Source organism: Folsomia candida, unplaced genomic scaffold, assembly GCF_002217175.1.
Source record: "Folsomia candida strain VU population unplaced genomic scaffold, ASM221717v1 Fcan01_Sc027, whole genome shotgun sequence".
NCBI classification, from domain to species: domain Eukaryota; kingdom Metazoa; phylum Arthropoda; class Collembola; order Entomobryomorpha; family Isotomidae; genus Folsomia; species Folsomia candida.
Window position 1 is genome coordinate 1813192 of NW_019091219.1, and position 72089 is coordinate 1885280.

The following is a 72089-nucleotide window of genomic DNA, read 5'->3' on the forward strand; positions in this document are numbered from 1 at the left end:
ATAATGTGACCTGACATTATTTGTCAAAATAACTTGTCTAACTTTTTTAATCTTTGAGTTTTCGTTGGCTAGGTATTTGTTATGCATTTATAATCCGCCATTCTGGAATATTACCGGAACGTTTACGTGATGCTTCTTATACAATCTTTCCATTTTTTACAAAACAGGTTACATGTGGACACTCGCATTTCCTCGCGTTGTGCGACAATGGAGAAGTTTATGTTTGGGGAAACAATTCATTTTCCCAACTTGGCAGCGAAAAAAGAAGAACTACGAATGATCCGATTCTGTTGGAATTTCCAGAACGTGTCACAGATATTTGTGCACATCCAATGTCAAACTTGAGCGCTTGCCAAATGAAAAGCAAGATATTCATTTGGGGAACAGATGACGCTAAGAGACCAATTGGCACAAAGTTTACAAATATTTTGGAACCATTCAAGCAATTGTGCAATGCGTACTGCTCAACCGTGTTGGTCGTAGAAAATCGCTCTGCACTAACAACCCCTGTGCCAGGTCCGTCAATACATTTGGCAACCCAGGTACAAGCTCACCCATTAAGCTGTACACTCGAAACAAAAATTAGTCAAATCAACACCGCCGGTGTCAATATATGACTTAACCGCCTTGGTCACAATTGTGATTCAGGGCGGTAGTGAAATGTTTCCGTCCGGTCATAACATAATAACTACCGGTATCAAAATCATCATAAATCGGAATCAACATTTTAACGGAGGCGGTTAAGTGAAATATTGACACCGGCGGTGTTAATCTGACAAATTTTTGTTTTAGTGTGGTTACCCGATTATTTAGTTCAAAATTATTTTTCAAATGGTTGTTAGGACTATTTAGATTTTTTTAAGTACACAATTTTATTTACAATCGACCAAGCTTTCTACAACGAATGTTGTATTCATCAGGGTCACACAAATGTATGTATTGCCTTTTTATTAGATTATTTAGTGTTTATTAAGTTAGTAGCTCAACTTCTCCACCGTATTAGACGAACGAAATGGTAACAATCTCATTTATATAGGTGACGGGCGACGTATTCTTCTCCATAGATGACGTTCGCATTCCAGGACACAGCGACATTTTGCTTAAGAACAGTCCCCATTTTAAGTCAATTTTAGAAAAAACCCAACCTAAGGAAGGAAAAACGTAAGATTTTGGAAATGTCCATAAACATGTCACGGCTAAGGCTAAAATTTGTGCGTGGCAGACCGTTTGTCGCAAAATGTGAAAACCGGGTGTAACGCGTGACAAAGCGTACTGAGGGGGTTGGGGGGGGGGTCTCATGCATTAGCACTTTAGCGTGACATAATTTGTGGAGATCCCCGGTCTAACAATGGAGGTCTTCCACCGTATGCTCACAGATTTGGACGAAATTAGTGTCAATCGATTGCAAATATAATTAGTATGAAATTTGCAAATGGAACTATCTGCCAATGCGCAGGTTTGGCGGAGATATTTGCATAAAAAGCAGAAAAAATGCGCAGGAAATTTGGAAAATGAAAAATATGCCAGCCTTTTGGTGCGTTTTCTCCTCTTTTTATGCAAATATCTCCGCCAAACCTGCGCATTGGCAGATAGTTCGATTTGCAAATTTCATACTAATTATATTTGTGATCGATTGACACTAATTTCGTCCAAATCTGTGAGCATACGTTGGGAGACCTCCATTGTAAGTTTGAAAACGTGGTTTGGACGATTTGGACTATTTCAATGTGGAATATCTAGAGAATCCTACTCACTTCCAAAGAACCCTTGCAGGATTTTGTAGTACTCTTGAAGGTGAGTCTAACTGCACCTAGTGTAGTTGCCCATGTCTGCCACTTCAGGCAGGGGGCGTGGTCGAAACGGCCCCAAAACACCTGTTTTCTGACCTTTAAACGCATGCACCATCCAAACTATGAGGGTTAGAAAACTGAAATTTGGCACATAGCACCTAAGATAGTTGCTTAACAATATTCAGGGGTCAGTCTCAAGTTCCCCCCACAGGGGGGGTGGTTCGCCCCCCAGGGGGTGTGACCTCACAAAAAAAATTTGGCGCATTCCTTGGGTCACCCTGGTCAAGAACATATATATATATATGATAGGATATGCTCCTTACAAATTTTGAACAAAAAAATGACCATTTTGGAGTCCGTGGCCTGTCTGTCTGTCCGTCTGTCTGTCCGTCTGTCTGTCCGTCTGTCAGCAGGATAACGGGAGAACGGATCGAGATAATCGAAATCGGTTTTCGACATTATACATATGACCCCAGGGGGAGGATCCTATCAACTTTTGGGGTCAGGTGGACCACCCCCACTGGCACCATGGGGTGTGGTCGGGGGAAAATGAGATTTTAACAAAAAATCGAATCTATAGATGAAATAGAGTGAAATTAAGTGATACCGAGTTGTGCCACACCCCCTCAACTCAAGAGGGTGTGGTCGGGGCAAATTGAGATTTAACTGAAATTGGGGGGAAGTGAGGCTGAAGGTACTTCTTTATGTGCGTTTACCACGGTTTATTTTAAGGATTTGTATCCATGTAAGAAATGTACATAATTGATCACATGATGATGGCATGATTTTGTACTCAATGCATGGGTATGAAGTTCAGTTCACTGGATAATTGAAAACATGGTCTGATTCATTCATATTCTTATAAAAATGCACTCACCAGATAAAATTTGTCCTCTGACTACTGGAGATTGCACAATGAACAAGACATCGCAAAATTATTGATGCTTGCATCGAGCCAAGAGCGTTACTTAATTTGCAGCGCAGTATTGGAGATAAAGTAATTAAACATTATTTGCCAATCAGCCACACGTGTAGACAAATAAGTCACTATTCTGGATAAATTGCCAGACTCTGAACTTTGATCACATTACAGAGTATGAATTGTGAATCAGAATCACAACATGTACGTACAATAGAAGTCTCCCAACGTATGCTCACAGATTTGGACCAAACTAGCGTCAATCGATCACAAATATAATTAGTATGAAATTTGCATATGGAACTATCTCCCAATGCGCAGGTTTGGCAGAGATATTTGCATAAAAAGCGGGAAAAATGCGGAGCAAATTTAGAAAATGAAAAATTTGCCAGCTTTTGGGGTGCATTTTCTCCTCATTTTATGCAAATATCTCATATAAACTTGACCATTGGCAGATAGTTTTATTCGCAAATTTCACACTAATTATATTTGTGATCGATTGACGCTAGTTTGGTCCAAATCTGTGAGCATACGTTGGGAGACCTCCATTGTAAGTTCAACCAAAAAAGTTACACATAAAATTTGAATCTTTCAATCCTTTAGCTGGAAGTCAATCGTTGTGACGGATGTAGAGTTTACAACATTTCACGCCTACCTGTTTCTCGTGTACACCGGGAAACTCAATTGTAGCAAGTCTAACATGAAATACATCCTGGGTAAAATTTAATACAACTAGCTTTTAATTTAGGAAATAAATTAACAGCAATTTGTATTCCAGATCTCCTCCTGCTGTGCAACAGGTACAAAGAGGAGGAATTTGTCACCATTTGCGATACCGCGGTAAAAGACGGGTTAACAGTGGGCAACGCGATGGAAACGTTTAACCTTTTGGTGACCTATAACAGCCAGGTAGGGTTCATTGACTTTCGACGTTTAAACATATATCATTCTGCTTACGTCCAGGTGGAGGTAGACCAACGCCTGGAAACTTTGGAGGGGCACGTGCTGAAATTTATTGTTGAAAACAAAAAGGAACTTGCAGCAGAGATTGCCAATTTGTCGGAAACTATGGAACCGGCCAAATTAAAACAGATAATGAGCGCACTGATAAATATTTGATGTCAGGTGGCATATGTATGTAAATTAGTAAATCAGACTTGCATAAAGCAAATTGCATTTGTGGTTATGAATGAATAATTACAAATATAAGAGATAACGTAGTGATTTTCAAACAATTATTGTCATCCAATTTAAGTAAGAAATTCTGCAGATTTTGAACTTAATTTTAAACCCGTCCAGTCTTATACATAATTTGATCGATATGGATCATCAGGATCATTGTTAGATAATTGTTACATGTGGATTTATTCATAGGGATTACATTTCATGAAAATTATGCATTTCAAGTATACAATCATTTCCGGTCACTTTATTTTAAATGCGTCGCTTTATTAACGACAAACAATCAATTCCAAACAAATTATTCACGCTTTATAGCAGCAATTCGTCACGTAGTCACACGAGGGGCCAAGAATATGAAACTCGCAGACCACGTATGAACATACCGAATGGTTGACAGGTATATTCAGAAATCTGCATTTTTCCCCTTCTCGCTGTGACGCTGTAATGGGCAATTTTTTGCATTAATTTACATGCATATAAATTTCACATTTAACCTGCAACGTCATAATACTAGGTCATCAAACAGGTGTAATCTTTGGATTTTTAGGTGCATTAAAATCTTCATATTGTAAAAAACGAAAGGCGATGAACACACTCTAAATAAAGTTGAGTAAAATTTGTGATGACACAACTGATTGTGCAAAATTTACTCAACAAATGTAAAATTTACTCAAGGTTGTGCGAAATTTCTACAATGTTGGATAAATTTTAACTTTCATTTGATAAATTTTACACAACAGTTGTGTCATCGCAAATTTTACTCAACCTTGAGTAAATTTTAATCAAATTTATTTAGCGTGCATGTTTCAAAATCGCCATTTGAATACCTACGTGGAGGAAAGGAAAGTTGAGACACAACAATTCAAACTCAAAACCCACATCAGCCAGCATGCAATTCCACCTTAATAATCAATATTTTCGGAATTGGGCTTCATATTCGTCATCTCCACGAATTTTTGAAAATCTTAATATTGGCACTTTTGACCAATTTTGATTCTTTTTATAATTTTCCTATACCTAGATATTTTGTATGTAAGACCTTTCCAAACTTTAAACCACTTATACGACTCATTTCATATTTTGTATCAAAATGGTTACGTTATTGAAAATTGGAAAACAGTTTAGAAGTTTTGCTCTATTCAAGGTTTATAATATCACGTGCGCAATTGTGTAGCTTTCTATTGCTTACAACATTAGTTTCATGGGCACTGTAAACTTCATTTTAAGGCACGTGTCCGCTTAGAATCCTAATCGTAAACATACATTTTTGGCAAATCTTTTAAAATATAAAGTATAATCCGGTGGAAAAAAATGATTCTAAGGTATCCCTAAACACAGTTATAAATTTATTCTGGAAAAGTTATATATTGCTCATGTTCTTAATTAAATAAAGTCAACATTTACAATTCAGCCCGTGTAAGAAAGCTGTACCCATTTCATGTACACTCTTAGAAGTGTGGTTATAATTTTCTAATAAACGTTATCACCAGACATTTGGTGATAACAACTACCACCGCAATTTTAAGCAAAATATTACCAGATTATAACCAAATGCGTAAGAAGGTTGAAACCGGTCTGAAAATCCTCCGCTGTACAACATCGGTATAATTTTTATGCCAATTGGTTACGATTATAACCAAAAAGTTATATTTCATTATAACCGATATTGTCACCGGACTGTCATGCAGACTGACAATAGTCTGGTGATGCTTTATTTTATTATCTGGTGATGTTTGCTCAAGACTTCTTTATGGTTTTACACCAGTCGGTTATGTTCAGATTCAATAATGCTACGCTGGTGGCGCTGCATCACTTTATTGTGTTATTCCTCATCACAATGTCTTATTTAGTTCGTGTATCGACTTTTGCACGTGGAAAAAAATAATTGTGAATTGTGTCGAGTGACAATTATCTGGAGTTTTTAATAATTAAAGGTAACAATTTTTTAACCATTTAACATTACTTTAAACTTTTAGTACATAAACTGTTTTCTGGTTCAGTTAAATTAGAATTCAAGTTGGACGAGGAATCCGAAATTTCTAACCAAGTCGGCACAGAAATCAGTGAACAAATTGTATCTTCTGTCAAACATCAACACGTGAATCCTGAAGCAAAAATATCGCAAATAAATTATTTAAATTAAATTTTCCATTAATCTACTTTCAAGAATATTTAATTGTTTGTTTGCAGTTGCTGAACAGCAAATCAACCTTCAAAATTAGGTTAGTAGATAGGGTTAAAAGTTGTAATTAATGAATATGTATTGTACAATATATATTTCTAAATTATTTTCCTTTCATACCCTTTGTTTAGAAACCCACTCGTCAGCGGAGCAAAAATTACTTGCAAAAGTAATCATCGACATTTTACCTTTCTGGAGATATTTTTCTACTGAAGGAATCATAATTTAAAATTTGATTTGTCATTATTTCAAGTATGCAGGTATTTGCTAAAATATATATTTATTAATTGACTTTTGTAAATGGATTTAATGCCATACGGAACTGATATTATCTTAAAAAATCAAATAAAACACTATGTTAAAAGCAAATCGTCACCGTAAGCTTAATAATTTACAATATATCGGTTATAAACATCACCGTCATAGTGTTAATCATCACCAATAAATTGAAGGATCGTAACCTGAATGATATACATCTTGCCACATTGTGGTTTTGTTGCTCTTCATTGTGGTGATAATTAACACCGCAGTGAAGATGATACGATTTAACACCATTTCGGTGTTGATTATAACCAAACCGGTAGAGTCATTAGGGTTTTACATTGTCAACTTGTCATGACATTTTGACATGTCATAAATGTCATAAATGTCATAAATGTCAGACATTTATTTTTATTGACAATTATGACATTTATGAAAATTCGTCAAATTCGAAATTGTCAACTTTTCTGTCAACTTGACATTGACAATTATGACATTTTAATTTTCGTATCTCATTTTCTCCAAATAAAAATCATCGTAGGCTTTATATTTTGTTTCTCAGCTACACATCTTTCCTCTCGTATAATTTTTTACTACGAACGACACTGAGCATATTATATTGACGACTTTCGCTCTTAAAATTACAACTTATTCTGTTTGTCTCTGATCATCAGCTTTATTTAGAGCATGTATTTGGAATAGTTGGCCCATTCCAGACATGTTGCTTCCAATTATATTGACCTGAAGTCTTTCTTTTCCGATAACATAAAATGTTTTTCGTTAAACATGAGAGCAATATGAAGCTTGGACCACTGGTAGTCTACAGAGTTTAGTAAGGTCATATATTCATTCACTCAATACATAATACTCTTTGAATTATTAGACTATTTGAATTGCAGTGAGAGAAAGAAGAGTTTAATAGCTGCTACCAAGATCAGGTCATGGGGCATATTGAGATTGACATTTATGACAAATGTCATAAATGTCCGTCATATTTGTCATAAATGTCATACATTTCGATGCTTTGACATTTATGACAAAAAATTGACAAATTGACATGTCATGACATTTATGACATGACATGACATTTATTCCGTTGACACTGACAATGTAAAACCCTAAGAGTCATATACGTCTAAACTTTGGTGATAATCTGGTTACGATTTTTCTAAGAGTGTATGTATATCTTACCCTAAAAACAATTTACCCAACTGATGTTGGCAACTTTACGTGTCTCATTTTTCTGTTGTTGTCCTTCATCCCTACGCGACATACATAAACCGTTCTTACATTTTTCCATACAATTGTTAAAAATTTGTAGACCATAGTTCATTTACTAACCCACCAATTAATTGGTCACCATGCCAACCCCTCTTGCGTTTAAAGCTCTCACCTACAATTTCAAGATTAACGACCGCCTCTGCAAACTTCCGATTAGTCACAACCCAAAATCTAACCAATTTGTCATTACAAAGCTCACATCCGCCAGTAAAGCGCAATATTCTGCTTGGTTTTTCAACGTGTTTTTTCTCTTTCTTACCTGCACCATGGGAAGTTCAGGGTACGTTGTGATTCGTCAATTTATAAAACCTAAACAACACATCACAATGGTTCATACGATCTTGTACACGATGATCTCTGGGGCTGGAAGTATCGTCGCGGGAATTGTAGTTTATGTCGTGAAATATGGAGAAGAAGCGGTCGACAGGGTCAATTGGCTTGTCTGGTTTCATGAAGAGCAGCTGAAAGGCACTGGTAAGAATAGGAATAAGTTCATTTCCCTCCTAAATTGCTGGAATGTTCCCACAGAATTGTGGATAATGTCGTCATTGTTGTTTAAGATACATTAAGTTTTATCCGATAAATATCTAATTCCACCTCTTAATAAAATGATGTATATTTTTTTAATTTTTGCCTCAATATTGAAAAGACTTAACATTTTACTTACATAAATTATTCCATACAAAACTTTGTAAACATTAATTGTTGACAATTTTCTTACCGTTTTATTATTTTAGATACAAGCTTTTGTTTAAAAAAAATTACAATTGGAAAATATTTTATTTTAAGAGACATTATTTCGGGACTCATGGATGTATTTTTGTTCGATGTTTATTGGTCACAAGCTTTAGATGAGTTTTAGATGAGCTTTAGACGGTCAGAAAATACTTTTTCCTTCATCAGGTGAATTAAAACTTTGAGAAAAATTGTGATAATATTTTATTTTACGAAACTTTCAGTCGTGACATCTGCTAAAATGAAAGTTAAGAAGGCGAAGAAGCCGCCAATATGGCGCAACCTGTCCGGTGACTTGGACACTTTTGGGCTCGCCATGTCCGCCGTGTTCTTTCCGCTTCCCTACATCCCCTTGATCGCCGTCCCTTTCGGCATGATTGCTAACCTCGACGTGTACAAATTCGTGTTGGAGGACTTCATCCCCACAGCCGTGTATGAATTGATTATCGTCCAAATTGTGATCAGATCCATTTCGGCCGTCATTGCGTACATCTGCTTTGCCGAAAGTGTCCGAATTTTCCCAATGATTGGATACCTGGCAGTATTGCCGATCCAGCTGTTGACTCGAATTGTGGGGAAAATGGGTAAAATCGATTTGACTTGCCGGTAAGCCTATTTACATATTATTTAATTTGAACAATGATGAACTAGTTTTTTTGGACCAAATCATTCATAATTGTTTCCAATTTTGTTTATATAAAATCATTTTTTCGTTTCTTACGTGTTTCCTACATTCTTTGCACTGTAAACCAAAAACGCATGAAAGGTAGGATACAAGAACTCTGCGCCATCAAGTGGCGCGCAGTGCGAATTATAATGGCGAAAAAACCGGTTTTTGCCCCTCGCATTTCTTACCGGTATTCCTTGCAAGTAGAAACATGCCAAGAAACACAAACTTTGGGTAGTTGAAAATACCTTGAAAAATAATGAAATTATGCAAATTTTTTAAATCCTGTCTTTAGCCCTATCTCTCACATCCTGTCGGTACTCTACTCCTACACGCAAATTTCCTCCTTGGTCCTCGCCATGCAGGAAAACGACGCCACATCCAACTTCCTCCTCCTCCAGACCGGAATTTGGCTGGGAGCGGGGTCCATCTACGGCACTATCCGCCTCCACAACGTCGTCCCGCTCGGATTCTATCTCATCTTCCCCTTCTTCATTCTCATCGTGCTAATAATCACGGAACAACTCCTCCCCGTTATCGTGTCAATTTTAGAAAATTCAAAAACCTCTCTGGCTCAATGGGTGACTCAATTGAGCGGAAATGGGCGACCCGAAGACAAATGCTTGCGACGCTACTTTACCGCCATGCGTCCAATTCGGTACGTCGCTGGATTGAATGGAAACTACTTTTACGACATAGATAACTCAATCATGACCTCTTTCCTCTGTAGCATTTTGGATAATGCGATCAATTTATTGATGAGTTTGCCGGTCGTGCACGTGGCATAAAATGTTGGAGCATATTTCGTAATATATTTCAGATATTTATTTAAAATAATTTTTAGTTAAAGCCAAGTACTCAGAACACAAAAGAAGGTCAAATTAAATAAAAATACACTTTTACGGATTAAGAATTTTTAATGATGTTTTGTAGTCGATCGCAAAATTTTAGCTAGTCGGGACACATGGTGTCGGCAAAAGGTCACGGCTATTTAGATGTCATTCAAGTATAGGAATAAGACTACTTTAGGCATTATAATTAGCATATTAACTAACCTATAAGCCCGTCCTAAAGACGGGTCACATTACATTTTTAACGTTGATAAGGAATTTGTTAGACGTTGCTAAAAAAAATTTTGAAGTTCCTAAAAAAAATTTCGACGTTACTAGGGAAATTTTTTTATGTTGCTAAGGATTTTTTTGATGTTGTTATGGAAGTTTTTTAACTTCCCAGTTTCTTGACGTTGCTGTGCAAAATATTGTACCATATGTTGTACCATTTGTTGTACCATATGTTATACCAGTAGTTGTACCGTACGTTGTACCATAAGTAGTATCCTATGTGGGAACGTAAACTATAATTAAAATTGTGACCTAAATCACAACCATAATTTAATCATAGCCATGTTGTGATTGGCGGATTCGGAACGCCGGCAACCAATCAGAATGCATAGCTTGAACTAGTGGAGAATGTTCTTTCTCCCTTCCTTTATCAAAATCATGGACATGGTCTGATTCAGGCAAAGATTCTGTATTACCAGTGGTGTCCTTCTGTCGATGAAATTCGTTCCAAGTTTGATTTTTAGTAATCCACACGATATCAGCTTACGTCGTATCACAGATCGCCTAGAATACTTGACCGTCGTCCTGTCCAGCTTCTGAATGGATTTCACCGAGGAATTGAACACCCATGATGCCAGTGTGAAAATGAGAATATTATTTAGTATTGTGTCCACCAGAATTACGGGGAAGATGAGAAAGATCGGCATCGCAATTTCCCCATGCATGGTGATTACTACATATTGCACCCCTATTTGCAGCAGTGGGGCCCCACAAATAATGGAAGGTACGATCTTTTCCATAAGAAAGGCATTCATCATTTTGTCGAGTAGTTGAATCATACGATAATTTAGGAGGCACGATTCCTTCTCTGCGGTGGATTTGGCCTTCAATATTTTCCTTCAATATCATAAGAACACAGGATTTTAACATCATGTCATTGAGAGGCATGCTAAAGTATGCCCATGATGCAAATTACTTTTCCAGTTACTGATCTTACGTATCGAGTAGCTGAATATAACTCAAGAGCGAGCTTATTCCGCCGCAAAAATTGTACGCCAATGGTGCAGTTCCAATATAGAAGAAGCAAAAACCGATGTACGTTTCCAGAAGTGGGATCAACATGTAACGCCAGTTCCACCGTATTTGCGAACAGCTGGTCGTCATGGAGAGGATGAAGGGCGGGGTGCAGGGCTCAAATAGAATCAAACCGAGGACTGCCAATGGGACCATGTAGTAGCTGTGTTTCAGTAGGTGGAAAAACCCAAGGGTTGCTTTGAGTTGTGTAGAGGTTTGCAGTTTCCGAGCGCCTTTAACGAAATAAATTTGTGTTTTATAATATTTATCTAAATTGATGATGACTACTAGAAAATGGTGGAGTTTAAGTAAAATTTTACAACAGAAATTGAACCGACCTTCTAAAATGTGAGACTCGTAATCCAAGCAATTATTGATCATTTGAATTTGAGCCTTGTCCAAATCACACTCAAAATAACCTGGTGTCAATCCAGTGCGGTGTTGTCACATATAGACACCACGCGGTGTTAATGCGGGCAATTAACACCGCGCGGTGTCTATATGTGACTTCACCGCGCTGGATTGACACCAGATTATTTTGAGTGCATAATTCCAACAACAACCAATTAATATTTCTATGCGTCGTGAACTGAACTTTTGCAGCTTAAAGTGAACGTTGATAATTAGTGGGACTAGGTTTTGTTCGAATACATACAGCACGCAAGGAGTTCTTGGTACTGGGCAGGAAGGGAGAAATTTGAATGCTTTATATTATTTCGAATATAAAAAATTAGGACAGGTCGTTAATGAGTATAGAACACTCTTAGAAATCACATGTCGTCCCAACACTACCATGGGGATCGTGTTTGTAGATTTTGTAAGGTTTTAACTTGGTGAGTTACATACTTCTCAATCCATAAAGTAAGCAACGAAGTAAAACTCACAGTTTTGGCACTCAGATTTCTCAAAGTTTCTCAAAGTGCGAAGACCAATTTTCATTACACATGGAGAAAAGCCCTCAAAAACTGCATACATATGTGTGGCGGCAGTATTTTTGAAGAACCCCATGCATGCATCTCCAGTGTTGGAAATAGTTGAGGTGTGAAATTCAAAAATCAAGCAAAAAGGCATCAAGCTGGCAAAAGGGCACGAACAAAAGCAAAAGGGCATGATGGAATAGAAAAAAGGCTGTCTTTTTGCACACACTGTTATCATTAAACCAACGAATGTAAACCTTAGTTTCACTATTTTTCAACTATTTTAAAAATATGAAATGTCTAGCAAAAAGGCATCAAAAAGGCACGCAGAAACGCAAACGGCATGACGAAATAGCACACTTATTATTGAACTACCGCCGGGAATATACATAAATGTTTGTTTCATGACTCCGCTTATTTCTTAGAGTGTTAATAAGTCACCTTGATGCTTTGCTCAATTCAACATGAGATTCGCGATCTAATTACACCGGCATGTGGCACATTTACACGGAAATACTACACTAACCAATTACGTCCGCAAGTATTTACATAAACAAGCCGATCAGATCTGGCATTTGCCATGTCGAATAAAATCGAGCTGGCTTCCTGTGAAATTAAAATCCGAGCTGAATCTCAGTTATGGGTTGATATGTTATTCATTGAGGTAAACCAGGTAGGTTCTTAATTCGACAATTATTTCCATTGATCCAATGTAATTACTTGGAACGGAAGCAAAATATGTTCGCAATTATGGCCAGTTTGACATGTCGGATTTATATCTAAAAGTCTTGTCTGAATTTAAGATCTGTTCAGGGCATGGCACCGTCTATTCCGAATGTCAAAACGGTATTGCAGAAGACAAACCAACACTTATTTAATAGCGTACGATATTTTAATATTGGTCGGTAATATGGGTCGACGGCGGCGGCGCCAGTTTCTGGTGACTTTTCGGCGGCGTCGGCGGCGCAGCGACGCAATGTTAAAGGAATAGGAAATCAAATTTTTCGGCGGCGGCGGCGCATAAAATGCTACCGACGATCGGCGGCGTCGACCTCTGGTCTGTACATTTAGTGTAAGTGTGCACACCAAAATAAAGATGTTTACAATGATATTTACATATAATTTGTAGTTAGTAGCAATACAGTATGTAACAAAAGTATAGCTACGATGACATATTTTTTATCTCGACATGATGCCGTAATATTTCAACTTTGAAACCATAGATCGGATATTTTGCGTACTCCGGCCTCCGGCCGGCCATGCGTACTCCGGCCTCCGCGTACTCCGGCCTCCGGCTGGCCACGCGTACTCCGGCCTCCGCGTACTCCGGCCTCCAGAAAAAGTCGCGTACTCCGGCCTCCGGAGGCCAGAGTACGTACTCCAAGCCCGGAATTCCCCTATGTATGCGATCGGAAATTTTGCGTACTCCGGCCTCCGTACTCCGGCTTCCGGCCGGCCATGCGTACTCCGGCCTCCGCGTACTCCGGCCTCCGGCTGGCCACGTGTACTCCGGCCTCCGGCTGGCCACGTGTACTCCGGCCTCCGCGTACTCCGGCCTCCAGAAAAAGCTGCGTACTCCGGCCTCCGGAGGCCGGAGTACGTACTCCAAGCCCGGAGTACTCCGATCTATGTTTGAAACTCCCTACAAAAATGTCAAACAAATTGCCGACAATTTCCTCGTCGCCGATTTTTAATGTTGCATATAGAGGGTCCGGATATGCAAACGCATATTTCAGTTTTTTAATTTTCGCCAAAACGGCGATTTTAGAGCTCCAACCTGTTTTGGACGAAAAATTCCTGTGGGCGCCAAAAAAATCGTACACGGTCCGACCAAAGCTCATTATTCTTCAAAACGCATGCCGCATCCAGAAAAAAATATTGCAAAGTTCAAAAAAAATTATCCACGAAGTTTTTTTTTCGACGCCTCAAATTTTTTTAGAAAAATAATCCTGACCTTTGACCTATCTGCGACATTAAAAATCGGCGACGAGGAAATTGTCGGCAGATAGTGTTGACATTTTTGTACGGAGTTTCAAAGTTGAAATACTACGGCATCATGTCGAGATAAAAAATATGTCATCGTAGTTATACTTTTGTTACATACAGTAGATATATAGGAAAATTGGGTAACCCGCCTCCACTTAATATAGGCAATATGTATTATCATTGAGCGTGTTGTATATTCTTACAAAGGGATGAAATGGAATATCAAATCTAGCAAAAATCTCAACTATGTGCCTAGCGTAATTACGTTTTTTAGATGAAACACCCTGAAAATATAGCTTAAATAAATCTAAAGTAAAAATTTTTTGTAGATAATTTTGTATTTCAACGATTTTAACGTGGTTTTAAGAAAAGAAGGTAAAAGTTTATCTTACATTCAACTTAACACGATAAGGAACTAGTTTAACGAAAGTAGTCTTAAAGTAGTTGAAAAGTGAAGTAATTAGGTAATCAGGTAATTAGTAATTAGTGTAGTAGTAATTAGATTTTAGGATGTGGGTATAAATGTAGTTAGAACTTAACTTCATGAAACCAAAGTAGTTGTAGTTGTTGTTGTAAAGGGTGTAAACTTAATCCGGTAACCTTCATTTTCCGGCCCCCGGTTGATACAAAGTCAGCTATAATTTTTGACCCCGTTAATGTTTTTCTTCGAAATTTTTACCATAAGTGGAACGAAGGCAAGTACTAGTCATAAGCACCATAACATTGAGATGCATGTCTTAGAAGCGGCAAATTCCAAATGGAACCAAATTTCTCCAAAATTCGGATGTGCCAGGAAAATCTCGTGGTAATCCATGAACAAAAATTTTGTCAAGAATGAAAAACGACCTGAACAACCCAGATAGATCCCCCCCTACCAGGAAAACAAAGAAAATACTAAGATTTCACGCGAAAACATGGGGTTCTGGTCCAAATGGTGCCATGGAGTGAAACGGCGTAAAACGGATTAAATGAAAATCAAGTACAAATAGTCCATTATTGTGAAAACTATCACTGAAGCTTCATTGCTCGGTCACATAGGTTACAGTCCAACTGAAAAAATTCATGTGTCCTTCTAAAATATTGATTACCATGTTAAATTTGCATAAACGCCTTGAAAAAGTGGGTATTTGACAACATAAAGAATTTCCTTGTTACATCTTTTGCACTGATGAATGTCAAATTGAGTTATGCTCGACATTACACGGACAAAATGGAAGATACATGGCTGCAAAGAAGGTGGACCAATCGTAAATGAGGGTCCCGAAGTCTTAGTGGCAAGTTGTGGTACCATGTGGTTTTGGCACGTAGCGTGACACCTCCAAAAATTATTTAAAAATGAGAAGATATGGATGAAGCGGGATATATCGTCAAAATGTAACCTATTTCCTCTGATAGCTTATAAAACAAGGAATTATTGCCAATTGAGATAAAACTTATTCTCATGCAGGACAATGCCACATACCAAATCGAAACATCCAGTATGAGATAACAAAACAACAAGTTTCATTGGTGCCTAGGAAATTTTAGTGGTATGATAAAAATCTGCTGGTGTATTTCCTGTGTAACATGTTGCACATATTGAAGGAAAAAGTGTGCAAGACCCATATCCTGTAATAAAGAAAGAACTGACTACCTGATTTCGAGACAACCAAAATTTAAGGCCAAAATCAATTTTAGAAAAATTAGCATAGAGCTTAAAGCAAAGAGTTGAAAGCGTGAGTGAAGTGCATGGTGGATAGACCAAATATTAAGGTATCTCTGGAAAAAATATTGGCTTTGGTCACAACTGTACTTTTGAAAATGAAGCATTCTCTTTTTGCAGTGAAAAAGGTTACCGGATTAAATTTACACCCTTTAGTTCAACTATTTACATTTATGGTAGTTAAACAACACTGAAATCATGATAAGCGTTTAATTTTTGTCATTATTAATTCGTATAGGTTTTTAGTTTTTGGCGAATTAAGCAAAATGATAGGCTACCTTAAAAATAGATAAGCATTGTGATAAGCCACGTAACATTAATTTTCAATATATATCTGCATTATGAATTACGACACGGTTAAATTTCAATTTGGGGCCAATATGTAAAAATGGAAATTTGCTTATCCGAAAAATTGATAAGAACATTGATAATCTTGGTTGCGTTACTTTTCAAGTGGATGCCATCATTATATATTCAGATAAGCTTATTTCTCAATTTGGGACGACGTGAGCAAAATATTATCTTATCTGAAAACTGTGAAGATAAGCACCGTATAGCGTTTAATTTCTAGCAGATACCTTGCAAATTAAGATAAGCTCAAGTTTCTAATTTGGATTAACGGAATTTGCTTATCTGGTAAATAGGTAAGCCTGGTGATAAGCCTCTGAGCAGCTATCTTCGAGTAGATATCAGCATTATCAATTAAGATAAGCTTAAGTCTTAAATTCGGGGCGAACTTGTGAGTATCACAAATTTCAATAAGTTTGGTAATTGCAATTTGTAATTATTGTAATGATTTATGTGGATGTAAAAAACGTCAATTTTCGAATTTTGAAACTTGTGATGCACCAAAACGTACGTATTCATGGAGGAATTAAAATGGCAAATACAAGTTGAGGTCTAATTCTTTTTTTACGAAGTGTACATACATTAGGTTTCCCATTTTCCCGATTTTCTTCTCCAATCTTGGAAGGTTGCATGCAATTCAAAAATAGCTATGCTAAATTGACCCATCCTCCCAAAATTAAATTTGCAATTTGTTTTATCAAATTCTGTGACACCGATGCGAAACAGATTTGAACAAGTACTAGCTCAAATATAATTCGTATAAAATTTTCAAATGGCAGCATCTGCCAATGTTCCAGTTTAGCGGAGATCTATATTATAAGCTGGAAATGTTTGTTGGCAACGGAAGTGAAAGTTATTTTCCGCGACGGAAGTGAAAGCAGGGAAAGTTAAATTTCAAATGGCGCGAAAATTCATAAATTTTAATTTTAAAAATAAATGTGAGAAAGTGGGGTTATCGGGTCGTTATTGGTCGATGGTGGTTATCAGAATGTTGCGGCCTGGTGGTGGTTTAACCGCCGTAGTTATAAGCTGCCTGATGATATGAGGTTATCAGGGCTTTGCTGCCTGATGGTGGTTATCAGGGCGTTGTTGCCTGATGGCGGTTATCGGAACTTTGTTCCCTTATGGTGGTTATCGGGGTATGGCGGCCTGAGGGTGGTTATCGGGGCGTGGCAGCCTGATGGTGGTTATCGGGGCGTGGCGCCCTGATAGTGGTTATCGTGTGGTTTCTGTACATTGATGGCACTTCTGGTGGTTATCTGGAGAGGTTATCTTATTGGATTCCGTTGCCATTGCCGTTGCCATCGCAGTGCTTCAGGTAGCCTATTTTTGGGGACTAGATCACTGCCACGTTTCCTGCCATTGGCAATGGCAGCGCCACTGGCAGACTTGGCTGGCAAATGTTACAGAACCAAGTGGGTGACATTTAATTTTCCACTTTAACTTTCGTTGCAAATTGCTTTCACTTCCGTTTGCGTCAAATGGTTTTATTAAATAAATATCGACAAATTATTTAACTGGTGAAATTTTGATAATCTAATTATCTCTCGCCCGGAGGGAGACGGGCTTATACGCTAGTATTTGTATAAAAAGGGGACAAAATGCGCCCTACCGTCCTGCAAATTTTACATTTTCCAAATTTGCTGCTCAATTTTCTCCTCTTTTTATGCAAATATCTCTGCCAAACCTGCGCATTGGCAGAAGTTCCATTTGAAAATTTCACACTAATTATATTTGTGATCGATTGACGCTAGTTTGGTCCAAATCTATGAGCATACGTTGGGAGACCTCCATTGTCAGTATCTAAGTTATTTTTCTACCTTTCATCGTTACTAGAAGATTTTATTCTAGGTCTCGTTTCACAAAAAATAGGAACAATCAAATAGAAGATAGAGAAATATCAGAGGAATTATGAAATGCGATATTGATCCTAACGAACTTTATGATCAGCCTTTATATCAGGATTAAATTTAAAGGCACCGCACACCCGATATGAATTGAAGAGAAACATATGCCAAGAACAAGTATTGTCTTGAATTATATTCTTCACAATTTTTGATAATTTACAAAACATTACACAACACATCAAATTGTATGCATAACGTATGTATAAGCAGCTGCATATTGTTCTTGAATCTTTGAGACTGTAATTGAATTCTACATTGATAATTATTTGTTACAAGAATAACATTTAGTAAATTAATAAATTCCCATGTGAAATACAATTGTCTAAAACTTTGAAAACAAATATTAGCAAACAAATTTAGGGTTAATAAATATGTTTTCTCCTTTATTCTTCCCGACTAGAATAGATGATCGCGGCATCCATCAGTCTTGGATATGGTGATACAGACATCCTATCCATCATAACGCTCAATGTGCCACATATTCCTCGCCGTAAAATGTAGCCTCGATCATGCTCATACGTTTCAACCAAGGCCTTATCCACCCGCACGTGGTTTACCACAACTTGGGTCGACACAACTTTCGTCTCCATGTTGGCCGCTGCTCCACATAAGGTTTTCCAAACTTCGTCAACCGCCGTAACGCAGTGATCCACTACGGACCTAGGAAACCCATCTGCTGCCACGATTTTTAAAATATTTCCAAAAAATCCGTCCATATTTGTGTCCGATTTCAGATGTACCGTCTTCGCAATAAATCTCCGTAGCGCTTCTACCTTTCCCTTCTTGTCATCCCGGTAAAGGCAGCGATGCACGATCCAGTCGCCGATTACTTGACAATGCTGGCACTCACCAGATACGTGCGGATCCAGAGAAATTAACTTGGTCAAACTAACCCATTCATTAGTATGAAACATTCCAGAGTTTCCCGTATCGGCTATGTAGCTTGTAATGAAACCGGCATGATTTGCCTTTGCGGCTAACGCGGCATACTTCTCACTTGTCAAATGTCTCGTTTCCGCCAGCTGGGTGAAAGCACGGTAATGAGGAACGACGGCGTACCATGCTGACGAACCGATGGCGATATCCGCACCCCACTCGTGACTCGTTTCGCCCGCTATACAGTTGCAAGTCGCGACTTCATCGACAGAACCAGCGGATGCCCAGGCGTAATCGCGCACTGCTTCAATCCCACCGTATCTCGCGGCGACCTGGGAAATGAGTCATAATTAACGCAACTTGTAATTAGATAAGTCTCTAAGGGTTCACATAGTGCAGTAGTAATAGACCGTTTCCTATATCTCGTAGTGCTCTAAATACTGGGGGCTAATTTCGACTCGTGGAATACCCTCAAGTCTTTTGTTTTTCTTTGTAAAATGAGGACACGGTAAAATAAACTTACAATAGAGGCGCAAACCATGTTCAGCCCAGATAATTTTTTTACCTTATTAGTTTGAAAGAGCAAGTCTTTACAAACAACATTTAGTTCGGCACTTGGGCAGGTGCGAAAATTTCAGCACATTATGGACGCTGCAAGTTCGCAATGGGGCAATGCCAAGCGCGTGCTCAAGTTCGTGCGTTTTTGCGAACTTGCGGCGTCTATAACCTGCTGAAATTTGCGCATCTGCCCAAGTGCCTAACCAAATGTTGTTTGTAAGGACTTGCTCTTTCAAATTAATAAAGTCAAAAAATTATCTGGGCTGAACATGGTTTGCGCCTCCATTGTTAGATTCTTACATGAATTTCATTCATCGGTTCGTCAGAATGAAGATCATGAAAAATATCGACGAGCTCATCGTATCGAATTATTACATCCACCGCTTTTCTAATACATGGGCAAACCCGTGTCCCCAGCGGTATCCAATTCTCATCACACGGCACCCCATCCGCGCCCCCATCAAGGAGGAGTGGCATCTTGAAAAAAACCGTCATCGCGGCCTCCCACCATCTCGACTCAAAGTATTCAAATGGCGTTATACTCCTTCCCAGAGGTGGGGCAGTCTCCATCTTTCCGGCCAAACACTGATCCAATATTTCCGTTTTGTGCGCTATCATTGCCGACGTGGTGACGAGTTCATCCATAAAAGGGGCAAACTTCGATCCCCCTATTTTGATGGAATCAACCACCGCTTTCGCGTAAGCCTCGCGGCCCCCCATTTTCGGGTCGTCAGGCGCATCCACGTAGTCCGTGCAGGTCGTCATGCATAGCGCGGAGGTACACACGGACAAGGTGAGTAGCCTGAAGCCACGCATAAAAACGTAGATGTGCGTGGAAAACTAGAAGTCTCGAACGGCCCGAGAATTGAAATCTATAGGGCTAGAAATTCCCAGAGTTTGATAATAATCCGTAATTTCCACGCCTTCTGAACCCTTGCGAAGTTGGAGGGGGAACGATTCGAATTTAAATGCGTTGCTACCCACATACTTTCCATTTTTATGGTCGATACAATCTTGAGTAATTCTTCGAAGATTAAGCTCAACCCTGGTCCCATTGAAGAAATCTTTCCTACCGAAAGGAGCTAATATAGCGGAGTTGGCGACGGCTAAGGCTTCCGTGTCATGAAACATGTTATCCTTGCCGTGTGATATGTACGGAAATGATCCCACTAAAAGCTCGACGTCCGGTTGTAATTTGACTGAAAGGATTTCCTTTCGCACCTCAGCGAATCCTTCGCATACCCAGGCAAGTCACCAGGCGCTGTCTTTATCCACGTCGGAGTTTTTGGGAGCGTCACGCCATCTAGCGGGACGAGACGGATTTTCCATCCGTTTCCATATGGCGTCGTAGAAAGGTTTGTAGTCAGCGTAGGACAACATGTTCAATCTGGTGGGGTGGAACTGAAAAGAAATAATGTTACCTTACGAATTTAAATTTTAACAATAACTGCAAAACTGGTGCTTTGTATAAATACGATGAGCGTACTCGCGTCAACCTTCGCATATCTCGCAAATTGAGCATAGCAACATAACTTGCGAAGTTTTGCGAGATATGCGAGATTTCGCAAAAAATTTGCTGCAAAACCATGGGATTTTTTTTCGCAAATTTACGTACTCAGCAATTGAGCATGTCCTTATCTCGCAAAATTATTTCGCAAAGTAATTCTGCAAGAGAAATTAGAGAAATCCATGGAAACAATACCAAAATAGGTGTTTTTCTGTAGATTTGCGAGGTAAGGGAGGTTTGCGAAGTCATATAGTATATGTTTAAATGGGATGAAAGCTCGTGTTAAGGGTTAGATGTTAATGTTGCTGAGGTTATTTAAGCTCGTGAGGTCAAGGTTAAGCGAATGAGCAAAAAAAAAATATTGGTTTGAGCGGATTTGAACTCGCGTCACTGTGGTAGAGGACAACCGAGCCTCACCACTACGCTATAGTGGCTCGTGTTGAAAGAAGCAGTCGAGTTGTTCTACATATTACGGATGAGCTCGCAGTGCGACTTTATTTATCGAGTTAATTTCGTACTGCAATCTTTGCAATGTGTGTAAACTTGGCAATGTGTAAATTGCTATCATGATTTTGTTGTTTGTGAACATGATATGCATACACAAAGTTATCGACTAGCGAGCGAAGGGGAGAAAAAGTGGTTTTGTAGACTGAGCACGCATTGTGCATATTAATGAATCTGACCTGTTTGTTTAACGTGGTACATTTATTGCATTGAATAACTGAGGAATATTCTGCACGTTGTAATTCCTGCAATGTTGTTATATATTCGGCAAAAGGTTCCAGATTTCCGTGGGCAATGCAGAGAATGCATCATCGCAAAGTTATTGCATTGACGTGAAGTGTTAAATGCGTGTGCGAATGCAGTAATAATCGTCAATGTGATTGTCAAATATGTGATAATGGATGTGTAACGAAAAAAGAAGAGTAATCTTGCAACTGTAATTTATTCAGCAAATTAATATTTGATATTCTTTGTTTCTCTTATTTTGTTGAGAAGTGCGTGAAGCGCGTCGTAACGATGCTTTATCAACTTCCTTTGATATTCTCGTTCTCGCCTCTTAAATTTTGATTCTCTTCTCTTATGGAGGAGGGCGTCGTTACGACGCTTGGTCAAATTCCTTCCATATTCTTCTTCCCACCTCTTAAGTTCTTTTTCCCCCTTTTTTTGGCAATGCAGCCAACACCTTTGTCGTCGTTTCGCTTTGTGGACGTGGTCCATCCAGTGCTTATGTGTGGACGGAACCATTTCTTCGCTAAACATCAATTTCTCTGGAATTTTGGGAATTATAAACGGCTGCTCTGGGGATGCGGTGGGAGTGCGCGGTGGTGGTGGTGGACGCCCGCTTTTCGGTTTCCGTTTACCTTAAATATTTTATAAAGTCAAAAAATTCTTAAATATCGTAGAATAATGAACTTACGGGTTTTTGCTTTTTGATTTTTCTCCATTTCGTGTGTAACTCAGTGTGACTTGTACTCTTGTGTGTTGGTGATGCGGAATGGTGGTTTGCCGTTTAATGCGAAAGAGAGGTAGAGCGACGAAAAAAAGTGGTTTCGTAGATTTTGGACATGATATGAATAATAATTAACCTAATCTGGTTTGTTTATCGTACTACACATACGCATTCTTGCACCAAATAAGTCAATGCAGCATCTTTTCCAATTGTTATCATCACAATTGTGTGTGATGGTGCACGATGCAATCAAACAAGTGATAAAAGAATTTCGTCCCATTAAAACTGGGCGAATTTCCCCTTGAACGAATCAATGCATGATCTTCGCAACTTGCTTCGTTGCCATTCATTACAAGGGTTTTGATGTGCGGTTTTGATGTGCGGGGATTGATAAAATCCAATTCAAGAAAACGTGAAAAAATTTAATCAATTGGAAAAATTGGACGATTTTTAAGGTATGCATTGTATACTTTTTTTTAAATATTAACTAAATATAATTTGGGGTAAAATTTAACTAAAATATCTCGTGACCGCCTGTATCTAACTCTTGTGAGTACACTCTGATGAGATTTACGAAAGACGGCAGGTAGTCTATCGATAGTAGGTAGGGAAACTATGTTATGCAGGATACATCCGAAATTTATTTTCTATTTTTTACTGTAATGAAATGAACTGTACTGAAATGATTAAACTCGCTACTCCCAATATCGAAATGCACTTGGAAATTTGTAACGACCGATCCAGTCGATTTGAATTTTGTTAAATAATTGATATGTATTCATTAACTATAATACTTATTTGATAATCTTATTTGTTCTCGTGTTTCATGTCACTTTATAAAATAATTAGAAGTATGTTTGTTCTAAAATCTGTGTTATAATGTTTTGTTATAATGTCATAATGTTTTGTAAAATCATGTTTTATCATGGATTAAAAAATTTTTTATTCATCTTGCATAAATTTTGATGCATTTTTTAATACGGGAATTCTTCAAATTTTACTCGTATTTTAGTCCATATAAAACTTTGACACGATTTCCACTCCTTTCATACCCTCCTTAATTCCTTCTGTATATTGGGGTAAAGTGGTGGCTTTTTTGGCCTGAATGATTACAACATTGGAAATGAGACATTTTTTACAAATTTAAATTTTGCCTTTTTTGCTTTGGTCAGAATCACATTCCAGTAATGGAGCCCACATAGTGCATAAAACCCTTTCTCAACAATAATTTCATTATTCTCGTCCACCACGATTCCTGGAGGCACTTTAATTTCCACATGCCGTATATTTTCCCCAAGGACGAGAGAAATGTACTTTTTCTCATGCACTGATCACAAATAAAATTTGTAGTACAAAATGTATGTTTTTTAGATAGATATATATTGCAAAATTACCTTGAGGATTTACATCCATTTTGAAGACTTTTAAAAATTTGGAGAAAATTTGAAGCAACAAGGGTCTAGTGTTCCTCCGTGTGACTTACTGCCGGTTTTTGCTTTATGCTGGATGCTTTTAGGGTAAACTAATGGCCACATATTTTCATAATTCCCATTTATTTTAAACCAAAACCAGACTTAACTAATAATACATAATCACACAAATGATCAAATTATGTAACAACGAGCAAAGGTTGCATGAAGAATTAAATGCATCTAAAATAATTATAACCCTAGAATCATAATGAAAAAATGCAAAGTGATTTGTAAGTTGTATAAATTGCATGAGTCAAATTCATAAAAACAAATGCATCGTTATAAAAAAATTAGTAACGATTTCGGTCGCATCCCAGCGTTCGTCTCATTGATTCTGGGGTCATTGGTAAATTCGGGACAACGTCATAGTAATGTGGGGGAGGGGTCACAGGTGTTGGTGGTGGAGGGGGTGGTGGTGGTTGAGGGTCTCGCGATGGGGATGGGGAAGGAGAACGTCTTCTCGGTCGCGATGGTGGTGGGTATGGAAGGGGGGATGGCGACCTTCTCCTGTGCCGTGGTGGGGGGGATGGAAACCGTCTCCCAGGAGTGATAGGGACAAATCGCGGGTTCCCCCGGTGCGCCTCGCACGGACAGTCACAACGGCTGAAATCACAAAATATTTCTATGAAAAAGATCAATTAAATTTCAAATTTCAGTTAATTTTTATTAATGTGTAAAATTACCGGTGTTCAAGAGGTTCCCCAGTGTGTCCATTTATGAAATAAGATTCATAGGAGTGTTTTCGATGCACATGCATAAATAGATGCATGAAATTTGACATTGATTTGTCACAGAACGGACAAATATAAATAGGCCTTCCGAAGCACAATCCTGTGTGTACTCTCCTGGGTAAGTAGCCTTCGACTTGTCTATAATACTTGTTGAGGGGCCGATCGTTTTCTTCGGCGACCCAAGTCCCCAACAATTTTCTAAGCCGATAGCGATCGCAGTCATCAGCGAGAGCTCTTGAGAAATTCCATAATTGCATTCGAATGTCGACCTCAAAACTGTCATCTTTGGCTGGGCCCAGTCTTCTTGTCAACCCTTCTCCCTTGTGCACTTGGATAGTAACGCGGGGGATGCCTGCGACCCCAAGGTACGTCGCGTCATCTAAACAGATGACGGTGGCGTAGGGTCCTCCTCGTAAATATGCACGGAGTGCTGACATGCTACCATTCATCATAAATTTTATTTCTCCAGAGGATACAGTCACTATCGCCACATCAACGGATTCCGCTACGTTAAATAACTTCCACACCACAAGCACTTTTGCGTCCATCGCATTAAGTGTTGGTGCACGTAAGTTAATTCTCCCGGAGATATTTGGAGAACCTTACGGAGCAAAAAATAAATGTTAACCGAAATAATTTAAATATGTAGAACTAATTTAAAATTAATACTTACCATTTCGCTTAGAACTTGACATGGTGAATTGTGATTACGAATATGCACTTGTGAAAGCTGGATTACAACTGATTGTCTTTAAACTAACCCCTCATAATTTTGTTGATGACTCGCAATACACTTAATTCCTTTGACGGGATTGTAAAAATGCAGGTTCATTTGAGGGTGCATAAATTAGATGGAAATGATAACAAAGGTTCTCGGGGTTTAACTCGTTTTTTTATTCACGAATAGGCATACGTATAAATGATTATAGTTACTTAAAAAAATTATTCTTCAACTGTAATTTCCTGCGTGTCAATATGCTGACTGCAACCTTCCAGAAAGCCAATGAATTGCCTTGCCTGTCCCATGTGCAATGATATTTGTGGACCTGTAAAGCAGAGTAATATTTTGTCTTAACTAAGAATTTAGATATTTAAAAACTTCAACACTCACCATGCCACCCAAATTTTTCTGGCCGTGGCGACCACATCCGAATGGTGTAAGTATTCTCAAAATTACGATGCTGGCGGAGAGCCAGCTTCCCACTTTTCATGTATAGAGAGTGGTCATTCGCCCAAAATCTTGCCACGTCGTGCCTGTCCTCACATGTTGAGAATTTGCTGTTTGCGAGCCTGGAAACAAGTTTCTCGCGTCCTGTTTTAACTACATCCTTTACCAGTAGTTTTATTTTTTCAAGAAGCTCTTCTAATTCATTTTCGTGTATCTTAAAATATGAACAGTCCCCACTGCCACCACCTCCAGAATTATCTTGCTCATTTCGGGGAAATGACACTTTAACCCAGTGGATGAACCACTGGTCCTTGATTTTATTAAAATATGGGCGGACAAAAACAAGTCCTTCATAAAAAATGTATTGTTAAAAAATTATTTTAGGTGAAGGTGGAAGTGAATCTAAATACCAGTGCGTTTCGTCGTCGGATGTTCCCAAAAACTCTGGTCGTATCGTTCAGGACAGATGTCCTGGTCATCGCTCTCCTTGGCCAGCTTTAATAAATGATCATTACTAGGAGGTCTTTCGTCCCCCTGATTTGGGAGGATGTTAACATCCTCTTGGCTAAAAAAACGGCATGAAGCTGGTTCGTCGGTTGTCCCGTCTTCGATCAACGGTGGAAAATCCTGTGAATAACCCATGTCCACGTGCACTTTCTCAAGATTTGTTGCTTTAGAAGGTTCCTGAAGAGCTGCTCTTTTACCTACCATCTTACTAAGTCGGTTAGAAATTTCTACACGATATGTCTTCGAAAATTTTTTAGAAGGGACGGACTTGGTTCGCATGTAAAAAGGAGGCAATATGAGATTGTGAGATTTTTTGATTATTAGTTAGAAGGTCAGAGTCACATTTCGAACTGAAGTGAAAGGTAAAATTTGCCCCTTTTTATACCAAAATAATCCGTGCCGTTGAAAATAAAATGTTCTGGAAGAAAGCTGCAAACGTTTGCAAAATGTGGTGAAAGTATGATGAAATAACATAAATTGTTACATTCGCCTCATTCTGCATAAGTGTATAGGCAAACAATGTTCAGCCGTTGAACTCTAATGCCTTTCTTTAGAAACCGGATTTTAACATGGGTTCTTACTTATTCTCCCGTTTGCTTTCTCCATTTGACGGTTAGTGATATATAAGCACATACATTTCCACACAAAATTATTCTAGAAGCAAAGTTCTGGAATATTCCGTTCCTTTCATTTAGTCCCCCTATATAAAGAAAAAAAATTATTGAATCACTTTCATTTAAAATGGAGAGTTCTCTGACAGAACAGATCCCCTTTGCATACTTTTCTGATCAAAAATATTTTCCAATTCTAAAACAATTTAGCATACCGAGCCTGCAAAATTTTCTTAAGAAGAATAAAAGTTTAAAAAAGAATCGTGCACCAAGAGCTACAACCGAGTGGACCTCGTGCCAAAAAAAAGTCCTCGCTCACGTAGACAACTTCCTCATCAGAAGGCTCGACTCCTCTATATTTTATTCTCACTGGCCAAGCTGGTAAGTTTAATTGTATACATTCGTGCTGAATTATTTTAAAGCTATTGGAGTTTTAGGGACTGGAAAAAGTCAAGTTGCCCGTGAGATTCACGAGAAACTTGAAGAAAAAGGGCTAGGTGTAGTAGCATGTAGCAGCTATGGTAGTAGTAGCAAGCAATTAATTGACGGGAGGACGTTATGGAGCGTTTTGCACATTCCTTTCTACAAATCTTGCAATTTCGAAACCCTTTCTTTGCGTCTAAAAAAATCAAAATTAATTAAAGAATTTGCAAACGTTAAACTACTGTTAATTGACGAATCTAGCGTGCTAAATCCATCATTTCTAAACTGCATCTCGCTTTAAAAGAAGGGCATTTCCAACTGATCGGATTTTGAATTGCTTTATTAACCAATTATGCGACCGGTTTCGCTATTAGTTTAGCTTCATCAGGCTAAAATGCATAAAAAGTTACAGTAAATAAATAAGTAAATTAAAATTAAAATTACAATTAAAATTAAAATCAATCTGCCATTGAGAAAAAAATATATATTACCGTATTGGTTTTTGAGAAATATTGGTATTTTAGTTGTTAGTTTTACATGTTTACTGGTAGGATTTCACAATATAACTAAAAGTTGACTGGTCATTTACAATAATTTTGCAGACAATTTACCTTTTTGAATGAGATAACAAAATGTAGATTAGATATGATATTTTTGTATTGAGTATGAATTGACTTTTCCTTTTCTTTTTGTACAAAATCAGTTAATACATTTCCTATTCCATACATATTCTTGTAGTAAGGTAGAACGAGATATATTTTTTGGTTTGGGACTGGGTTACAAAAAGGGACCGTATTATATTTACAGTGTCGGACAGATCTCTACGTCCACATAGTCGCGTCAATTTCATTTTCAAATTGTCACTGAACTACTGAACCAATTTTCATCATTGATATATCTAATTCTCACAAATTTAACGTAATTTCATAAAACATATGAGTTATTTCTGAAAATTCTGGGAAAACTGAGAATCATAGTGCAGAGCGAGAGAGGATGAAATTTGAGCGGACAAAAGTCTACGTCCACTTCACTTTAATTGTCAACAACAAAAATCTCTCCAATTTATAAAATCAGGTAACTTAATAAATCTATCAATAACATATGCCGCATTAATTTTTAAATAATTTTCTTCCAGAAAAATATGATGGCGTCGACACGCAAGGAAATTCCTATCGCTATTCGAGATCTTGTCATTCAGGACTGGAAGGGTGGACAAAAAGGGGGGCTGTCGCAGAGACAAATAGGGACCAAGTATAAATTAGCAAGGACAACCATCCAGACAATCATTAAGAACTTTAGAGCTAATGGTTCAGTCCAAAACAAGGTCAGAAGTGGTCGAAACCCGATTTTGGCTCACCGAGAAGTACGCCACGTGCTCAACAAAGTCAACGTTACACCCTCACTTAGTGGTCCAAAGCTATCTACCGAGATCAAGGAGATGTTCGACAAACAAGTTAGTCCTAGGACCATCCAAAGAACACTGAACAAGGGAAATTTGAAATCCCACAGAGCAGTCCGGAAGCCTCTTATTGTACCGAGGAATGCAACCAAACGAGTGAAGTTTGCCAGAGACCACATTTCCAAGCCACAAACATTCTGGGACAGTATTTTATGGACTGACGAGTCAAAGTTCAATGTCTTTGGGTCAGATGGGCGTCGTAGAGTGTGGAGATATCCAAAAGAAGCATTGAATCCAAAACATCTCAACCCCACAGTTAAGCACGGCGGCGGGTCGGTAATGGTGTGGGGATGCATGGCTTCAAGTGGGGCAGGAAAAATGGAATTTGTTGACGGAATTATGGACCAATACAAGTACCAGGGAATACTTGACCGTAATATCCAGGAATCTGTTCGAAAACTTGGACTTGGACGACGATTTGTCTTCCAACAAGACAACGATCCGAAACACTCTGCCAAGTCCACCATGGAATACTTCAAGAAAAAAAAATTTCGAAGCTAGAATGGCCTCCCCAATCTCCAGACTTGAATCCCATTGAGCATCTGTGGGACCACATTGAAAGAGAAATAAGAAAACAATCTTTTTCAGGAATTCCGGGCCTAAAATCCAGAATTCTTGAAGTTTGGGAAACCATTTCTGAAGATGTGACCAAGAATTTGGTAAACTCTATGACTCGACGCCTTGAATCCGTCCTTAAAGCGAACGGAGGCCCAACCAAATATTAAAAATTAATTGTTATAACATTCCTTATAAATTACAGTTTTTTTTGTATGTTTTCTCTGACTGGACGTTGACTTTTGTCCATCCAATTGTTTTGAATTAAAATACATCTCTGGCCTAAAATAAATTTTTTAGCGGAAAACTAATAATGTGCGTAACGTTACGTTTAATTAATTAATTAATTAATTAATTAATTAATTAACGTTACGTTACGTAACGTTTAACGTAATGAAATTACGTTAAATTTGTGAGAATTTGATATATCAATGATGAAAATTGGTTCAGTAGTTCAGTGACAATTTGAAAATGAAATTGACGCGACTATGTGGACGTAGACATCTGTCCGACACTGTACATAAAATGTTTGGATTATTTTGCATTAAATGCTGTCTCACTAGCTTAGTTTTTGGAGTAAAAATGACCTTTTTTGGAATCAAGTTTATTTTGTGTTGAATATTCTCAAGTAATATGTCGGGGTAACCTCTACTCTTAAACTTAGAAAATAAATTTACAAGTTCATTATCCGCATCTTTTTCTTCTGAACATATTTTCTTAATTCTTAAACCCTGACTGAAAGGTAACGACTCAATTAAAGATTTAGGGTGATTAGATTCGTAGTGTAAAAAAACATTTTTAGCCATTGGCTTTGAGTACAAAGATGTTACAATTTTGTTCTGCATGCTTAATGTGACCTTAACATCTAAAAAGGGAATTGATGTGAAACTATGGTCAACCGTAAATTTTAGATAATCATGTTTAAATATATTTTCACACCATGTATCGATATCCGAGATGCTATCACAATTTACTAAGAGAAATCCATCATCTACAAATCTTTTTTCACACACAATCTCAGGATGTAAAGTAAACATTGCTCGCATTTCATACCATGCTGTAATATTTGCAACTGTGACTGACGCTGAATTACCCATCTGTATTCCTTGAATTTGAGTAAAATATTGATCATTAAACTGTATGTAATTGTAATCAAGGCTCAGATTTAACATTTCATTAAATTGCTTAGTTGTAAAATTGTAAGGAAGATTTAGCTTATGTTTATATGCTTCAAATGCTGTACAACAATATTTTTTACAATTTTGCAGCTTAAGACTAGTGTACATGCTGGATATATCATAAGTAATTAATACGTATTTACAATTTGGGTCTAACTGCATATCCTCCAGTAGCAACAGAAAGTGATTTGTATCAATTAATAAATTTGGAATGTAAGTAATTATTGGTTTCAATACAAAATCAACAAATTCGCTTATGTATCTGTTAATAGCGCTGCAGGTACTGCTAATTGGCCGTCCTGTTGGAAATTGTGTAAAAGGCTTGTGCATTTTTGGGAGGATATAAAAATTTGCAGGTTGAGGGACTGGAAAAAGTCAAGTTGCCCGTGAGATTCACGAGAAACTTGAAGAAAAAGGGCTAGGTGTAGTAGCATGTAGCAGCTATGGTAGTAGTAGCAAGCAATTAATTGACGGGAGGACGTTATGGAGCGTTTTGCACATTCCTTTCTACAAATCTTGCAATTTCGAAACCCTTTCTTTGCGTCTAAAAAAATCACCAAAATTAATTAAAGAATTTACAAACTTTAAACTACTGTTAATTGACGAATCTAGCGTGCTAAATCCATCATTTCTAAACTACATCTCGCTTTGTCTATCTATTCAGTTAGGCAGACCTTTCCCGTTTGCAGGCTTATCATGTATCATGATACAAGATTTGAGCCAAATGTGGCCAGTAGCGTCATATAATTTATGGACGAGGAGAGATAAACTCCACACGTTTGCAAAACAGGGTCAAGATTTGTATAGAACAATTTTCAAGCAAATATTTGTTCTAAAATCGGTAATGAGACAGGAAAGCGATCCAGCTTTTCAAAAGCTCCTATTTAATATTAGGAGAAAGAAACTGACAGAATTTGATGTAGCATTATTAAGAACTAGATGCAATTTGTCCGAGGAAGAAAGGCGACGGTTTTCTTCGTCAATTCATATTCTACCATTAAATTCGCAAATTAGGGAGGTAAATAATATGAAATGCAGGGCGCTAGGCTACCCCATAATTGAGCTCAAACCTGTTCAAATTCCAGCAACCCCTGTAATGACAGACGAGGAGCATATCTTTCCAATTTGTCTTAATGCAAAAATTTTACTCCAAAGAAATTTACATCTGGGCCTAGGATTATCAACTAATACAATTGGGACAATACACGGAATTATTTTTGATCCCATCAATTTGAATTCTCCAGCAGTTTTGATGGTTGCGTTTGAGGGTGTAGACCTCCCCCAATTTAATGGGCTAGTCCCTATTGCTCCTATAAAGGAGATAGTTAAACACAAAAATTGGAACTTCTCATTCAATGTCTCATATTTCCCAATTAAGCTAGCATATGCCATATCAATTCACAAATCTCAGGGCTTACAATTCGATACAGCAGTTGTTGATTTAACAAACCAAGAAATTTTTCCATCACAGACATACGTACAGCTCTCGAGAGTTAAAACTCTGTCATCACTTTATATTAATGGGCAGATAACTGATACAAGATTTACACAAACTAGATTCTTCTCTGGTTTCAAAGAATTAATCGATGAATATAAAAGGTTAAATATTTACCAGGACATGTTATGCACTGCAGCTAGTGACGAGGACGAGTGATGGATATCTTAACAAGAAAACTGCGCAAATTGTTTTTACGGAAAGCAGTAACAGCATCAGAAGGATTTCAGCGCAACTGTTGCGTATGCAGACAAAAAAAGTACTTAAAAGTTGAAAAAACAAACACAAATTTGGATTGTATGCTTCTCAGTGAGGTGCGGGTGACGTGTCGAGAATGCAAAGTACAAGTTTATTACCACAGTTCACTGCTCCAGTAGCCGAGCCACAGAATTCCTGTCCGATTCAGCCAATAATTTATATAGAACGATATGAGAATAAGTGGGGGAGAAAGGTCATTCAACGCCGTCTTGGGTGTCCAATTTGCCCCGATACTTCATTTACTTAGTACAAGCATTTTTCCTACCACCTTCAAATCAAACACGAATGCAATTGTTGTCTGAGGTAATAATAATTACATACGCAATACGTGCAACTCGTTGTCCTATATACATTTTTCTCATTTTGCAGCTATGTTGACGATGTGAACTTTGTGTCCACCTGTTCAAACCGGTTTTGGATCTTCTGACCCACAAGATTACCACCTAAATCTTCAACAATTCAGATTGATTGAGAGTGTGTTCAGAGGAATAATTCTCACTTACAAATGCAAGTTTGACGACGTGGTGTTAGAATCAATAAGCGAAACATTCGAATTTGTTTATGATGAACTTCAAAGTATACTGACCCATGCTTTGCATCTTCATAAAAATATAAGGGTTTCTGTCTCATTGGATGTTACACTTGTCATTAAGAAAACTATTAAAGATGTTTCTCTATTCACTCCATTCAATCGTGTGTTCAATTCCAACTATATTTTGGAAACAATGCGAGCCTGTGCTGATTATATTGGTAAATATAAGCAACATGTGTTGTTTTATGTATGTGTTCTGCAATTCAAGTATGTAAATAAATTATAGGAACAAGCTTAGATCTGTACTGCGACGGAGAAAGTGGATATTCTCTCGACTCCATAAATTCGTTAGAAGTTAAGATCGGAAAATATAAAACTGGCATTGCAAAAGGCTTTATTCCTCTTCCGAAGCAGCTCAGTGCAAGACACTTTTTGAATATCAAATCCCCAGACCCAGAAGACGCTTTATGTTTTGTCAGATGTGTAAACCGCTGGGCTATGCAGAAGAAGAATATGCTTGCCTGATGAGCCAAATAAACAATGGGATGACCTAAACAAAAATCAAAAGTTACGCCTAAAACTCTTCCTCATATGAACATTTAATTCAAGAATTCAGCGAAACAAATGAAATAAATTTCTCTGGCTGTTATAACGGTGTCGACCTGGATTCAGTGTCACTTTTTTTGGATAATAATCCTTCCATTTCAATTACAATCTTTGGTAATGATGGAAAATCACTTTACCCCATTCGTCCAGCCGCAGAAATTAAAGAAATATTAAAGAAATTAAAGAAATTATGCGTCACTGCGATTTATTATTGCTCAAGCAGCCTATACTTCAGCATGGCCAAGAAATGCCAACATCTTTTCTTGACGTCCAATATCGCCAATATCGGTATCATTATTGCTTGATTATGACGTTGCCAATCTCGTATGCGTCAGCAGGCGGGCACCACAGGAAACAAGTAAATACACCAATTTAGTAGCCATTGTGTGCTTTTTTAACTTCCTGTATTAAACAGGTTTGCCAATTTTGTTTCGGAACGTATAGTAATCTTGCTCGCCACCAAGAGGTTTGTATGCAAAAAGATGGAGTGAGAAAAATAACATTTCCAAAAGAAGATTACTTTTCTTTCAAGCACTTTAAATGCTATGAGGAAATCCCCTTTAAAATTTACTTTAAATTCCATTATTGTCCCACCCCAGAGACTTACACAAGCGACGTTTATCCGGCGGACCTGACCTACACGAGCATTCATAACAATCTAGAAGTATGCGGTTATAGCTTATGTGTTGTAGGTGCTCACAATCAATTAAAAAACCAACTCCTGTACACTGATTCTCACTTTGGAAATAATGCTATAGAATTCTTTTTAAAGCGAATATTTGAGTTAGTAGAAGAAATCAGGGAGCGAGTTTTACAGATTAAGTGTCCAATAGTCATGACATCCTTGCAAGAACTTGAACACAAATTAAGCATAAATTGTCCTATATGTACGGTGGAATTTTCTGCTGCATTTCCCAAAGTAGCGGATCATGACAAAATAACTGGAGCGTTTCGACACACATTGTGCCGGAATTGCAACTCTCTAATCAGAATCAAACCTACACCTATTGTTATTGGGCATGGAATTGCGAGAAAAGAATTGCACAATATCTTAACGAGTTTAAAAAGCGAATGGGTGTCAAAAGCCAAAATTGTAATGAAAACTGAGCATGAGATTCTACTACTAGAGCTCATGGGAGTTAGGTTTCTGGATTTCCAGTTTTTTCTAGATGCACCTCTTGAACAACTTGTTACTAGGCACCTTAGTGCAAATCCTGTAGAAAACTGGCCGAGCAGATGTCCATTATTGTTCGAATTCTACAAAGGAAAAGAAGAACATCTGCACACATTAATTCCCTCACTGTCTTACCCCTGGGCATTTTACACTGGGCCAGAAAGCCTGGAATTAGAGCTGTGCACGGGCCCGATTTTTAAAAACCCAGCCCGCCCAGAACCCTACTGGAAAAAACCCGGCCCGCCCGGCCCTACTGGGTTTTTCTGGAAAAAAAGCCCGGCCCGCCCAAAACCCTACTGGAAAAAGCCCAGCCCGCCCGGCCCTATAGGGCTTTTCTGAGAAAAAGCCCGGCCCGCCCAAAACCCTATAGGGTAGGGCTTTTTTACTGTAAACCCACCCATGTGCAGTTCTGCACGTATTTATCCTAAAAAACCAGCACTTGCTAAGGCTTTCGGAGACTCGATTAGACATGCACACTAGGTATTAATAAAAAATGCAATGGTGGACAAATCCAATGCATATTATTATCAATATTTGCTAAATTTGAGTTATTTTAGTTTAAACAAAAATTGAGTTAAGCCCTTGTATTTAATAGAACTGTATTTATAATTTGGTCTTAATCTCACTGATGTGATTTACAGTTGAGATTTATTTATTCATGAAATTGATTCGTGTAATGAAACAGCCAACCAGTGAAAACAACTCCATAGCATTACAGATAAACAATTCTGGTTTAGCTGGGGCTACATAAAACTATGAAGTTTTGTTTCAAATTGCCATATTGTACTTTATCACTAGGGTAAATTAAAAAGCCCGAAGCCCTACAAAAAAAGCCCGGCCCGCCCAAAACCCGACTGGAAAAAGCCCGACCCGCCCGGCCCGACTGGAATTTCCTGGCCAAAAAACCCGGCCCGCCCAACACCCTATAGGGTAGGGTAGGGTAGGGTTTTTTTAGGGCAAACCCGGCCCTACGCACAGCTCTACCTGGAATACAATCAGTTTCCTGACCAAAGCTACTTTACTAGTTTATTCGGCTTGGAAGAAGGTGAAGAAAACCTAATCAGATCAAAAAACGCGTACAGCTTGTTTGAGTGCAAAACTTTTCGTGATTATGCAACATTGTGTGGAACGTCGCACGTATTAATCCTGGCCGATATAGTGACAAGCTTTAATAACTTTGCCATGGAGAAATTTGAGTTGTGCTTTTTTGCACTACGTAACACTGTCATCTTTTGCTTGGGATATTTGCACTAGAAAAATTTTCAATGGCTTCCAATTCATCAAGGATAAAAATATGATTGAATTCATCGACTATGTAGGAGGGCCGTGCGGAAGCGTGGTTAGACTTTTGGAAGCAAAAAATGAGAGACTTCGTACATTTACTACAGACAAAGAACGGTCCCACATATTAGTGGTGGACGAGAATGCAATGTACGGAAACATTATTCGCAGCAGTAAAATCCCCTACTCTGAATTCGAGTGGGTGGAGGATTTATCGACCATAGATATAGATAACTAGGACGAAAATTCAGACACAGGTTACATCATTTCTACAGATTTAGACTATCCGCGAGACGTGGCTTCAAAAACATTAAATTTACCATTGCTGCCTTACCGCCGAAGCATGAATCTGTCAGAACTATCCAACAAGGAAAAAAAAGCATGGGCTGAAATGCATGGAATGGGTAATTCTGGGGGAGTGGAATCCAGAATAATACTTGATGTCAAAAATAAAGTTGATTACAAATGTGAAATTGCGACTTTAAAGTATTACAAGTCAAGGGGAATTGTGATTCGTAAGATTAATAAAGCAATAAAATATAAGCAGACCAACTGGCTAGGGGATTTTTACGAGTTAGTGTCAACGTTAAGAAGAGAGGCGAAATTGTCAGGGGATGATATTGGGTATTTATTTCTCGAGTATACAAGATCGAATATTTGGGTACTTCATGCTTTCTTCTGAAAAGTATGTGGATGTTCATATTGCTAGTACATACGACGAGGCAATTAAATTCATGTCAAAGCATAATTTTATGTCCTACAAAATTTTGAATAAAAACGAAGGAATTGTCATGTTTCTTATGCGCAAAAATACAATCCGTTACAATAAGAACCCTGCAGCAGCATGTTTTGTCTTGCACAGGTTTGTCACTTTCATCACACTAAATACTTTCGCTGTGCAATTGAAAAATATCCAGTTTTTATAGAGCAAAACGTTCGCTGTACTCGTTTATGGAGACACTGGAATCAAAGTTAGGCCCGGGCTTGAAGGTTGGGTTTTTTGACACAGACGCCATTTCATGCCAAGTTCCAGATCCAAATAATGATTTTTTCGATCGACTGAAGACGATTCCGAATCTCGACTATTCAGAACTAAACCCATTTCACATACTCTATGACAGTTCTCATGCAGGAGAGGGTGGTTATTGGAAAGTGCAAACACTTGAAGCTATTGAGATTGTGGTAAGTTTTTTTGTGAGGAATTTATTCAAGATGAATGTACAATTTTGCTTCTAATAGTCACTACGCGGGAAAGCCTACTCTGTCAAAGAATTCTGCATCCTTTGCAATAATTCTGGTGATCGGAATTGTGTGTGCTCTGGTCGGAAGGCGTGTTCCGGGTTTCCAGACGCTAAAAATAGGTTGACACACGATATGTACAAGCATTCATTGTTTAACCACCAACCACGCCACGTCAATGTCAACCTCCTTCGAGCAAAGGATCATAAATTGAGCATTGTGAAAAGACGATTTACTGCTTTCGGCGGTACAAATAATAGTCTCATCATACTTCCTGACGGTATTAACACACTTCCGTTTGGAGCTGACTGGCTTATTCCTTAGCTAACTCCAGTATAAAATGGATCCCTTCAAAATTGGCCTAAATGAAGAATTATTACATTACAAAGTCCCCCATCCTTTTACAGGCCTCATTACCGGTAATAAACCACGTAACAAAAATAATAGGCAACTTTTCAACTGTATTATTCTTCCAGGAAACCAAAACGTGGATAAAACGTATGAAATTTGTCGATGGATTGTAAATCGTGAAAAAATATTTCTTAACTTAAAGACGATTTATTGTTACGGCCAAATGCAGCCAAAACTGATGCAATTTCAAACAGCAAACCCAGAGGTAAAGTACATGCGTATTTACAAGAGCGAGTCTGATTGGAGTTTATTATCATAGGTAATATTTGTTAGTGACTGGAGAGATGTAGATGCACATATTGACACTGAAATTGGTAATCTCCTCATACTTGACGACTTAGTTGGTAAGTGCATTGGACTTTGCAATTTTTATAGGAGAATTTGAGGATGATCCAGAGGCAATGAGATGGTTACGAGATCTCTATACGAAAGGATCTCATCATCGATCCATTACCGTCTTAACCACGATCCAAATTGCCTTCCCCAAAAATTTCAGAGCAATGAGTTTGAACTCAAACATGCTATTCTTCTTTCCCAACAGACGTGATAAATCATACATAAATTACGTCAACAAGCAGTATGCCCCAGAGACTCCCAGGTACACATACACAAATAAAATTTGTAAAGACACGTTTTAACATTATTGTTCTTCCTATAAAATGCAGATTTCTGTACGATGCCCTCTCAGACGCCTCCAGAACCCCGTATGGTTACATAGTTTTGGACCTTCACCCAGAGACGCCAGAAATTTTGCGAACAAGAAATTTTTTTTACCCAGACCCAGAAAATGACAATTTAAAAATTTATTATGTTCCCAACTCGTAGAATTTGTGAAAATTTACAATTTCTAACTAACTGTACCAGGTTGCCTCCTGGTGAATATATATTATTAATTCATGATTGTTCGATTGAAAAATTAGAAGCTATTGTCGAAATAATAATAAATGGAGATAAGTTTTTAACCAAACAGCGGAGCAGAAATAAAATTTATTTGGCTTTTCAAAACAAATCGATATTAGAGGAAAAAAAGATCCGAGAATTACTTGCATCAAATCGAGCTGTCGTTAGAAAAACTATTGAAACTTGTTTGAGGTGTCTCGAAGACGAGGCCTTGCTCTGCGTTTTTGACTATGCAAACACTCAGAGTTATCTCAGATGAAAAATATATGAAAGCGAAACAACTTGGCGTGTGGGACGAGAGTCCTGTAAACAACGAGCAGACAGAAGAAGAGAAGACTCAGATTGGTGGTGGGTCTAATATTGAAGGCAAGGAACACAAAAAGAAAAAGAAGCCATCAAAAAAAAGTGGCTGACACTTCTGTGGCTGGCTCCGCATCTGGCTACGCCAGCCTTTCCAGGTTTCTATACAACACACGTTTGCATAGTAAAAATTTAGTCAGAAGTGCATTGAATGAGATTCATGCATATTCCGTTCATAAAGGCCCTACTAGAAAACGCTTTAAAAGGCGGCCCATTATGGTGATGTCTGCAATGTCTACAATTGCAATAGACATTGGGGTTATGATGAACTTCAAGTGGGCTCAAAGTGGAACAAGAGCAATTTATTTTTTACTGGGTTATGATGTATTTAGTCAGTACATGTGGCTGCAAAAACTTGTTTCCAAAGGAAATAAACATGTTGTGCCTGCCCTGAGAAGAATGCTGCAGTCAATGAATCCTACACCAAGTTACTTTTGGGGAGACCGAGAAAGTGCATTCTTGAGCCACGCAGCAAATGCATTATTTAAGGAATATGGATGCAAATTTTACTCGACTACTTCAGCGCAGACCAAATCTGTGTATGCCGAGATCGGCATACGAAAAGTAAAGTCCAAGCTATACATGCACATGACACAAACTGGGAAAAAAAATTGGGTCAATATTCTTGAGCAAGTAGCGAGAGGATACAAAAACACCAGGTTGTCGTCCTTGCGTGGACTTACACCGATCCAAGCAAGAAGACCAGAATTTCATGACACGGTTTTTCATCAGAAATTTCACCGTGTCATTATTGCTCCTCCACCTACCACAAAATTTAAAGAGGACGACTGGGTACGCATTTCGCGCGAAAAGAACTAGCTGCAAAACTGGACCGATGAAATCTTCCAAATTAAACGCATTGAAAATCGAAATAAGGGATCAGTTATTGTCCACTTCTTGGCAGATAAAGACCAAACTCCAATACAAGGCGCATTTTATGATTATCAGCTCAATAAAGTAAATCCCGGCACCGTAACTGAGCGGAAAGTGCACACCACTCCAAAGGAAGATTTAAAAAAACGAGTGACAAGACAGACGAAAAACAAAGCATTACCAGGACCAAATAAAATTGTAACAAGACAAGCCAAAAAATGAGGGAAGAAATTGAAGATTCCGAGTTCACCATTACACTCGTGTCACATCACTGCACGGATTTCTTTCCACAAAACAATGCATTTAATTTTAGCAATATGTTATACAAGTTAATAGAATTGCCAGAGAAATACGAAGTCGCGGTTTCTGAAATTTTTTTCAAAGAGAAAGAGAAGGATTCCCCATCAACTTCAAATGAAAAAAAAGAGAAATATTTTGCTCAGCGAGCAGACGACAATGTATTGACGCTAACTAAAACGCTTAGTTACTACTACCAGATACCGAAAACGTTTAGTTCCCTTAATACGTTTTTGGCAAAAATTCAGGCAAACCTACAAGAGCTCAACCCAAAACTATTTTCGATTACCTATCTATACAATGGAGACGTGATTGAAAAGACAACGATAAAGATAATCGATCCTACAGAAGAAATGAGTTTCATAATAACCCCACCAATCATGGCAGAGATGCTCGGCTTCGAAACGAATACATTTAAGTCTGGCACTCATACATCAGTCCGCCCTGTCGATAGGGATGTATGGGAAGAGATTCCAATGAATACCATAATGAAATTTGAATTCGTCAGAGCAATACAAGAAAAATTAGAGGTAGAAGAGCCTAGCGTTCATGATGTTGAAATGCTTATGCTAGAATGTACAACATCATTGTTGCTTTCGACTTATGGAGTTGATATTTCGTATGATATACACTCCACAATACTGCAAGTATTATTTCACGATACAAACCTGTCTATTAAATTCCCACCTGCCGTGAATGAAGCTCTTGGTCTACACGAGTCTTACGAGTTCAATAACAACGTAACAATATTTAACGTGGGCGAAAATCTTCGGCGTATGAATGAATCGATGATCCAATTTCATCCTGGCCAACAAGTTCTCATCCAATCATCCAATATTGAAGGACAGATTTTTGGGTCGAAATGCATAAATTTGCTTCGAATATTTCCAAGGAAATGGTTAAAAGAGATGCAGCATATTGCAATCACTTCATTATATTACCAACCTTTGAACGGTTTACATCTCAGCAAATTTCACATTAAATTAACAACCGAAAATTTGAAACCACTGTTTCCGTCAGAACTTCCCACAACGGTAGTACTCAAGCTACGTCCAAAAGGATGAGGAAAATAAGTTGTGTAAACGGCAAGTGCGAGTTGGAGTCAAACAGGATGGCTCAAATCGGAGGAGGACGGCTACGTATCAATGGCGAAACATATATCCCACTGCCGAAAACTATTTCTAGAAAACCGAAAGCATTAAAAGATTAAAACAAGGTGGGGGTGGTGCCCCTACACCCAGAACAACTTCAACATCCAAGAAGAGTGGACGTAAACGAAAATCATCTCCCAAGAAATCAGTCGCATCCTCCAAGAAATCTGTCAAAAAAACAAGGAAACCAAGAAAAACAACTAATCGGAAAAAGTAATCATGGAAACGTACGCAAACTCAAAGCTCGTCTATTCATCCTAGTTAGACTATTCTATGCCGGACATTAATATTACGTATCGTCAGGATAATTTTTGTCCAATTTGGCCCGAAGCTGGATATAAAGAGTCTGAGGATAATCCCTTTATTTTTCATATTCCTGGCCTTACTAACCACTTCACTGATTTGGCATCATCGTATCTATACCTTCGTCTGAAGATTCTAAAAGACTCGGGCGTAAACCTCGACGCGGCTGATGATGTAGGACCAAATGAGGATTTTTTTGCCGCGTATATTGAGAGTGTTAATCTTGAATTGAATTCTACCCATATCTCGCATAATCAGAATACGCTCTACTCATGGCGTCATTTTATGGAAAATTATCTCTTCGAGACGGATGGTGTGAAAAATTCCACATTGTCCACTGAAATATTTTACTTGGATGAAAACGAGAAACATGATTCAACCAATGCAAACTATGCAGTTCGGAAAGCCTACTCAAATGGCAGTAAAGAATTTGAAGTGACAGGAATACTTAAGCATTCACTGCAGTCCCAACCACGCTTAATTCCGGACGGAGTTAATATAACACTAGCAGTGAAGCGTAGCAAAAATTCCCTAGCCTTATTTGGAAAGTCTACAGTACCAGGAACCACCACCACCACGACCACCACCACCGGTCCTCCGACGCAAAAGTCGTAGCAAATTAAAGTTGAATCTGCAATATTTTATTGCCATCGCTTTCAACTTTCCGACAAAGTTCACACTCACGTGCATGCAATGCTAAACAAGAATCAGCGATTTAATTTTTTAATGAAAACCAAGGAGATGAAAAGCTTCAACATTCCCACCGGAAGTTACACATCATCGCATGTTGTTTTCTCTGGACCTACGCCAACCTTTTTAATACTTGGTATCCTAACAGCTAAGCAGTATGTTGGAACCTACGAAAAATCGCCTTTTGCTTTCTCCAGACATAATTTAGACATTGTCAACGTACAAGTGGAAGGAGGAAGTAACGACTTTCTCCTTACCCTGAATTTCCAAGACGGGTCGCTTTTAGGCTACCATAGCTTAAGCTCTCTTTGTACAAGGCATTTGGGAAATGGAATCGAAAGGACCGACTATGAAGGGAGGAATCGTTTCCTAATGGCAGTAGAGCTCCTGCCCTCAACCGGAGACCAGTTTCAAAATCAAGGCCATAATCAAACTAAAGTTTCCCTAAAATTTAGCTCTGCTACAACAGAACCGCTGGTCTTAATTTGCCTGGCAGAGTTCCCTTCCTTATTACAGGCATGAAATTGAAACAAAAAATGTAAAGCATAATCTCATCATAATGAATTCTTAATAGATTGACAAGGATCGTCGGGTGTACACTGACGCTGCCATAATTTAACATGGATTCCGTTACCCTGCTTTCTGAGCTGAAAAAGATGCAGAAATTGCATTCTCAATTTCCCCAGAGTAGCGTTTTTGTCATAAGTGGAGACCCAGTTCCCTGCAGCTCTCATATCTTTAATAAGCTGCCTAGCCTAGTTATTAGGAACTGCTGTCGCTCTGGTGATACTTAAAATTTTGCAGTAGTAGATGGATTTTGTTAGTGAGATTATAAAAATAGGTTTGCCAGGCAAGCATTTTGTTAGTTATTATACCTACTGTCGAAATGGAAAAGTTTCTGCCGAATTTTATGACTCACTTGGGAAGCCACAATCTAAGTATGGGTTGACTTGGCCAGTAAAAATTTCCAAACGGAATCGCTATGCCATTCAGTCAAATCGCTCTGATACATGCGGGAAGCACGGTAAAAAAATATATATAGCAATGAAAATTTGAAACTTTACCTCAGTCTTATTTTGACAGCACTATTTTACTGTTATCAAAAATTACAAGGCGCCCCCCTTCGAGAAATCGAAAAAAAATTCAGCGTGAGAAAGAAGAAAGCCAACGACGATTTTATAAACTTGTTTTTCAAAAGTCTGACGGTAGGTTTGCATGCATTGCTTGCCCAAAACTTTACATTGACGATTTTTTTTATTTAATAGGTTGCACGCCATGAATTTTAAGCTAGCAGTGCTGATTATTGGCGTTATACAAGTCAACGGAGAAAATACTACATCCGTTTCTAATTATTGCATACAATGTACATCCGACGGCGAATCCGGTTTCTACAAGCATGTATACTACGCAGCGGGGCAACCCCGATTTTCATGCATGCGTTACCCTCCAAGATCTAACCTAAGCTGGATCGTTGGTCGTTACTGCAATAAAGAAGAGTGCGCAGATTTGGAGGTTGGACAACCTGCGAAACGAATTTATCAACCCGATGAAGTTGAATGCGGCATCAGGATCAAGATCGACAAATTCCCACAATTAATAATTAAACCTAACTCTACATTAAATTTTATCATATACAATGATTCCCCTAGAACTTTTGCCATGTTCGTTATTATTATGTTGCTCTTAATGATTTTTGCGATAAGTTATTATGCAACGGATGTGCGAATTAAGCAGGTCCAGGCGTTAGTTAAAAAAAATAAATCGTATGAATTATGCAATGAACCCCCTGATTATGATACGGTATGCTAAACATTGTTAACAAAAATAAGTCGTTATGGTTGAATAAATGCAACGCTCTTTGTTGCCCAAAAGTATCAGGCGTTGGTGAATTATTATTTTGCATATAAAGAGCTGCATGAATGGCATTCTTTTCATTTACAATTTACAAGTTTGAAACTTCAAATAAGCTTTCCACCACCACAATGGAGAATTCTTCAAATTTGCGCACCCCATCACCGGGTACCCCAAAAGCTCCCGGACTGAAAATTAAAGATGTGAAGAGGCGACTGCTGTTTCGGTCGACCTCATTTTCCCCAGAGGGGAAGACAATGGAGGAGATATTAGAAGAAATGGACACCGACGGCCCTCTACAACCAACAGGAGCTGTGCTAACAGGTGGGAGCTTCGGGAATATATCCCCGGTCAGGGATATCGTTGACCTTGTTCCTGTTCTTCCCCAAAAAACAATTGGAGACGAAGAACTAGCATTTGTCATAGAAGAACCAAATAATTTCAAGACCATAAGCAAGGTGAACGAATACACAATAGAGTTCACAAGTGACAAAATTGATGAGCTCAACATTAAGATAATGATGTTGGAGTGTGAAAATGGTAATTTGCAAAAGAAGCTTCAAGAAGAAGAGGTCTCCTCTGCCAATAAGGAGGACGCAATCAAAAGCATGAATGACATGATTGCTGCAGAAAGAGAATTTGGGAACTCTCTGCGAAGCAAATCCAACCAACAACAAGAGTCCATAGCAAAATTGGAAAGAGATTTGAGAGAGAGTGAAAGTTCAGCACTTTTTCTGGAAGCCCAGCTAGAAATGACTCGTGAGCAATTGGCAAGCACGAAAATAGGAAAGGAAGAGCATAGGATTGCGCTACAAGAGCAAATCAATTTACTCAACCGAGATGTGTCTCGTCTCCAAAATGTGCTACAAAATGAAAGAGCGAGCACCTTAAAGTTCGTATTAGATAAAATGGGCTATGCCGCCGGCGACATATTAATTCTGCTCACCCATATAAGGGATCTGAACAACAAGGTGTTTACTCTCTCGATGTAAGTTTCTCAAAAACAAATTTTGTTGAAGCGTAATGCATGCTAACAATTTTTTTGTTTTAAGGAATGCTCAATTTGCCCCTGATCCACGAATCCAAGGTCAACATCAGTAATTGTTAAAAAATATGTGCAACATATCTATGATTTTTTTTAAGAAATAATAAATTTGGCTTTGGGAAAATAAAAAGTCTCATTTGCAATCAAACCCCATGACTTCTCCGTCCATGATGTTACATTTTGCACTACATTTTGCATTGCAAAGTTTGCATGCATACACACACATTCACATTGCAAAGTTTCCAAGTTACTTGCTAACTCACAATCAATGGCACTTGTGCGTAGTGCGATAATCATACTCATTAGTATGCATAGAGCATCGCACATCTACTGAAACCACCTTTGCTCACTCTCTCTCATTCACCCGACGCACACAATTGACCAAATTTATTGGACGTCGACGACGAGCAAAGATTATTTCATTCGCACAAATCACCATAGTACTACTAAGCTAAATATGTACGAGTAGTTAACCAACACTTCCAGCACAAACCAGCATAGCTCAGGAGTAGAAGGTCACGATTTCCATCTCCTTTGGATATGTTGTAGTACTACATGAGTGTAGAAAAAGTGAAGGAGGGTTAGACTCCATGAGCCCATTTACGCCCGCCACGCCCCCTCGAAGGCGCCTAAACCCCAAGAGTTGCCGCACTAAAATCATCGCCAAAAATCGAGTTTTGGTCAGATTTTCAAAAAATTTACATTTTTGTGATCCCAGATAGTTGCTCTATCATATCCAATAGCAAACTCAACTTTTTTGAAATTTTCAATATTTTCGAAGATTTTCTGACCAAGGGTATGTACTGAAAAATTTCGAAATTTCAAAAAAGTTGAGTTTGCTATTGGATATGATAGAGCAACTATCTGGGATAACAAAAATGTAAATTTTTTGAAAATCTGACCAAAACTCGATTTTTGGCGATGATTTTAGTGCAGCAACTCTGGGGGTTTAGGCGCCTTCGAGGGGGCGTGGCGGGCGTAAATGGGCTCATGGAGTCTAACCCTCCTTCACTTTTTCTACACTCATGTAGTACTACAACATATCCAAAGGAGATCGAAATCGGGGCCCGACAAGTAGTGACCTTCTACTCCTCAGTGGTGAGGCTCGGTTGTCCTCTACCACAGTGACGCGAGTTCAAATCTCGCTCAAACCAATATTTTTTTTGCTCATTCGCTTAACCTTGACCTCACGAGCTTAAATAACCTCAGCAACATTAACATCTAACCTTTAACACGAGCTTTCATCCCATTTAAACATATACTCATATTTTGCGAATCCCCTCACGACAGAAATATTTTGATCTTCGCAAGTTTGCTAAATAAGTTGTGATGCGAAATAAGAAGTTGTCGTGAGTACGCCCGATGTAATTGGAAGGTTTAATTTGTAGCAGGAGAGCAATTAAAAAGTCCAATGATTTCAACAAAATTTTAATTCCACATATTCCGATCCGGGTAAAAAATTGGAATCGTATGCGGGAATAAAGTTCACGTAATTTTATAATGATAATGATTTATTAAAGGATTAATCATCCCATGTTCCATTTGGGAGCATAACGTAGTCCTAAATTATTGGGAAATGTTGCACCAATTCCGTCTGAAGCCCAAGTTGGTCGAAATCGGTTCAGAAATCAAGCAGCTATTCAATTTTGAAAACCAATAATTTAGGAAAATTATCCTGGTTACAAATATTTAATGACGATCGTGCAGCGTAATAATAATGTTATTTACAACCCAACTAAAAGTTTTAACTAAACAAGGTCCCAGAAAGTGGGAAATCTTACAATGCGATGGTGTGAAGTGTAATGCTCCGATTTAGTTGAAATTTTGAAATTATGTGGTCCATGTCAATACAACCAACGTTTCTTGAGGCACTTTGTGCGATGGTCAGAATTTGGTAAAATATTCGAGGTCAAAGTTGAAAAACCAGCGATTTTTCGCACGCCGAGGAAGCAAGCTCAACTTCTATTCACTTCCTGTGCCAAAAATTGCATATTCTTCAACTTTAAATACAAATATTTTGGCAAATTCTGACCATCGCACAAACTGCCTCAAGAAACGTTGGTTGTATCGACATGGACCACATAATTTCAAAATTTCAACTAAATCGGAGGATTACACTTCACACCATCGCATTGTTATTGAGGCAGTGCAATTACAGCTATTAAATAAATTTAGATTGTAGAATTTTTGCATCGCCGCTCTCCATTCTTTACTGGACCCATTATAAATAAATTTACTTTTGCATATTTACATAAATTCTTACATATATGGAACTACTTGAGATTTCAAAAAAGATGTTTTTATTAGTGAACGAGAAGTTGGCTGCCCGATACCAAACATAATGGTTAAACAATTGTGAACTGTTCAAATCTATGATTTTGGATATCTAATTAATTTTTTTCTGGTGAAATCGACAAACCTTTAAAGCGGGGGGTGGGGGGAATTATTCTAAATGATTAATTTATGCTTCCAGTAACGAACAGTAATGCAAAAATTCTGCAATCTAACTTTACTAATTAACTGTAATTGCACTGCCTCACTAAAATTTCCTACTTTTTGGGACCCTGTTTACCGTGGCCGCGGAAGATCATTTAGACCGTGGGGACATAAATTTTCATGAAAATGTAAGAAAAATAAAAATATAACCGATTGATTCGAAAATAATCATTACTCGAATTATGTATCCTGGTAATAGATTTACTTAATCAATTATCTTGGAATTGGATAGGAATTATTATTAAATTCGGGAATATTATTACCGAATTTCAATATAATTTCGAAATTATGGTTTAAGTTGTCATATGAGGTCGATGTTTTTGTACTTGAGTAATTCTAAATCGTGGGGACAAATGCATTGCATGTTCCCACAGCAAAATTTCCATGGGGACAGTGTCCCTATGTCCCCACGCTTCCGCGGCCACTGCCTGTTTATTACAAAGTTGTTTATTTAAATATTAATCTTACTTTTTTCCCTCCCGTTAAAAGTCGTATTTTTTACTTGAATTTTTCTTGAAACCGGGAACAGTAAGCAGGTTCAGGATATTTATGTATGTATTCTACAGGAGAATGTACACCCTTTATATACTAGAGCCAATATTTGTAGGAATCAATTCAATTATATGTATTTACCTCTCCACATTATGATTGATTATTGAGTGGTAAACATTTTGTTACCAAACCGGTAATAACTCTGGTCGCGAAATTTGAAAATATTACCAGTTGGTAACAAAATGTCTACCACCCAATAATAAATAAATTACCATGCGCTAGAGTCACATAGATACTCCGCCTGGTAATAACTTAGTTATCGGGTTTCTTAGAGTGTGCGCATGCATTTTAAAAGTTGCACTCGTACATATGCCGGAATTTTGGTACAATAAAGTTAACATACTTACATATGTAATAATTTATTTATTAAAGGATTAATGATTCCAACAAGGATTAATGCAATGTACTTTGGTTTCCTTGGAAATTTGCAATGAATTTGTTAACAAGGAAGTAAGACCAAGATACATAAATAAGCTTGCATATGTAACTTTATACAAATTTTATCTTCACCGACACGTGGCAGGAAATTACACAACAGATAAAGCTATTTGGAATACGACGAAACCAATAATTTTAGACATTAATGTGATTACTTTATGCATTTTATCGCCCTTGTGATAAAATATTTATACTGGATCGATGAATACTACTGTCGTAAATACTGTATTTAATTTTTATCTCATACACATGGTCAACTTGCAAAACAAATTTCTTTGCAAATAATGTACATATTTTGCTGAGGGCTGATTTTAATGCGGAGGATGTATTAAATATCGACATGGATTATGTAATCACATTAATGTCTAAAATTATGTACATATTGGTTCAAATTGGTTCAAATAGCTTTATCAATTGTGTATTTCCTGCCGCGTGACGGTGAAGATAAAATTTATATAAAGTTATACAAACAAGCTTAGCCAAATCACTGGTTTTATTTCCTTGTAATAATACACTATAAATAAAGTTGAGCAACTATTGAGTAAAATTTGCCCTGACAAAAGTAAAATTTACTCAAAGTTGAGCAAAAATATTTCAACCTTGAGTAAATTTTACCTTTGTCAGGGTAAATTTTACTCAATAGTTGTTTTGGTGGCAATTTCACTCAAAATTGAGTAAATTTTAATCAAAATTATTTAGAGTGTACATAAACGAATGCGGTGCAAATTCCCAAGAAAACCACAAGGTACATAACAATATCCATTGTTCGGATTATTAATCCTTTAATACATCATTATCATTACATAAGCATGTTAACTTAACATATTGTGCAAAAATTCCGGCATACGATTCCAATTTGTTAGCAGCCCTAAAAGTAATAAAAGTACTTCTAAACTCGTAAGCAATCATAAAGGGAAGAGGTAAAATACAATTAATTGAATTGATTCATATCGAATCAATGAACTCTGACAATGGAGGTCTCCCAACGTATGCTTACAGATTTGGACCAAATTGGATCACAATTATAATTAGTGTGAAATTTGAAAATCGAACAATATACGCAGGTTTGGCTGAGATATTTTCATCCAAACAGGAAAAAATTGGCAAAGCAGCAAAGTTGGATAATGAAAAATTTGCCAGATCTTGGGGTGCATTTCTTTTACATACGCAAATATCTCGGCTATATAACCTTCAGATAATGTCATTTAAAAATGTCGTACCAATGATACACTCTAAGAAACCCGGTAACTAAGTTATTACCAGGCGGAGTATCTATGTATGTGACTCTACCGCATGGTAACTAATTTATTATTGAGGAGGAGTAGGTACGACCTTTTCAATGCCATACCTTGATGCCTTTTGGATATGTTGTAGGTCTATACGAGTGTAGAAAAAGTGAAGGAGGGTTAAGGTCCATGGGCCCTAGTTCGCCAGCCACACCCCTTTGAAGGGGCGCCCAATGCCAAACTAGCCGCAATAAAAAACTCGCCAAAAATCCAATTGTGCTCGGATTTCCATAATATTTACATATTCTTGATCCCAGATAGTTGCTTTATCATATCCAACATCAAACGCAACCTTTTCGAAATTTTACACTTTTTCGATACATTCCCCTGATCAGAAGATTTTTAAGATTTTGAAAATTTGAAAAGGGTCGAATTTGATGTTGGATATGATAAAGCAACTATCTGGGATCAAGAATATATAAATATTATGGAAATCCGAGCACAATTGGATTTTTGGCGAGTTTTTTATTGCGGCTAGTTTGGCATTGGGCGCCCCTTCAAAGGGGTGTGGCTGGCGAACTAGGGCCCATGGACCTTAACCCTCCTTCACTTTTTCTACACTCGTATAGACCTACAACATATCCAAAGGGCATCAAGATCTGGCATTGAAAAGGTCGTACGTATTCCTCCTGAGTGGTAGAAAATTTGTTACCAACTGGTAATATTTTAAAATTTCGCGACTGGGGTTATTACCGGTTTGGTAACAAAATGTCTACCACCCAATAAGAAATTAATTACCATGCGGTAGAGTCACGTAGATCTATACTCCGCCTGGTAATAACTTATGTAGTTACCGGGTTTCTTGTGTCTTGACTTGTCTAGGTCTCTAGTGTTTTGACATTAACAATTGACGATGAAGAATAAACGGCGCCATACCCTTCAGATATCTTAAATTCAGACAAGGGTTTTACACTGAAAACAAAACGGTGTCAATATATGACTTAACCGCCTTGGTTACAATTGTGATTCCGAGTAGTAATGATTTTTTTCCGTCCGGTCATCTACATTATAAGCTGGAAATGTCCGTCTGCAACGGAAGTGAGTTATTTTCCGAAACGGAAGTGAAAGCAGGGAAAGTTAAATTTCAAATGGCGCGAAAATTCAAAAATTTTAATTTTAAAAATAAATTTGAGAAAGTGAGGTTATCGGGTCGTTATTGACCGATGGTGGTTATCAGGATGTTGCGGCCTGGTGATGGTTTAACCACCGTAGTTACATACACTGTGTCCAAAAAGTCCTGACGCATAAAATACGAGTAATTTTTATTGGCTTGTAGAAAAGTGGGAAAGGAAATAATTAATTTGAAACATTTTTTTTCAAGTACCCTAGTAAGTTGTGTGTCCACCGTCGTTGGTCATCATTTGGTCCACACGTGTTTTAAAGCTTTGGGCCAACTTTTGTAAAAGGTCAACCGGAAGCGAATTCCATGTGGTTTGGAATCGGGCCTGTAACTCTTGTCTTGTCGTGGGAAGAGGGTCTTGGTATGCTGAATCCTTTAATATGGACCATAAATTCTCGATGGGGTTCAAGTCAGGAGAATTTCCAGGCCACACCCCTTTTCCCCACACCGTTTCAAATTCGTCCTCTAAAATCTTCATCGTCGACTTTGCGGTATGTGCTGGAGCCCCATCTTGTTGGAAAACTATATTATTTCGACTGCTAAATATCCCACTGCTCATAGCCTGAGTATAGGTAGGCAAAATTTTGGTTTGATAATAGTTGGCGTTGATGGTTTGGCCCTGAGGAACAACGTGCAGTTGCGTGACGCCTCCGGCACAGAAGCCACCCGCCACCATGATCTTAAGGCTGTGTTTTGGCCTTAAAATCGGAGGAACGTCTATTCTTTCTTCTGTTCTGTATCTACGATTTTGAGAGTGACCTTGGCCGTGGAGCTCAATCCATGTCTCATCCGTAAATAGTATATTGGCCCTCAATTTTTGACCACGCGTCCCCGGCGTCAAAAATCCAGTTTCCTCCACCAACTGTCCAAATTTAAGTCTGTCTTGAACATTTTTTTTACTTAAAAGAGTCTTCTTTTGGCTCCGATATGCAGTTTTACCCCATTTTGTTGTCTTGAGGTAATTGTGCACGGTACTTTTTGAAATATTCTTATTTTTGTTCATATACCGGGGAGTGGAATTCAATATTCTTGCGGTTTTTCGTACAGATGCTCCACATTTTCTATACATTTTGGACTTTATTTGACGTTTTGTGGTAGGCGAGAGTACTCTTGGTCTTCCGGATCGTTTTCTATCTGTAAATTGTTTTTTGTTTCTCCACCGGCGAACTGTACTTGGAGACACTTGAACTTTTTGACAAATTTCTTTGGTGCCATACCCTTCGCTGAATAATGTTTGTATTCTAACTCTTTTATGTTCACAAGATACCTTGACCTTAGGACCCATTGTGGAAAAAATATAATTTGTCGGAACTTCCAAATATAAAAGTAATCAACAAAACAACGAGGCAAAACCGCGCGCGGGACGACAGCGTCAGGACTTTTTGGACACAGTGTATAAGCTGCCTGATGATATGAGATTATCGGCTTTGCTGCCTGCTGGTGGTTATCAGGGCGTTGTTGCCTGATGGCGTTATCGGGGTGTGGCAGCATGGTGGTCGTTATCCGGTTGTGGCGCCCTGATGGTGGTTATCGTGGGGTTTCTGTACATTGATGGCATTTCTGGTAGTTATCTGGAGAGGTTATCTTATTGGATTCCGTTGCCATTGCCGTTGCCATAGTACTGCTTCAGGTAGCCTGTATGTGGGGACTAGATAACTGACACGTTTCCTGCCATTGACAATGGTAGTGCCACTGGCAGACTGGACTGGCAAAGACTACAGAGCCAAGTGGGTGACATTTAATTTTCCACTTTAACTTTCGTTGCAAATTGCTTTCACTTCCGTTTGCGTCAAATTGTTTTATTAAATAAATACCTACAAAATATTTAACTGCTGAAATTTTGATAATCTTATTATCCCTCGCCCGGCGGGAGACGGGCTTATACGCTAGTAACATTATAACCGGTATCAAAATCATCAGAACTCGGATTAAACATTGTAACCAAGGCGGTTAAGTCATATATTGACACCGGCGGTGTTGATTCGACAAATTTTTATTTTGAGTGTAGATATAAAACCGACATGTCAAACTGTCGTAATTGCGAACATATACATAATTACTACATTAGTGACCCTATTTTGCTTCCGCTCCAAGCAATTACCTCGAATCTATATGGAAATAATTGCGAAATTAAGAACCTACCTGGTTTACTTCAATAAATAACATGTCAACTGAACTTCAGCTCGGATCGTCATTTCGCACGAGGCTCGCAGGTCGATTTTATTTGACATGACAAATTCCAAATCTGATCGGCTTGTTTATGTAAATACTTGCGGACATAGTTGGTTAGTGTAGTATTTCAGGGTAAATGTGCCCCATGCCGATGTAATTAGATGGCGAATCTCATGTTGAAGTTAGCAAGACATCAAAGTGACGTATTAATAAATACTCTAAGCAATAACATGAGTCGTGAAAACATTACTTTATGGACTGAGAAGTGACGCACCAATTTAAAACCTTACAACATATATAAATACGATCTCCATGGTAGTATGTGATTTCTAAGATAGATCTATTTATGCTCATTAACCACCTGTCCCAATTTTTTATATTCGAAATAATATAAAGCATTCGAATGCTGACCTACTCCCCAGTACTAAAAGCACTTTGCGTGCTGTAGGTATTCGAACAAAACCAAGTCCCAATAAGTGTCAACGTTCACATTAAGCTGAAAAAGCTCCTCAGTTTACGACACATAGAAACACAAATGTTTTCCACCTTCCTCCCGTTCGTTGTTGAACACTACAAATATTGTCGAAAATTTGTCAAATATTATCCATTCCACTTTGACGCTGAATTGCAACGATTTATTTCTATCAGGAGCACATATAGAGATAAAATGATGAAATTACTCTACTTGGTTATGCTATCGTATACGCTGTGTGTCTCACTTCCACTGTAATTTTGCGCCCAATTATCTGGCAAGGAAGGTTCAAGGTTTCGTCCTCTGTGCAATGTTCATTAGGTTGTTGTTGGAATTATGATTTGGACAAGGCTAAAATTCAAATGATCAATACTTGGCTGGATTACGAGTCCAACATTTTAAAAGGTCGGTTCAATTCTGTTTTGTAGAATTTTACGTAACTCCACCATTTTCATGTAGTCATCATCAATTTAGATAAATATTGTACAACACAAACCTGTTTTGTCAAAGGCGCCCAGAAACTGCAAACTTCTACACAACTCAAAGCAACCATTGCGTTTTTCCACCTACTGAAACACAGCTACTACATGGTCCCATTGGCAGTCCTCGGCTTGATTCTATTTGAGCCCTGCACCCCGCCCTTCATCCTCTCCATGACGACCAGCTGTTCGGAAATACGGTGGAACTGGCGCTACATGTTGATCCCCCTTGTGGAAACGTACATCGGTTTTTGCTTCTTCTATATTGGAACTGCACCATTGCACTATGGGCCAGATTTAATAAATTCTGGCCAAAAATAAATATGAGCGGAATTTGAAGGGACACGAATAGTTCTTCCGGCATACAAAATAAACTAACACATTGGCTATCTGATGAGCTCTTGGATAGTTACTTGACACACCCCCAGGGGGTGTGGCCATAAGCGTCTTTGCTTTATCAAGGTAAACCCAGGCATGCGACATATCATTCTTCTTGGGTATATCAGGGGATTCAGATGGAAATATAAAATTCGAAACTACACCCACCCCCAAGGGGTGTGGCCATAAACGACTTTTTTATCAAGGTAAACCCAGGCATGCGGCATATCATTCTTCTTGGGTATACCAGGAGATTCAGATGAAAATATAAAATTCGAAAACTACACCCACCCCCAGGGGGTGTGGCCATAAACGACTTTTTTATCAAGGTAAACCCAGGCATGCGGCATATCATTCTTCTTGGGTATACCAGGAGATTCAGATGGAAATATAAAATTCGAAAACTACACCCACCCCCAGGGGGTGTGGCCATAAACGACTTTTTTATCAAGGTAAACCCAGGCATGCGGCATATCATTCTTCTTGGGTATATCAGGGGATTCATATGGACATTTGCAGTTCCAAAACCACTTGGCATAGTAATGGGGCCAGATGTCATAGATTTGAGGACAAATGTACAATTAAATTAGAATTGAGTTAGTTAACATTTGTACATTGAATTCGATTGCGCTAAAACTAAATAATTGTATAAGGCTGCAAAACATTTGTGAACAAGAAAAATTTCTTACTAATGCGTTATGGGCAAGGATTCTCTAATTTTGGCCAAAAATACAATTCGGTTGAAATTTATTAATTTTTACGTCATTTATTATCGCTATAATACTACCAGCTACTGTATGATCAAAACATGACAAACAGATCACAAATAACCTTCTGGGCGTGGCAGGAGGTATGGTCCAATATATTACTGATATAACTAAACCATGTTTTTCCGTTAGATTTTTTATAAATTTCAATAGGCCACCAAGATCTCATGCTTCGTTAGACGCATTATCCGATGAATCAAATCAATAACCACCCATTGGGGGTGTGGTTGTCGGCGCAAGTGGGGTTTAGAAAATAAACTGCGTCATGCGACACGAATAATTGATCAGGGCTCCACGGAAATCTAAACGCTGGAACCCAAAAATATGTTGACCACACCCACAGTGGGTGTGGTCAATTATGCTTAATTATGGTTTCATAATATCTCTCAGTATGTGCAGTTCGAATAATTTTAAGGAGAACGTATATGTCAATTGTTATCCCCAGCCATGTTTCATAATTTTAGCTAAATATAAAATTGAATTATCGTAAGTTATTGACTAATTAGTAAGGAATAAATTCTGTTGGAATAATTTTTTTATCATCATGTACGACCACAGAAGAATTGAAAATAAACAACATGTACTCACATACATAACTCATTAATAATAATTATAAATTCATTTATCCTTTATTTGTCATGAAATTGGACGCGGCATCCATACAAAAATACTACTATTGACGGAATTGTTACATTACAGTATCATTCCAAGAAGAACAAATACTCAAGCACAAAACTATTAATTGAATGTGTCGTACTAATTATGAAAATGGAAACGAATCTATATTGAATATATTTGCTAGTAAAACAAAACCATAAGCCATCATTCCAAAATAAATGCGTCATCATTTTGACAGATGTTATTTCATACAAGATGCTATGAAGAGGTCATTCAGAATCAGAATCTGATATTTCGAGTTCGTCTAGATGCATAATAACTTCTGGAACTCCACTCGAATCCTGCGCTTCCCCATCCGAATCATCAGAACTAATTTCTTGATCATCGGGAAAAGCCAAAAGGTCAATTACTCTTTGTGGGAGAGTTAAGCGCCTTCTTTTGCGAAGTCTAGAAGTTAGACTCAAGCTTGAAATAATTGGATCCGATGTATCCATTGATCGCATAAAAACGTCACTGATATTTGCTGTTCTGCTAAACTTCCGTGCATGTGAAAGTCTGAATTTCTTGTAGAATTTATTCCTAGACTAAGCTGCGTCTTCTCCTAACATTCCAACTGGTAGTAAACTATTCATAATTATCTGTGGTCCATGAATCAGTATTTTGTGGACTGTGGCAGGCATGGGATACCAAGAGTAGTTTTCAACGTATAGTTCAGCTGTGGCTTTGCTAAAATTACCAAACTTTATCGGGTCAATTGGAAGCTGGGAAGATAATGCAATCAGAATAACTTGAAAATTCTTGATGAGTTGGATGTCGACTTTGAGTATATCCGCAAATGCTTCCGTATCCCTGAAGGCCCTCCTGGCAGTATTGCCGTCATTTGTGGTTCCACTCCCTCCAGGTTTTGGTTGATCAACATTTACCCCAAACTTAATCTTGAAATCTTTCTGGACTTCTTTCTTCCTATTTTGAACTTCTCGCTTTTCGTATTCTGTTCTGGCTTGCCATTTCTTTATGCCAATCTTATATGATATATGTAGTAAGCACTCAAAGAGTCTTATCCAAGCGTGCAATGGGCTAATTCCATATTGTAATGACTCTGGCTCTGGCTCGAATACACCTCTCTCAATGTTACTCAAGTCATTAAAATATTTAGGAGTTGCTTTACATAGTGGGCATGTTTGCATAGATTTGGTTCCAGTTATGTAGCTGAGAACTTTTCCATCAATGAGGGTCATGAAGAGAGAGAAGTGGATGGTTAAACTCGACCCGTCTTCTAACAAAATATCAATGTTATCCAAATCCGCAATTTGGGAATCCATGCTTGCCTTCTCAGTCTTGACTAATGTTTCAGACTCCTTTATGTATTCCAGTTTTATTGGTCTACAGAATCGGACAGACTGTGGGGTGCTGTTGTTCCATAGAATTGTGCCACTTGAGGCTGTCAAACGGAGAGGGATTAAAGTAGTAGCGAAGACGTGATGATCGTGCTGAGTCGTGTCTGTCGGGTTTGAGATGAAAGGTTGCGCGTAATCGGAGTGACCTGTGCTCCCGTCAAATCCCCAGGAGCATACTAGATTTGCCTCCATAGATCGCGCCGAAGCTCTTCCCATGTCCGCGACGATGCATTCAGTTTGCAGGTTAACAATCCTCTTTGCTGTATGGTTCAGAAGACTTTGCAGAGGTACTCGAGCCATAGTTTCGGTTACTTGAATTGAGTCCCTCTCTGGTCGGCAGCATGACTTAGCATCTCTCACATCATTATAAGTCGGGTAGATATCCGCTCCTTTTGATTTCGAGCCTCCTCTGATAACAGTATATTGTTCCTTTGAGAGCGATATGTCTAATAGCAGGGACAATGCTTCTTCCGGAGAGAATTTAGTTAAAACCACTGGGGTCGAGAATAATCTTCTTCTAATCTTAGTGGGTCGAGCCGGGCTTCTTAATGCTTCACTAATAACAATAGCTAAATCCTTGCTTCCACTTCTCTTTGCAGCTGTTTCAGCTGCCCTTAATATTTTAACGGGATTATCTCCTTCAGCTGCGCTTAGATCTGCTGCGGCTCTTCTTTGACTTCGCGGAGCTTGCTGATCGAATGGCAAACTTGGTCTTCCGGGTCCAGCTGGAGGAAGATTGGGGGCAGCACTAAAACTTCGAATCGAGAATGGCTGATCCGGTAGCTAAAAGAAATAATTATACAGTGCTTCATGTAACCTAGGTGTTACTCCACGAGTCATGGTAATGGACCTCATGTCGAAAATCGATTTTTTCGAAATCCTTCAAGTATGTGTTAGACGACCTTAAAATATGCAGAAAAATCATTTTCCCGGAATTTTTGAAGTTTCAATAGGGCTGATAGGAGGGGGTGTGGCTTCCGTTGAGATACCACCTTTACGCAGCCGCTATTTCACGCAGGGACTCGAAATTTCACATGTGGGTACCATGGGCCAATACAATTGCGGGTCTTTTTCTCTTTTTTTGAAATTAGGTCACGATGACCGTTTTCAGGTCAAAATTTACCGCATGTCAAATGAGTATGAAAACTTCAGGTCGCACATAACCCCACAAATGGGGTATCATTGGAAAGGTCTAGGCAAGAGGATTAAGAATATATCTACTTTATGGGGTCTGGGACCACTCCCTGGAGTTCCAGAGGCAGAACAATATTTTTGAGTTTTTGCCATCTATTTCTATGTTAGCTCTCCTATCTGCCGCTGTGTTAAAATCTGGGAAATTGAAAATCCTCATTTTTCTGCCAGGGGGTGGTCATACACCCTACAAAGTATATATATTCTGAATCCTCTTGCCAAGACCTTTCTAATGATGCCCCATTTAGGGGGCTATGTGAGACGATTTACAAAAAATTAGATATTATGCACATTTTGACCTAAAAACGGTCACTATGACCTAATTTCAAAGAAACAGAAAAAGACCCGCAATTGTATTTGCCCATGGTACCCTCATGTGAAATTTTGAGTCCCTGCGTGAAATAGCGGCTGCGTAAAGGTGGTATCTCAACGGAAGCCACACCCCCACCTATCAGCCCTATTGAAACTTCAAAAATTCGGGGAAAATGATTTTTCTGCATATTTTAAGGTCCTCTAACACATACTTGAAGGATTTCAAAAAAATCGATTTTCGACATCAGGTCCATTACCATTTCTCGTGGAGTAACCCCTAGTTATTTAAATTAAAATCATTTTTTACTAATTAATTGCTGCTGCGACTCACTTTAAACTCAGACTCCAGCCACTCCGCATATTTAGTTTCAAATCTTTACTTATTTCGAGTTGCAGCTTTCCACTTTTCATTGTACTTCGACTGAAGATTCCTCACGCTTCGATTAAGATGGTCTAGGATATCCTGCTTAACGTCTCCCAGTTCCAGGTTCAGCTTGGAGAGTATAAAAGCAACCCCATTCTCGTTATTCGTGGCGTGGTCTTTTCCCTAAAACTGATCTGTAATTTCTCGCTTCTTTATCAATGGCGGCGGTGGAAGTCCACACTCTAAGAAATTTTATCACCAGCGCGGTGGTCATATGTGACTCTACCGGCAGGTGGCAGAAGACCACCGGAGGGTGGATGCCCATCACCAGCTTAGTGATGATCAATCACCGTGCGGTGGTGCAGTTGTCACCGTTCGGTGGTTGCAGCTGTCACCATTCCGGTAGAGTCACATATGACCACCGCGCGGTGATAGTTATCACCAGGTTTCTTAGAGTGCAGCCATCATCTAAATAAAATTTATATTTGCAAGGTACACTTAGCATTGGTTTTCGTAAAAACATATTTATAAACAAATTATTGAAACTAGGTTTAGTAGTGATTAAGGTAATGGAATGTAAGATAAATTTATCGATTGGGACGTGATTATTATTTAAAGAAATTTTAAGATTTATTTACAAATCCAATTGACTTACGTAACAAAATCTGTTTAACGGGCATCAAAGGTTCCGATACTTGTACAGTGCAGTTTTTGAAGAGTTAATCAATAAATAATATTTAAATTTAAACAATTTCGACTAAAAGCAAGGGTGAGGCTCACACGGCTTGTCTCAGTACTCACTCCACAATATGATGCACTGACTGAAATCAGTAATGAGTCAGGAGTAATAAAGTGCGCGGAGTTGAGCAGGAATGTAACAAGATGCCCCAGCTTCCCCGACTCCAGCCATAATGCATTTCAGGAAATATTACGTCCTCGTTGTTCGCAATGTTAATATGTTTATAATACTATTCAGTTTTTAATAAATTTATATTCCGCGCAGAGGACACCATGTATACACTATTCTAAATAATTTTGGCTACCTGTATAATGGTTGGCGAAATTTTATGAGACGTAATTCGCAGCAGCATATTTTTTGTGGACAAATGTCTTCGAATTTTTTAGACATATTTATATAATATGATAAGATGGGTAGTTAGACTAAACATCGTTCAATTTAAAATTGTTATCAATTACTGGCTTCATATAATAAGAAGTCCAAAGATTTAGTTTCTTAAAAAATTGTTTTTTAAGAGCTTACAAATTTCAAACTTTGTCCTTTTTCACTCGGAAAAATAACGCTCTCGGGTAAAAACATTATACTCGCAATCATTTATTCGTTTCTGCGTTCATATCATTGTTCTTTATAAACCCCTTATATATAGACGCGTTATGTCTGTCCGTCCGACTTTCTGCCTATAGATGTGGGATAGAAAGGTAACAGTAACCACCGATTAAGTCAAAGGCCTAAATTGCAAAGCACTTTTTAAGTTAAAATGATAACATCTCGGATTTTGACAAGAGCATTTGCATTGCTTTAAATCCTATTTTTTCTTTAATGCATCAGTGGAAAAACGTCTAATCAAATTTCACATATTTTTATAACGCTGCAAGTTTTTTTAAGTCGCTGATAACCACCCCCTCTGGGGGTGTGGCCTCTAAATCTGAAGTACGCAATGGTGATCCTCTCGTCTTGCTGAGAAAAATGATATATCACATGGCCTGGTTTCATTAAAATCGAAAAGTCGCTGATGACCACACCCACTGGAGGTGTGGTCCACTTATTTTATATATTTAGTCAAGATCCCCCATTCGTGCTGAGAAAAATGATATGTAACAAGCCATGTTTTGTAAAGATTAGAAAAGGCGCCAAGGGCCACACCCACTAGGGGTGGGCCATGTGACCACTTGAATATTGCTCAAGGTGCCCGGGGGGTGGATTTATTTTTTCGGGTCATGAATTTCCTCACTAGGTGATATAAACAAAGTGTCCTAGCGAATAAATTCCCGTTATATCACCTCGCGCAACGAACTTAATATTGTTAAGTCATCCAACTGGGGAGGACCTAGTTCGAATTCGGGTTGATGGACGCAGCTTGTCGCAGCAGAATATACTCCCGACACTATTAGGCGTCGAATAGTACCAACAGTAGCTCAGATGGTTGAGGATTGGGCGGATTGGTGAGAAGTTGTTAAAGCCCTATCTCCGTAATGTATTATGAAAAGTTTGTCAATTTTTTTCTCTCAAATGACTTTAACCCTGCCCTTTATATTTTGCATGGATAACAAGTTGGTTATGGTGAACACGATGGCACACGTCTGTTACCAATTCTAGATAGTGCCTTAATGGCCACAATTTATGGCCCATAGTGCATTGGCGTACAATTTTTGCGGGGGAATAAGCTCGCTCTTGAGTTATATTCCGCTTCTCGATACGTAAGATCAGTAACTGGAAAAATATTTCATGCATCATGGGGATTCTTCCGTATGCCTCCCAATCAAAACGTGCTAGCTGTCTTGAGCCAGGTTTTCAATCTATACTAAGGTCTGCGAAATACATGAGTTTATGACACAAATACAGTCACTATCAGACCAGGGGTGATTTGCACCCGTTAATTCCTTCACATAAGCCGTTAAGTCATGTATATAGTGTACACATTTTGGTAGAGGTCGGACCGGCTAATTCGATTGACCCCTTAATAGTTTCCCTTGTTTATACAACGTTATTATTGCGTGATTCTAAAATCCTATTTTGTTTTGATATTTAAGGAAAATATTGAAGGCCAAATCCACTGCAGAGAAGGAATCGTGCCTCCTAAATTATCGTATGATTCAACTACTCGACAAAATGATGAATGCCTTTCTTATGGAAAAGATCGTACCTTCGATAATTTGTGGGGCCCCACTGCTGCAAATAGGGGTGCAATATGTAGTGATCACCATGCATGGGGAAATTGCGATGCCGATCTTTCTCATCTTCCCCGTAATTCTGGTGGACACAATACTAAATAATATTCTCATTTTCACACTGGCATCATGGGTGTTCAATTCGTCGGTCAAATCAGTTCAGAAGCTGGACAGGACGACGGTCAAGTATTCCAGGCGGTCTGTGATACGACGAAAGCTGACATCGTGTGGATTGCTAAAAATCAAACTTGGAACGAATTTCATCGATAGAAGGACACCACTGGTAATACAGAATCTTTGCCTGAATCAGACCATGTCTCTGATTCTGATAAAGCAAGGGTTCTCAACTAGTTCAAGCTACCGATTATATAATTTGTAGTGAAATTAGCATAATAATTATAATGCCTAGATTATGTAGTCTTATACCTACATTTGCATGGCATTTAGAGACAAACTGCTCTGTGGGGCGGGTATAACAATTTTCATGACGTATGTATTTTACAATCAGGTCACCTGAGAAGGTAGGTTGGATTATTTATTAGACATATATATCCCCTGACAAGTATGACTTCCTGGGGGGATGCTGGTGAAGATTTGGCCTGAATGTTTATGAGGAATCGGACAGTTTCCTGGAATATTTGGGGAGAAAGTGCTACTCGAAACATGGCAGGATGCTGCTGAGCTCATTTAGAAAGCTTGGAATCCATACATATTTGTCCGTTTAGAATGGCGAAGGATTCGTGGAAATCGGTTGTCATATGGATGTCTTATGGACAATACGATTAATTTGTTAACTTTCTAGTATGAAAATATGTGCACTGTAAATATTTAAACTGGTGAAGGCCATATGAAAGTTATGTACCAGCGGTGACTACATATTTGTGACTTATCAACATCTTAATTAACTATGTGCCAACAAACTTTAATTGGTGATTAAGTGACAAGTATGCACATCAAGGTGTTCCAAACTGCATCAATTTAATCGTAGAATTTTGGAGAATCTTAAACTCCTCAAGAAATATTTTATAGGGTGACCTCCAATAGAGAACACTTCTGCTCATGACTATGTCCCCAGATAGTTTTAGTTTTTAGACCTTTATTCACGTGTTAATCAGTTTACAAACTGGTTTGAAAACTATCACACGTTAGTCTATAAAATCTCCCAATTGGTATAAAAGCAACAAAAATGAAATAATTACGAGCATCATAAGTGCAAGAACAATGCAATTAAAATCATTTATCACAACACCAATTTGTGACAAATTGTAAGTCACAATGCGTATCCCAAATCAATATCTAAAAATAGAGAACTGTAACATATGTACATACACATAACCAGGGTATGCTACGGGTTTTTGGGGTATTGGGGTATTGTGGGTTTTGGTGGGTTTTGGGGTTGCAAATTTGAGCAATACCCACGGGTAGTCGGGGTAGTCGGGGTTTTCAAATTTTACAAAATATGATAGCAGGGCATTACTAGTAATTCTACAAATTAATTACTTACTGGAATATAATTAATAAGCAGTTTTGTTGCGAAATTACTGAAAAACTGATTTTTTAAATTAATTTCTGAACTTAATACATGAGACACTGATTCAGTTTGCCCCCAAAACCCCGACTACCCGCAAAACCCAGGTAAAACCCCGGGGTATGGGTTTTCAATAGCAAAACCCCGAGGTTTTCCTTACCCTGCACATAACACATAATTGCTAACATCCTGCCGTGTGTAGAATTTATTTAGCTTGAGTGGAAGCTTTTAAATATTATCATCAAATAAGGGTTGATTCATAAATCGTGGCACAGTTTTGCCTTTAGATCCAGCTTTAACAAAGATTTAAATTCTTGTGTATGAATTGTTTCATATGATAACCCAACCGATGTAGTATTAGGGTTTTAGTTCAAAAAGGCTGATAAATAAACAAGAACATCGTCAGACAAACAGAAAAACAAGTCCAGCCAAATCTCCTGGTGCACTTTTACAAAAACCCGACGAAATTGGACGAGAGAAAGATGCACCACCACCTCAAAAATGAAAATATTCCAAATCCCTCAAATTGTCATTACATGTCAATATATGGTTCAAGAAAATCAGCAGAGTTTTAAAAAAATATTCATCACTTGGTGTGGCAGACCACATCCAAAGTCATCATTGCAGTGCCAATAATTTTCAGGGAACGCCCTTGACGTTCGAAAACCTAGCATCCAAACGGGTAAAGATATCTTAACCAACTTTTCGCCGATTTTAAGCAGAATAATAGGGGATTACAAAATTTAAAAAAACTAAGGCGTCAAAGTACATTAAAGAGGAACAATTAAGAACCAAAATGGGATGAAGCTAAATTTGCAAAAAAGTGTAATCCAAAATACTTGCCAGTTGTGACGAAGCGCGCATCACAATAACGCCACGAAAAGTTTGCACTGAGCAATTTTTTATTGCTACAAGTCGTAAGGATGGGAAATACGAAGTTAATGTATTTTCCAAAGTCAAATTCGCAAAAACTGACAGATTTGGTTAGCCTTGGACGAAAATGGTGCAATTTCAAAGCTATCAATTGTTGATTGGACCATGACCCCATCTCTTTATTTATCAAAATGTATCAAACACCGATTAATTCCTTACATAAATGGTCATCAGGAGACTCAGATTTTGGTTATATGAAGCCACCTGCCATTACGGTTAATTATTACCGACCACCTCAACGATAAAAAAATTTGGTTTCTGGCAAAATTGGAACATGCTAACGATTTTCACCAAACAAGTGGGATTGAAAGATGTTAGGCTTGATGCGAAAGAGAACATCCATGACGACCGAAAATGACGAAAAGCCTGATTTGAATTCGACTCGTCATGAGTCAAACCTGAAAATTGCGGGGAGAAAGTCAGGAAAAGCAAAAATCAACAGGCCTGGAAAAACCTGTGAGAAATTTCTTCTAGAGGGTCGACGGGACTAAAGTGATTTTGGTCAATGCTGTGCGTCGCATTTGTAACACTTATTAACAAAGTTGGTAACATTTGGACTTATTGTTTAGTAATCAACACCTTTTCAAATCGTGCCACGATTTATGAATCAATCCTTATACACTGGATTTTCCCTAACATATTCTACATAGAAATTGAGACCTTATAATTTTATCTTTGCATAAGCAATTCAAAGTATCGCATTAATCTTTATTCCAAGACAAAATTTAGCTTATGTATGTATCACAATTTCGCCAATTATGTTCCCCTCTTTGTCGTCTGCATACAAAAATATATGTATAAATCCAAATATTTTAAATTAGTCAGTTTCGATGATTTTAGTCGCTGCGGTCCTCCTAATAAGCTAGCATTATGAACCAAACAACGATACATGCACAAACATATCTAAATATGCACATATGTAAATACGGTCGCATTACGTATCTATGGCAAACCTATTGTTGGGATAAAATATTAAGATACTCCTCCGTCACACTTAAAAATAATGTTAAAAAGAAAATCCACTTACAAGGGAACCTTCCGAGGTGCCGGTCGTGTCCAGGGTACCCACCATGTTTTTTAGAATCTACTAGGACCCTAGATGGAGGATCCACTCATATTTACAAGCTAAACTCATATTTGGCGCCGAGCCGTGGCGCCAAACATAAAAATTCGCATTTTCGACTAAATTCAAACCTACATAACTTTTATAGCTTCCGTGAGATTTTCATAATTTTGTACTTAAAATGATCACAAAAGTCAAAATTTTAAGAAAAAAATACAAAATTTTGTATGTTTGAGAAATTTTTACGATTTTTTCGACGAACCCTTTGTCATAATTTTGGTCAAATATTTTAAAAATCCATCCACGATTTCAAAAGTTATGGCGGTTTTAAAAATAAAAACAATCAATTTTGGCGAATGTGGCGCCACCGTACGGCGCCAAATATAAGTTTAGCACGGAAATAAGAAGGGATCCTTCATTTAGGGTCCTCGTAGACTCTAAAAAACATAGTGGGTATCCTGGACAAGACCGGCACCTCGGATGTTTCCCTTGTCAGATTTTCATGTCAAGAAAATAAACACAATTTATCGTCTACTTTATGATGCTGTGCCAGCGTCTACGTGGTGCGCTTATCCTCTTTTTATTTGCAAATATGTACGTCTTACAAACTTAGTGCTATTTGCAATTTTCATGCTAATTATAATTTTTGGTCGATTGACACCAGTTTGGGCGAAATCTGTGAGCATGCGTTGGGAGACCTGGATTGTTATTTTGTCGTAGAAATAAAACGATAGCATTATCAATGGCTCAGAGCAAGCGGCATTCTTGAATAATTTATTGCGTCGATCAATTCCACCATGACTGCAAGAAATTAGACACAGCAAACTGTCTTTCTAATTTCAGGGTTTGTTGAAGAATATTTATCTTACCCTTTTTTACCGGGTTAATATTTTATTCGACGTGCACGGGTAGTAGGTGTGCCACAAATACAATATGCATATTAGCCCTAATCGAGTTCAAAAAAATTAGTGGCCGCCGCTACCCAAAAAGTTTCATTGTCCATTCCTCACTGAATTTAGGATAATTTCAAAATTGGCGAAAAAATGGGTTAAGTTCATACTGCACTGTATTTCTCGCTATGATCTAAAGTTAGAAATTGTAGCTGCCTCAATTCACGATTTACATACAAACTCTTTTCTTTTCATTAATCATGGCGTATGCCGACGTTCCCCTAAAAAGACTAGTTTTTGACACATTTCTCAATAAATTTAACCGATTTGTAGACCATCCAGTAAAGTACGATGTAACAAAGCACACTTTCGCCCCGAACAAAGCTCGGATTTCAGTGAAGCGATTGTTCTGCCATTTCTCCACGATTTTTGAAGACATCTGTGGCCTCGTAGTTCTGCTTGGTTGCCTTTATTCGACCGAATTCTTGGACCGTGTTCTACTCCTGGATAAATTCATTATTTTCGTTTATGTAATTGCACACTATTTAGTGTTTCTAATGTATTACACGCTGTACACTAAAATGGATTCGGTTATATCACTCTTGAACGATGTCGCCGTACTGGATGGAATATTTAGAGGTAAAAATTTGCTGTGGTCATTAAATTGTTTATGCTACATGATTTGGGCAAGAAATTCTACCGGAGGTAAGTTTTGTATTTTAAAATTAGACCTTTTTCTGCTAAGAAAGTCATACTAAAAAAGGTTTAATTTAAAAATTATAGTATGTGCGAATTTAGAGTTTAAAGCTTATATTGGGCCTCCTCAGACCCACCGAAAAAATCGTCGCTTCGCTTTCGCTTAGTTTTTCGCTTACTTCCTGATAAGCGAGATCTGGGGTAAGCGAATAGAAACTCAACTCAGAAGTGGGGTTAAGGTCGGTTTGCTGAAGTCGGAACAAAAGTTTGCAATTTTCATAATTTTTGCCATACTATGGATAAGCGAAAAACAAAGCGAAATTCTAAGCGACGATTTTTTCGTGTGTCTGAGGTCCCCCATTGTTTAAAGTTCCAGCCTTAAACTTTAGTTTTCATGGACCATTTCCAAGAATGGTATCAAAGCTGACACTGATGTGATTGTTGTTTTTGCAGTGGACATCGACTTATTTACGACTCGATTTTAAAGACGTGGCAGCCTTTCTCTTTAATGTTCAGACATGTTTTAAGGGGGTAGTATTTGCTTTATTTTTATAGAACTCTGGAAACCGCTGAGGCCCAATTTGAAGACATCCTTCCTCCAGCAAGTCCGCGCAGACGTGACAATTCTACCCATGACATTTTGTACCTTTGGCTTGTTCCCCTTGCTCCTGGTCGGACTAGTTGGCAGGGATGGCCTCTATTGGCTGCTTCTATACACCTCTGAAGTCCAAAACTGGTCTCTTCTTGTCAAATTCTTGATCATAATTGTAACCAGGGTTTTAGCCATGGTTTGCTTCTACGATGGATGGCTGACCCTGCAATTTTTCATACTTGCGGCCATCTACGTTCTAAGCATTTGTTTGAGACAAATTTCGAATTTGGTGGAATACCTAGATTTAAATGTAGACTGGGGTAGAGCGAGATCCGCCAACTCGAAAGGGCAGTTATCCTGTGCCTTCCACCTTCATAATTGCCTCTCCCTGATCGTGGTTGACATCGAGACTGCGACAAACCTTGCAATCGGCGGTCTTATCGGGTTAGGCTTTGTGATTAGTGTGGCTGCGAATTATGGCGCGATTGTGTTGTATAGCAGACTAAATGCTGCGTCATATATGCCGATCCTTGGCCTGAGCGTATTTGTCCTTTGTGTGATTGCTTTCTTGTGGCCACAAGCCTGCCAATTTTATGAAAAGTCGGAGAAATTCCTTGGAAAGGTGAAGAGGAGAGATATCGGAAAGTATGAAAGACGTGTCGTGAGGTCGATGAGACCTCTGAGAACACCGCCGACGGCGATTGACTATGGTAGAAAGGGCACTAAATCTGCATATGTTCTAGCAATTTTGGAAAATACTGTTAATGCTGTTTTGTGTTTTAAATAAATATCGGTGTTCAGCCATTAAACGTGTAAAATGTTGAATGGCTGAATATTTACATATGGTGGTCTTACACACATAGGCTTGTCGTATAATGTGTACAAATGTCGCTGTACGGGCTTTTAATGTCGAATATAATCTTTCATGGGCACATCTTTTTCGCTAATGTCTCAAAATATCCAAATTAGGTGACAAACACTAGTAATTGCACTATATGTACAAATTTGTATATTGTGTACCTAAATTTGTCTTGATGTGTAAAACCGAAGATGAGATAAACTGTCTAAAATTCACGAATTTGAAGCGAGCGGGGTGATCGAATTGGAGGAAGTTATTATGAAAATAAAATGCATTCTGAGTACATATGTAGCTCAACCTTTCATAAAAGTGCATACTTACATATATATATATTGAAGTTTTTTTTATCTATGAATTTCATGAAAGGGTTGACGCAATCAATTTAGTTCAGATTCACGAAATTTAAGTGGGCAGCGTGATCGGATTGGAGGAAGTCATTTTGAAAATAAACTGTATTCTGAATACTTATGTAGCTTAACGTCTCATAAAAGTGCATACCTCCGTATATTCTAGTTTGTTATATGTTTATGAATGAAAGGGTCAATGCAAGCAATTTAGTCATAATAACAGTTCCTTCAACACTCTATATGTGGTATATTTTATTTTACTATCAGTGAAGCTTTAACATTTTCAACATTTTCTCAATTCCCATTGTTGGGCGATGTCAAAAGGGTCCAAGGGAGCCAGTTCAAGCTTTATTCCACTGTTCGCCGATTCAATTCTACAAATAGGAAACAGACAACCCGAGATTTAGTAAGAAACATACATATAACGACTAAAGCCAGCTGTACCCAGTATTTCGAAGGCTGCTGCGTCCACTGGAATTATACCGGTTGCTGTATATATTCCAGTAGTTGGTGCCACTCACCGGCTCGACATGCCAGTAGCTATCTTGATTTGTGCCCTCATTAAGGTACGGTAGCGTTCCGTTAGTAGTCATTGAATGCTTCCAAGACGTCGATCCACCCAGTACTGATCGAAATATGTAATAGGGTGCTGAAATGAAAAATGGTAAAAAGTCTTCGGTTTCGTGAAACTATAAAATATTGATGCACAAACTATAGGGTTCCAGTTGCCACACTTCTGCCAAGTTGCTGCAATCGTTGCTGATAGTATACGTTTGTATGGGAGTGCCCTTGGTAAGGTTTGCGCTATAAAGATCCAACGCCTACAATTTCATATAAGGTGTCATCTTCTACTTTAGCTGCTCCGGTAGCAAAACCGACATAATTTAACTTTTAGTCCTAATACTTACAAGGGACACTCACGACCTGTCGTTTGAGTCCAGGGTACCCACTATGTTTTTCAGAATCTACTAGGACCCCAGATGAAGGATTCATTCATATTTCTGTGTAAAACTCATATTTGGCGCCATGGCGTGGCGCCAAATTCGCCAAATTTGATGGTTTTTCATTTTAAAACCGCCGTAACTTTTGAAACCCTGGACGGATTTTCAAAATTTTTGGCAAAAATCATGACAAGGAGTTCAACTTTCGTATTCTATGAAATTTTTCCCAAAATTGTCGCTTTTAACTTTTCGCAAAATTTCGAAATTTCGGGTTCGTCGAAAAAATGCTAAAAATATCTCAAAAATTAAAATTTTTTTATTTTTATTTTTTTCTCTAAGATTTCGACTTTTCTGATCATTTTAAGCATAAAATTTTAAAAATCCGACATAAACTGCAAAAGTTATGGGGGTTTGAAATTGGTCGAAAATGCAAATTTTTAAGTTTGGCGCCACGCCATGGCGCCAAATATGAGTTTTACACGGAAATATGAATGGATCCTTCATCTGGGGTCCTAGTAGATTCTGAAAAACATAGTGGGTACCCTGGACTCAAACGACAGGTCGTGAGTGTCCCTTGTTAGAAATACATAAGGAATGTGCATATTGAAAGAGAGATAGGTAGAGGATACAAGACACAATGGTGAAGATATTTAGGTGGTTTCGATTTAATAATAGAAAAAAAGATGAACAAGTGTACAAAGTAATTTTGGTCAATCTCGTTTGAAAATATTGAAAGGCTTTGTGAACGGATGTTTCTCCGACTTTGACAATATGCAAGTAAATACTGCACAATTTGATATCTCTCTTTTAATTTGATACCCAGTTTAAAGCTCCAGCTTGCATTAATTAAATGATCTTATTTTTAGAAGAGCAGCCAATTCTACCCCAAAAGTTTCTTCATAATAATAAATTTTAAGCTCCCAAAATTTGCAATTTTGAGGTGATGTTCAAGTTGTAGGATCAGTTCTTGCTTAGTCGAGTAAATGTCACAAAGTCAGAAACACGTTGCATTTTCTTATGGAACCCAAACATGGTTTTCTGATCCGTCTTACATGTTTTCAAACATATATACAACGAACTATTGAGCAAAATGTTATATTTGTAACCCAGTTTAGAAACATTAAGATCATGTTTCTTGAATATCCACGACGAGCATAAACTTTTAACTTGCCACTGTTAGTCGAGAGGAAAAATGCTTCTTACCGTATTAGATTGAACGTTAATAATTAGGCGAGAATGGTGATCGACTGGCGGCGAAATGTAGGGACTCTTGGTAGTCGTACTTGGCGCAGTGGTGGTCAGCCTGGTCGTAGTTGGGCTTACACTTGGATACTTCACTTCGCAGATGTATCTTCTTAAATCAGTATTCCAAAGTGCTATCCAGTCAGCTAAAAAGCGATTCTTAAAAGAAATACCAATTCTTAACAATGCATTTGGATTGGATGGTGGAGTTCTATTCTCCCAAGGGGCCCATCCACCCACAGGGGTATCGGTGGCTTCCCACCGCCAAATCTCCGACTTTGAATCGTATAATCCACTCGTCCAATAGATGGCACCTAATGGATACAATTCATATGTAAATATGAACTCGGAGCTTAAATAATTTAAATTATGACACGAATGATTAAATAATCACGAAATCTCGATATTCCCGTTGGAATCAAAACTTCCCGTAACTCTGCAAAGCGACTCTTCTATAGATTGTCTGATAATTGAGTGAACTAATAAATTATATTATCTGCTTAACAATGCCGAGCTTGGAGCTGGGCTATTAAAGGCTGAATGTGTTTAGCCCAATTATTTACAAAGTTTATGGTGTCACGTAATTAGCAACCACGATATTTAATAAATAAGAAGGGATTGATCACTAGTCTCGTATTTTAATCCAATATACATAACCTCAATTTTTTCTAACGCGACACTAACAATGGAACCTTTTTTCAAGCTACACCGGGATTGCCTAACGAGTTATGTCAAAAAATCAAGCCAAAAATTAGGAGTTGAATGGCCCCTCTGAAGAAAAATATTGGGGGTCAAAGTTCGAACTTCTCCCTGGTTTTCGCCCCGTGGAGGAAAAAGCAAGGGAAAATTTGCTCAAAAATTAAACTTAACCGCCAATATTTTTCGTCAAAGGGGCCATTCAACGGAAGGAGAAGTGTCACGTGACTCCTAATTTTTGACTTGATTTTTTGACATAACTCGCTACTAGATCCCGGTGTAGCTTGAAAAGAGGTTCCATTGTAAGAATTTGTTCGAATTACCGTATCCATAATCTTCAAGGAGCCGGTTGAGGGCATTTTTCTCCTCCCACGTAT

At 38.2% G+C, this 72089-nt stretch overlaps 5 protein-coding genes across 8 annotated transcripts in view; 3 read left to right on the plus strand and 2 right to left on the minus strand.

The window, feature by feature from the left end:
* Positions 1-4526, plus strand: part of LOC110859629 (RCC1 and BTB domain-containing protein 1) — a 6646-nt gene extending 2120 nt beyond the window's left edge. Inside the window, exons 4-8 of one of the 2 annotated variants that reach the window (XM_035859748.1) lie at positions 168-542; positions 1037-1161; positions 3313-3425; positions 3488-3618; positions 3673-4526. In XM_035859748.1, the coding sequence (XP_035715641.1) occupies positions 168-542; positions 1037-1161; positions 3313-3425; positions 3488-3618; positions 3673-3828 (900 nt within the window). In that variant the 3' untranslated portion in view covers positions 3829-4526. Of the gene's footprint in view, positions 1-167; positions 543-1036; positions 1162-1740; positions 1795-3312; positions 3426-3487; positions 3619-3672 lie in introns of those variants that run through there. The other variant, XM_022108592.2, reaches the window with a different exon arrangement.
* A 3169-nt stretch (positions 4527-7695) lies between these two features.
* Positions 7696-9873, plus strand: LOC118438845. The gene is made up of 3 exons (XM_035859630.1): positions 7696-8089; positions 8575-8956; positions 9313-9873. Exons 1-3 carry the CDS (start codon positions 7696-7698, stop codon positions 9803-9805), a joined length of 1269 nt encoding a protein of 422 aa, XP_035715523.1. The 3' UTR covers positions 9806-9873.
* Positions 9874-21880: 12007 nt separating this feature from the next.
* LOC110859714 lies at positions 21881-22617 on the minus strand. Its single transcript, XM_022108685.2, has 2 exons — positions 22374-22617; positions 21881-22317 (listed from the first exon to the last, which is right to left on the minus strand). Exons 1-2 carry the CDS (start codon positions 22399-22401, stop codon positions 21911-21913), a joined length of 435 nt encoding a protein of 144 aa, XP_021964377.1. The 5' UTR covers positions 22402-22617; the 3' UTR covers positions 21881-21910.
* A 12991-nt stretch (positions 22618-35608) lies between these two features.
* On the plus strand, positions 35609-37635 carry LOC118438858. Its single transcript, XM_035859657.1, has 2 exons — positions 35609-37038; positions 37096-37635. Exons 1-2 carry the CDS (start codon positions 36808-36810, stop codon positions 37417-37419), a joined length of 555 nt encoding a protein of 184 aa, XP_035715550.1. The 5' UTR covers positions 35609-36807; the 3' UTR covers positions 37420-37635.
* A 31418-nt stretch (positions 37636-69053) lies between these two features.
* Positions 69054-72089, minus strand: part of LOC110859630 — an 18663-nt gene continuing 15627 nt past the window's right edge. For 2 of the 3 annotated variants that reach the window (XM_035859638.1, XM_022108594.2), the window contains 5 exons: positions 72036-72089; positions 70978-71330; positions 69546-69654; positions 69278-69482; positions 69054-69207 (listed from right to left, as the gene is read on the minus strand). The exon at positions 72036-72089 is cut by the window's right edge and continues 70 nt beyond it. In XM_035859638.1, the coding sequence (XP_035715531.1) occupies positions 69117-69207; positions 69278-69482; positions 69546-69654; positions 70978-71330; positions 72036-72089 (812 nt within the window). In that variant the 3' untranslated portion in view covers positions 69054-69116. Of the gene's footprint in view, positions 69208-69277; positions 69483-69545; positions 69655-70977; positions 71331-72035 lie in introns of those variants that run through there. The other variant, XM_035859639.1, reaches the window with a different exon arrangement.

Coding starts and splice junctions, on each gene's coding strand:
- LOC110859714 (XM_022108685.2), bottom strand. CDS start 22,401: ATGGAGAAAAATCAAAAAGCAAAAACCC. Junction 22,318..22,373: donor AAATCAAAAAGCAAAAACCC/GTAAGTTCATTA, acceptor AAAATATTTAAG/GTAAACGGAAACCGAAAAGC.
- LOC118438845 (XM_035859630.1), top strand. CDS start 7,696: ATGCCAACCCCTCTTGCGTTTAAAGCTCTCACCTACAATTTCAAGATT. Junction 8,090..8,574: donor AGAGCAGCTGAAAGGCACTG/GTAAGAATAGGA, acceptor CGAAACTTTCAG/TCGTGACATCTGCTAAAATG. Junction 8,957..9,312: donor AAAATCGATTTGACTTGCCG/GTAAGCCTATTT, acceptor TCCTGTCTTTAG/CCCTATCTCTCACATCCTGT.
- LOC118438858 (XM_035859657.1), top strand. CDS start 36,808: ATGGAGACACTGGAATCAAAGTTAGGCCCGGGCTTGAAGGTTGGGTTT. Junction 37,039..37,095: donor TTGAAGCTATTGAGATTGTG/GTAAGTTTTTTT, acceptor TGCTTCTAATAG/TCACTACGCGGGAAAGCCTA.